This window comes from Gopherus flavomarginatus, unplaced genomic scaffold, assembly GCF_025201925.1.
Source record: "Gopherus flavomarginatus isolate rGopFla2 unplaced genomic scaffold, rGopFla2.mat.asm mat_scaffold_74_arrow_ctg1, whole genome shotgun sequence".
Lineage (NCBI taxonomy): Eukaryota > Metazoa > Chordata > Testudines > Testudinidae > Gopherus > Gopherus flavomarginatus.
In genome coordinates, this window is record NW_026115153.1 from 100,389 (window position 1) to 169,170 (window position 68,782).

Sequence of the window (68,782 nt, forward strand, 5' to 3'; positions counted from 1 at the left end):
CTCCAGACCCCTACCAGAGCTGGGGAGGGAAGCCACCTCTCTCATAGGAACCTCTCCTTGTAACCTCTCCTCATGGACTGTTCCGCACTCAGGTTATCCATGTCCCTTGGCCTCCGCAAGGAGGGATCTTTCTGCAACTTGGCCTGGAACTCAGCAGCTGGGACAGGGATGGGGACCTGCTCTCTCTTGTCGGCTGGGTCTGAGGCCGCAGCCTCTCTGAGCCGTGTCCCTGGGCGTTCCCTCCCCAGCAGGTTAGGGTCCTGCACCTGGGGCACAGTACCTTCCGTGTTGTCAGGGTGCAGTGCCCTTCGCTGACTCTGACTACGGGTCACGACCAGGGCACCCCTGGCGTTGCTTGGCCAGACCTCTCATGTTTACGCTGGTTGTCCCACTCCTTCAGTCCTTGCCTCCTCTACTTGAGCTCTTCTTGTCTCAGCTCCCTGTCATGTTCCATCCACATCCATTCCAGGGACGAGGAGCTCCGCTGGGATGATCCCCTTCTGGCCACCGGGGTCAGGGTGCCCTCGGTATTCACTGGGTTTCCCCTAACCTCTTTCCTAGGTATAGGTGGGCAGGATGTCGCGGTGTCCTTGGCAGCAGTCTGGCCCCTCCCAGCCATATCAGGCCCTGGGGCCCACGCTGCATCCGCTGGGCAGCTTCCCTCATCGACCGAGCTCCGTTCACCCGACGGTTCCTTCTCCTCCAGCTGGGCAATTAGCTGTTCTTTGGTGGACCTCCCAATGCAAAGCCCCCCTGCTTGCACAGCTCCACCAGGTCTTTCTTAAGTTGCTTAGCATAAATCTTCCTGCTGGCCACTCACCGGCCTGTGCTCTCAGCTTCCACTGGTTCCAGGGAGACCCCTTGTGCACCAGTCCTTTTTCCGGTCACCACCTCTCTGCCAGGGTTAAGCTGCAAACTCCTCTTCCCCTGGGACCGCTCCTGCAATCCCCTCAGGGGGCCCTCTTACTGCAAAGTCCTTCTCTCTGGTCACACAGTCCCAGTGGTTAATCATCACCTTACCCCTTCTCTCTCTGACTCTTCAGCCACCTAGTCCTTGTCAGTCCCCTTTTTTTTACTGCTCCCCAGTCACTTACTGCAGGAAGTGCTGTCCATGGGGTGCAGTAAGTCCCGCCGCTGCCACCAGTTGTCACGGAGTGTGGGGGAGTCGGGGCTCTGCACCCCTTTTCCTGCGATTCACCAGGACTCTCAGCCAGTCAGAAAAGCAGGTTTATTTAGACGCCAGAAACACAGTCCAAGACAGGTCTTGCAGGCCCAGACAAGAGGACCCCCCCAGTTAGGTCCATCTTGGGACACCAGGAGCACCACAGCCCCATTTGGGGAGGGGAGTCAGAGCCCTGTCTGTCCTTACTTCCTCCCCCAGCCAGCTCCAGACTGCCAAACCCCCTCCAGCCCCTCCTTCTCTCTCAGTTGCTTTCCCCAGGCCAGGAGGTCACCTGATCCCTTTGTCTGAGAGGTGCTGGCTGGTGGATCTCTGCAAGGGGCGGTGATCAGCAGGGGGGGATCTTAGATCAGGTGTGCTTGATGGCACTAGCAGGCCACATGTGGGAAGGATTATGCAGCCTGAACCCTTTTGCTAGCCCAATACCCCTGGGGTTCAAACTGAGATTAGGTCTTTTCTCAGCACTCTGGGCTGCGATTGGGGCTTTCTTGGTTAAAATCCCCCCCTCTTGGCTTTTGGCCAGCTTTGGGTTTGGGCAGCCGCTCCTCACCTATTGGCCCAGATTCAACACCTCTGCCGTCCCCACCTTACATTTTTCAGCTTTTACCATCAGTCCTGCCTCCTTGAGGCATCCCAGCCCCCTCTTCACCTGGGACACCTGTTCCTCCCAGGTCTGGCTAAAGACACACATGTTATTGTATGCCAGGGCAATGTTCTCCATTTCCCTCAGCTTCTCTAGAATCTCCCCAGGCCTAGGGATGGGGTAGGCATTGGACACTGTGATGGCTTTAAACTTTCAATAGTCCCCACTAAACCAGATCATCCTGTCTCCCTTGGGGATCAGCCCCACGGGTGAGGCCCATGGGCTGTTGAACGGCTGGATGCCATCTAAAGCCAGCAGGTCCTTGACCTCTCTCTCCAGGTTCTGGGCTGCTCTCCCAGTGACTCTGAACAGGGAACACCTGATGGGGAGATTGGGTCCCACTTCAGGGAAGAGATCCCCCTGGGGGTCTTCCCCCTTCTCCTCCCAATCCTCCCCTTCCAGGTTCAGGGGTCCCCTCACTCTCCTCCCATCCAGCAGCTCGAAAGGCAAGAACCCAGTGGATTTCTGGGGCTGCCTCCTGATTCCCCCCAGTTCTACTTCCCCTTGGGGAGCCCATTCCCAGTACAGGAATCCCTTCACCCACAGGACTCCGTCCCTGCAGCCTTCCCCAAGGGGGTTTGCAGAGCTGTGGCCAGCAAGTTCCCTCAGCTTCTCCAAGGAGGGATCCCTCGGCAGATCACCCCAATGGTTGGGATGGGCCTGGGAAGTTGCAATAAGAGCGGGGGCGGGGCGCTGGCTTCCCTCCCCAGCTCTGGGAGGGGCCTGGAGAGAGGCGGTGGCAGCGGGGGCGGGGCGCTGTGTACTCCCTCCAACTCTGGCAGGGGACTGGAGAGTGGCTGCTCCAGCAGGGGCTGGGGGCTGGGTTCCCTCCCCAGCTCTAGTAGGGGCCTGGGGGGTGGCAGTTCAAGTGGGGCAGGGGTGTTGGCTTCCCTCGCCAGCTCTGGGAGGGGAGAGGGGAGTGGTGGTTCCAGCGGGGGCGGGGCACTGGGTTCCCTCGCCAGCTCTGGGAGGGGAGAGGGGAGTGGCAGTTCCAGCGGGGGCCGTGTGACGGTGCTGCCCGTGGGAGCCAGCTGAGGTCACTCAATCAGGGCGAACTGCAAACAAAACAGGGCAGAGAATCCCCAGCGAACTGGGGAGAAGCCGTTTCTGCGGGGTGGGGCGCTGAGTTCCCTCCCCGTCTCTGTGAGGGGAGAGTTCCCTCCCCGTCTCTGGGGAGCGACAGTTCCAGCGAGTGCGGGATGCTCGGCTCCCTCCTGGGCTCTCTGAGGGGACTGCTCCGGTAACGGTCCAGGGAACCAATTGGCTAGGATGGAAATGGTCAGTGAAAATGCAAGTGACGCGGTTGGCAGGGGGGAGGGGCTGCTGGGCTCAGGGTACCTGCCCCCCTGCACACCGGAGAGGGGGCTCATGATGGCTCTGATGCTGCGACCAAAGCAAGGAGCTCGCTGCCTGCCCCCCACGCCCCTCCCAGAGCTGGGGAGGGAATTCCGTGCCCCACCCCTGCTAGAACCGCCACTCCCCAGGCGCCTTCCAGAGCTGGGAAGGGAAGCCAGCGCCCCACGCCCACTCAACCCGTCACTCCCTAGGCCTCTCCCATACCTGGACAGGGAAGTCAGCGCTCCACCCCGCTGGAACGGCTTCTCCTCACTCCCCTCTCACAGCTGGGGAGGGAAACCAGCGCTCCACCCACGTTGGAACCGCGGCTCCCCGCTCCCTCCACAGAGTTGGGGAGGGAATCCAGCGTCCCTCCCCTGCTTGAACCGCCACTCCACACGCTTGTCCAGAGCTGGTGAGGGAAGCCAGCCCCCCGCCACTGCTAGATTCGCCAGTCCCCAGGCCCCTCCCTGAGCCAGTGCCCCTCCCCCACTCGAACCACCACTCCCCACTCCCCTCCCAGAGCTGGAGATGGAAGCCAGCGCCCCGCCGCCACCCCCGCTCGAACCGCCATTCTCCAGGTCCCTCCTTGAGGTGGGGAGGGAAGCCAGTGCCTCTCCCCCACTCGAACCGCCACTCCCCGCTCCCCTCCCAGAGCTGGAGAGGGAAGCCAGCACCCTGCCCCCACTCAAACTGCCACTCCCCAGTCCCCATCCAAAGCTGGGGAAGGAAGCCAGCGCCCCCCACCCACTGGAACCGCCACTCCCCAGACCCCCCACAGACTGGGGTGGGAAGCCAGCGCCCAGCTCCCGCTGGAACCGCCACTCCCCACGCCCCTAAGAGAGCTGGGGATGGGAGCCACCTCTCCCACAGGAACCTCTCCTTGCAACCTTTCCTCATGGACTGTACCGCATTGAGGTCGGCCAGGTCCCTTGGTCTCCGCAAGGAGGGATCTCTCTGCAACTCGGCCTGGAACTCAGCAGCTGGCACAGGGATGGGGACCTGCTCTCTCTCGTCGGCTGTGTCTGAGGCCGCAGCCTCTCTGAGCTGTGTCCCTGGGCGTTCCCTCCCCACCAGGTTAGGGTCCTGCACCTCGGGCACAGTACCTTCCCCGTTGTCAGAGTGCAGTGCCCTTCGCTGACTCTGACTATGGGTCATGACCAGGGCACCCCGGGCGTTGCTTGGCCAGACCTCCAGGGCCCCCCCATTAACACCTCCGTGGGCAAATGTGGATGTATCCCCACGTCCTTGGGCCCTCCTTGACCCCCCACTTCAGGTGTACCCTTGCCACGGGAACCTTGAATGAGGTCCCGCACACACCCATCGGGTCAGGTAGGTGTCGGGAACCATCCGATCTGAAGCCACCACCTCGGGCCGGGCCAGTGTCACCTCTGTACCCGTGTCCCAGTGACCTTCCTCCCATCTACCTCCAGGGAAACAAGGCACTCTCTCTGGAGGGGCAGCCCCACTCCCACCCTGTAAACCAAAAACTCAGAGCCTGGAGCTGATATGGGGACCTCCTCCCTTTTTTACTGGTGGTACGCTGCCAGCTCCCCTTTCTTGGGAATGTTGCCCCTCATCCGACTGGGTCTTTACCCAGTCAACTCTCTGCGGGTTGGGTCTGCTCGGTCTGTCCCTGAGCTTGGGGCACTGGACCCGTATGTGGCCTCGTTGGCCACAGCGATAGCAGCCCATGTCTCGTGGGTCCCCTCCAGTGGGACAGATGGACCTGATACCGGATGCTCCCTTTTGGTGGGGGTTCTCCATAGGCCCCCGCTGGGAGATCCCATGGTGACTCTCTCTCTGCGTTGAGGCAGGCTTGCTCCATCGAGACTCCTGCATGTTATCCCCTGCCCGACTGTCCACAAATTGGTCGGCCAGCTGGCCTGCGTGCTGCAGCTTCTCCGGCTTCTAGTCCATCAACCACAACCTCAGGTCGGACGGGCACTGCTCGTACAGGTGCTCCAGTATGAATAGGTCAAGCAGGTCCTCTTTAGTTTGGGCCCCAGCTGTCCACTTGCGGGCATACCCCTGCTCCCGATTGACCAGTTGTAGGTATGTGACCTCACGGGTTTTACGCTGACTCCGGAACTTTTTCTGGTACATCTCAGGAGTCAGCCCAAAGTCCCGTAGCAGGGCCTGTTTGAACAGTTCGTAGTCCCCTGCCTCCAACCCTTTCAGTCGGCTGTACACCTCCATGGCTGTGGAGTCCAGTAAGGGAGTGAGATCCTGTCTGCAGGGTCAACCCTGTGCAGCTCGCAGGCATTCTCAAAGGCCGTCAGGAAGGTGTCTATGTCCTCTCCCTCCTTACGCTGGGGCAGCAAGCCCTTATCAAAGCTCTTTGTAGGCTTGGGTCCCCACTCACTCGCTATAGCCAGGGCCTCACTGCTCCTCAGCCAGGCCAGCTCCAGCTCATGCTTACGCTGATTCTCCTTCTCCTCCCACTCATGCTGGCGCTGGTTCTCCTCATGTTTACGCTGGTTCTCCCACTCCTTCAGTTCTTGCCTCCTTAACTCGAGCTCTTCTCGTCTCAGCTCCCTGTCATGTTCCATCCACATCCATTCCAGGGATGGGGAGTTCCGCCAGGACGATCCCCTGCTGGCCACTGGGGTCAGGGTGCCCTCGGTATTCACTGGGCTTCCCCCAACCTCTTTCCTAGCTATAGGTGGGCAGGGTCTTGGGGTGTCCTCGGCAGCAGTCTGGCCTCTGCCAGCCATGTCAGGCCCCTGGGCCCACGCTGCGTCCGCTGGGCAGCTTCCCTCATGGACCGAGCTCCTTTCACCCGAGCGATCCTTCTCCTCCAGCTGGGCAATTAGCTGTTCTTTGGTGGACCTCCCAATGCACAGCCCCCTCTGCTTGCACAGCTCCACCAGGTCTTTCTTAAGGCGCTTAGCACACATCTTCCTGCTGACCACTCGCTGGCCTGTGCTCTCAGCTTCCACCGGTTCCAGGGAGACCCCTCGTGCACCAGCCCTTTTTCCGGTCACCCCCTCTCTGCCAGTGTCAAGCTGCAAACTCCTCTGCCCCTCGGACCACTCCTGCAATCCCCCCGGGGGACACTGTTACTGCAAAGTCCTTCTCTCTGGTCACACACTCCCAGTGGTTAATCACCCCCTGACCCTGTCTCTCTCTGGTCCTTGTCAGTCCCCCTTTGTTTACTTCTCCCCAGTCACTTACTGCAGGAAGCGCCGTCCATGAGGTGCAGTAAATCCCACCACTGCCACCAGCTGTCACGGAGTGTGGAGGAGTTGGGGCCCTGCACCCCTTTTCCAGCAATTCACCAGGACTCTCAGCCAGCCAGTAAAGCAGAAAGTTTGTTTAGACGCCAGGAACACAGTCCAAGACAGGTCTTGCAGGCCCAGACAACAGGATCACCCCAGTTAGGTCCATCTTGGGGCCCCAGGAGCACCACAGCCCCATTTGGGTGGGGCTCAGAGCCCTGTCTGTCCTTCCCTTCCTCCCCCAGCCAGCTCCAGACTGCCAAACCCCCTCCAGCCCTTCCTTCTCTCTCAGTTACTTTCCCCGGGCCAGGAGGTCATCTGATCCCTTTGTCTCCAACACTTTCAGCTGGCACCTTTGCAGAGGAGGGACCCAGGCCATCAGTGGCTAGGAGATAGAGTGCCAGGCATTTTGGTGAACTGGCCCTTTGCTTTGCTAGATACTTAAGAACTGCCATGGGGACACTGAGGCACCAACACAGTATTAACAGACCACAGTAAGAACAGTCCAAGTTCGTCACACCACCTGGCTGCAGGGAGACTGGGATGTGCTGAGCTAAGGGAGGCAAAGGCTGAGACCCTGAGAGTTTCCTGTGCTGAGTTCAACTCTCAATAAACCCTCCTGTTTTATGCTGGCTGAGAGTCACTCCAGGCTAGAGAACAGGAGGCATCAACCTCTTCAGGGGTGAGGAGGCCCGGGGGGTCCATAGCATGTGGACTCCCTGAGGGGGCCCACTGCAGAGACAGAAGTGCTAAAGCTCAGAGAGGTGTGGCTCCAGGATGTGGAGGGGCCTGACCCAGAGTGAGAGTGGACCCCCGAGAAGGGCTGTCGCACTGAAAGGGGCACCCCCCACGGACCGCATGGGGCCACGAGTGGGCACGATCTGTGAGTCTGTGACAGAACGTACGTGAAGGGAGTGTGGAGCAGTACAGGGGGGATGGGGAACGATCAGATGCGAGGGGGGGCAGGACCCAGGGGCCAGTCGGATCTGGGGTTGTGGGATGCGGGGTGGTTAGACCTGAAGGGGCGGGATGTGGGTCGGGGGGTGGTTGGACACTGAGGTGGGGCAAGTCAAGGGGCAAGGGGGCAGGTCGGACCCAGGCAGGGGGCATTTCACAGGGCCGCGGGGGCTGGAGGTGTGGTCGGGGGCACTTGGACGCAGATGGGGTAGGGGGCGAAGTAGACCAGGGAGGGGTGGGACACGCTGGGGAGGGTGTGAGACACAAGAGTTTGTGGGAAGGTGCCGGGGGGCAGGGGTCTGAGAGGCGCTGTCTGTGAGGTCTCTGTGGGGGGAGAGGATGAGCAGGGGAGTCTGAGAGGCGGTGGCTGGGGGATCCCAGCAGGCGGGGCTGAACGGGGGGGTCTGAGACAGACTGGCTTGGGGGGGTCTCTGCAGGGGGAAGGAATGAGTGGAGCGGTCTGAGAGGTGCTGTCCTGGGAGGTCTCTGCAAGGGGCGGTGATCAGCAGGGGGGGTCTTAGGTCGGGTGTGCTTGATGGCACTAGCAGGCCGCATGTGGGAAGGATTATGCAGCCTGAACCCTTTTGCCACCCCAATACCCCTGGGGTTCAAACTGAGATTGGCTCTTTTCCCAGCACTCTGGGCTGCGATTGGGGCTTTCTTGGTTCAGAGCTCCCCCTCTTGGCTTTTGGCCAGTTTTAGGTTTGGGCAGCCGCTCCCCACCTATTGGCCCAGATTCAACACCTCTGCCGTCCCCACCTTACACTTTTCAGCTTTTACCATCAGTCCTGCCTCCTTGAGGCATCCAAGCCCCCTCTTCACCTGGGACACCTGTTCCTCCCAGGTCTGGCTAAAGACACATATGTCATTGTATGCCAGGGCCATGTTCTCCATTCCCCTCAGCTTCTCTAGAATCTCCCCAGGCCTAGGGATGGGGTAGGCATTGGACACTGTGATGGCTTTAAGGTATCGATGGTCCCCACTAAACCAGATCATCCTGTCTCCCTTGGGGATCCGCCCCACAGGTGAGGCCAATGGGCTGTTGAATGGCTGGATGCCATCTAAAGCCAGCAGGTCCTTGACCTCTCTCTCCAGGTTCTGGGCTGCTTTCCCAGTGACTCTGAACAGGGAACACCTCATGGAGAGATTGGGTCCCACCTCAGGGAAGAGATCCCCCAGGGGGTCTTCCCCCTTCTCCTCCCAATCCTCCCCCTTCCAGGTTCAGGGGTTCCCTCACTCTCCTCCCATCCAGCAGCTCGAAAGGGAAGAACCCTGTGGATTCCTGGGGCATCACCAGCTGCCTCCCGATTCCCCCCAGTTTTACTTCCCGTTGGGGAGCCCATTCCCGGTCAGGAATCCCTTCTCCCGCAGGACTCTGTCCCTGCAGCCTTCCCCAAGGGGGTTTGCAGAGCTGTGGCCAGCAAGTTCCCTCAGCTTCTCCGAAGAGGGATCCCTCGGCAGATCACCCCAATGGTTGGGAGGGGCCTGGGGAGAATTGGTAAGAGCGGGGGCAGGGCGCTGGCTTCCCTCCCCAGCTCTGGGAGGGGCCTGGAGAGAGGCGGTTGCAGCGGGGGTGGGGGGCTGGGATCCCTCCCCTGCTCTGGGAGGGGAGTGAGGAGTGGCGGTTCGAGTGGGAGCAGGGCGGTGGATTCCATCCCCAGCTCTGGTAGAGGCCTGGGGGGTGGCGGTTCGAGCGGGGGCGGGGAGCTTGCATCCCTTCCCAGCTGTGGTAGAGGCCTGGGGGGTGCCGGTTTGATCGGGGGCAGGTCTCTGGGTTCCGTCCCCAACTCTGGAAGGGGCCTGTGGAGTGGCGATTAGAGCAGGGGCAGAGCACCAGCTGTTCTGGGAGGGGCCTGAAGAGTGGCGGTTCGAGGGGGGGCAGGGTATTGGTTTCGCTTCCCACCTCTGGGAGGAGGCTTGGAAGTGGCAGCTCCAGCGGGGGCGGGGCGCTGCCTTCCTTCCCCAGCTCTGCGAGGGACTGAGGAGCTGCGGTTCCTGCGGGGGCGGGGCTCTGGTTTCCCCTCCCCAGCTATTAGAGGGGCATGGGGAGCGGCGGTTCCAGCGGGGCAGGGTGCTGGCTTCTCTCGCCAGCTCTGGATAGGACCTGTTGATTGGCGGTTCGAGTGGGGGTGGGGCGCTGGCTTCCTTCCCCAGCTCTTGGAGGGGCCTGGGGAGTGGTGGCTCCAGCGGGGGCGGGGAGCTGTCCTCCCTCCCCAGCTCTGCGAGGGGAGTGGGCGTTGGCTGTTGAGGCGGGGGCGGGGCACTGGCTCCCCTCCCCAGTTCTGGAAGGGAACAGCGTGGCAGCCATTGGAGCGGGGGTGGGACACTGCCTCCCATCCCCAGCACTGTGAGGGGAGTGGGCGGCAGCCATTCCAGCAGGGGCGGGGCACTGCTTTCCCTCCCCATCTCTGCGAGGGGACAGGGGAGTGGCCGTTCCAGCAGGGGCAGGGCAATGTGTTCCTTTCCCAGCTCTACCAGGGGACTGGGCAGCTGTCGCTCCTGTGCAGGTGAGGCACTGGGTTCCCTTCCCAACTCTGCGAGGGGACTGGGGAGCGGCCATTCCTGCGGGGGCAGGGTGCTACCTCCCCTCCCCAGCTTTGCGAGGGGACTCAGGAGCGGCCGTTCCTGCGGGGCTGGTGCGCTGGGTTCCCCCCTCCCCAGCTCTGAGAGGGGACTGGGACACGGTCTTTCCTGCAGGGGCGGGGCGCTAGGTTCCCTTCCCAGCTCTGGCAGGGGCCTGGGGAGTGGCAGTTCCAGCAAGGGTGGGGCGCTAGCTTCACTCCTCAGCTTTGGATGGGGACTGGGGAGTGGCGATTCGAGTGGGGGCGGGGCACTGGCTTCCTTCCCCAGCTCTGGAAGGTGCCTGGGGAGTAGCAGTTTGAGCAGGGTTGGGGTGTTGCCTTCCCTCCCCAGCTCTGGGAAGGGCCTGCAAAGTGACGGTTCCAGTAAGGGCAGGGCACTGGCTTTCCTCCCCAGCTCTGGGAGGGGCCTAGGGAAGTGGCGGTTCGAGTGGGGGCAGGCAGCGAGCTCCTTGCTTTGGTCCCAGCCTCAGAGCCAGCGTGATCCCCCTCTCCGGTGTGCAGGAGGGCGGGGAGCATCTCTCCCTCCCACTCAGCCCCAGGGGGCTGGTTACAGGTAGCCAGGTATCCTGAGCCCAGCAGCCCCTCCCCCCTGCCAGCCACGTCATTTGCATTTTCACTGACCATTTCCGTCTTACCCAATTGGTTCCCTGGATTTGAATTCAAACCCTCTCCGTTACAGGAGCAGGGCCTGGATCCTGTCCCAAAGAGACACAGTCACCCCCCAACAGGGCCTCCCAGCCAATATCCTGGAGAACCCAAACAACCAGCCAGCCAGACCCCTCCTGGGTCTGCATAGGGATCCAGGCCATATGCAGGACGGGGGGCTTCACCCTGGGGACCTTCATCCAGGTCCCACAGCCCCTCAGCATCTGCGGCTGCACCACCACAGCTCTCTCTGTCCCAGGGTCTTGCCACCCCAGGCGTGTTTCCCCACTGACCCTTGGGCAGCCCCCTATGTCTCTCTGCTCCACTATCCCCAGTCCATGGTGCTGCTGCTTCTCCTGCAGCTTTTCCTCAGGCTCTTGCTCTCACAATCCTCTCGCACTCTCAGGCTCTGCTCCCATCCCATACGTCTTCGATCCCCTGATGGGGAACCCGATCGTGAAAACCATCATCTATTTGGAGACCAGACTCTCGGGGATGTCTGGCTGCTGCTCCAGCTGCTCCCAGATACTTTTGTAGCCCCATCTGGGTCAGGAATCTGCTCCTCAGACGTGTCCTTCTCCTCCCACTCACGATTAACTGTACCTTGGTGAACTTCCCCGTGCGTAACCCTCTTTGTGTACAGGATCACAATGTCCTTCTCAAGGAGATGGTGATAGGCCATCACCTCACCATTCCCAAGTGGCTCTGGATTGACAGGCCTGTGTGCTCTTGGCTCCCCCATGGTTTCCAGGAAGAACCCCTGGTGTGGCAGCCCCTTCTCGTGGTCACCCCCTCTTTGCCAGGGTCGAGCTGCAGACTCCTCCGCCCTCACATCATAGCAAAGGAGCTTTCTAGAAAGTTGGAAGAAACTATGAAAGAGGGGAAGAGACATCATGGCTTGGCGTGTCTCCCCCACAAATCAACAGCTGGAAACACACCTGGATGACAAAACTGATTCATAAATCAGAAGATAATAATAATAATACATTCAAACCAAAGTCCCCAAATGGCTAGTACTGGTTTTTCAGCTGAAGATTTTCAGTTTGGGGAATTTTGTTTTCCCAATCAGACCTTGCCAAGGGAATCAGGGAGAAAATGTTTGAGTTGCCTCCTTCAGAACAGCTTAGCCTAGACACTCTAGCTGTGGGTCACTGTCATGGCCTTGCTGAGAACTGGGGTATTTTAATAATTTGGGGAGGTCTCAGGGTGTTTGGAGGAGATTATGAGGCTGTTACGTTTTGAGATAAAAGCTAAGACATACAGGACTAGAGAATTTTATTTTTAGAAATGTGAGATTTAGACATTTTGTTTAAAGCAAGGGGGTTTCTGAGCAGGCTTTTGTTTGCAGGGGAGATGGTTGTTTAGAAAGGAGGAGTGAAGACTAAACACATCCAATGAAGATGAGATTTGAACCCATGCGTGCAGAGCACAATGGATTAGCAGTCTATTGCCTTAACCACTCAGTCACCTCAGCTGAGATGTCAGGAAATGGACAAGATGAGAAATCTAAGGCCAGCAGAGACAGGGACACTAAGGTGTTTTTAAATACTAAGTGGAAGCAGGGGCTGAATGAGCTCCCCCCTCACACCTAGTGACCAGCTGTGGGAAAGGCTTCAGGAACAGACCGTGTTTGCATAGACACACCTACTCTGCCTAGGTATGCAGCATCATGGGGCTGCTTTCCCAAAATGACCAGTTTTGGCTGGTGGTGGGTTACAAATCACTTTAGGATTGAATGGAATGAAATGTTATTATCCTTCCTGTATGATTGAAGGGCAGCAGAACATACCTAGTCCGTCCTGATGGAGGGGTGGGTGGGTGGATGAGGAATAGCTTTTATTGGACTTTGTAGAAGTGATTGAGGACATCACCCTAAACCAGTGGTCCCCAAACATTTCACACTGTGCCCTCTTAACCATGGCGGTGGACCCTTGGAAGCCGCAGTCAAGAACCGAGGCTGGTAGTGGGGCTATTGCTTGCTGGAGAGAGAGGTGCAGACGGGTAAAGGGGTCAAGGCCAAGCTGGAAGCCAGAGCCCCAGGATAAGGGTGGGGTTGGGGAAGAGCTGGGACAGAGTGAGGCTGAATGGTGCTTCCTCCATGGGGGCTGGCCATGAGGTGCCCCCAAGAATGTTCCTCTGTGTCCCCCTAGGAGTCATGCCCCACATTTTGGGAACCACTGAACCCTACTTGCTAAGCAGGGCTAGTGATGCCAAAGCCCAGGGAAAGGGAGAACAAGTGCAGGGCCCCCAGCACTGGAACCATGTGAAGGGGCTGCAGAAGAGGGGCAGTGGCTGGTGGCACAGGGAGTTAAGGACAAAGGGGGCACAGGAGGGGGCAAGATTAGGGGTGAAGGAGGTGCAAGGGTTGGGCTTGCAGGAGCTAGCAGTAAAGGGGGAGTGGGGATCATTCAGGGGCAATGGGGAAGTGCCAAAGTACAAGTTTTGCCCAGGGCACCATTTTCCCTAATGCTGGTCTGAGCAAACAATTGGAAATAACCCTTCAGTGAGACCAGAACCATAGTGTAGAAAAGCCCCTTTGTTAAGTGGTTGTGGCTGAGTGCTTAGGGAGCTGGGTTAAAAAACAACAGGCATCTCTCTGTGGAGGTTTGATTCTTGCCTGCTAGGCAAGGTTGGTGTGTGGTGTCTGCATGGCTGTATTTTCAGTGTCTGATAACCCATGGTGCCACAGGGAGCCAAGTCTAGACACATTCAGAGGCTCTTTGCCAGGGTTTCTCAAACTTCCTTTCACTACAACCCCCTTCTGCTGAAAAACACCTTACTACATGGCCCTGGAAAGAGGGACCAAGCCCCTCCACACTGAGCAGAGGCAGAGGAGACAAAGCCTGAGCCCTGCCCCAGTTGGGGGAGGGCGAAAAGCAGAGCTTGAGGGATTCAGCCCTGGGTGGTGGGACTCAGACTTTTGGCTTCAGCCCCAGGCACCAACAAGTCTAATGCCAGCCCTGGCAACCCCATTAAACAGGGTCACATCTCACATTGGGGTCCTGACATAGTTTGAGAATCACTGCTCTATGCTCAGGGGAGGGAGTTTTCCTGTGGGTGTAGCTGATTCACTTCCCCAAGAGGTGGCAGCTATGTCAGTGGGAGAAGCTATATCGGTGGGTGTGCAAGTTGTGGTGTTTACCACATTTAAGAAGTTTAATAAAACCCCATTTTTAAAACCATCTGTGGTCTGGGAATGGTGAAGGACGTCGATGAAGCAGGGTTTGTCCTTCAAAGTCCTGGAGATCACGATTCCATGCACCTGTTGTCATGAGGATATAGCTCAGTGGTAGAGTGTTTGTTTGCAGCTCATGTGGTCCTCACTTCAAACCCCAGTGTTCTTCTATAACTTTCTTTCTTTTTTTTAAAAAAAAGGAAAACATTTTCATTTCCATTCTCCATTATGTTCAGGAACTCCACTATATGGGGGGCTTGATATGAATGTAAACATTCAACATTTCACTGTCCAAATGCATAAAAACCTAGCGAAGCTGTCCATCAGCTGAAATCAGTTCCAATCCTCTTAGTGTCTAGTTTATGTTTTCATCAATTAAATAAAGGTATCATATGAATGTGCATTTGCAGATCCCTCTTCTCCAGGAGCTATGTTGTGCAGAAGAACAAGAACCACATCCAGTTGGGGTTCAGGATTCTGATGAGCAAAGAGCCAACAAATGTTCTGAGGGCTGGAGAAAAATGCCTTCTAGTGAGCCATTGAACGAGCTCAACCTGTTTAGCTTATCAAAAGAAGATTGAAAGGTGACTTCATTGAAGTGTTGAAGGGCCTTAATGGAGAGAAAAGATTGGGTATGAAAGGGCTCTTTAGTCTAGCAGAGAAAGTCATAACAAGACCCAATGGCTGGAAGGTGAAAAGAGACAAATTCATATTACAAATAAGACACAAATATGCAACAGCGAGGATGATTCACCACAGGAACAAGCTACCAAGGAAAGTGGTGGATTTGCCATCTCCTGATGTCATTTAATGAAAACTAGATGCCTTTGTGGAATGTGTTTGCCCCAAAAGTAGCTATTGTGTCATACAGGAGGCCTGCGCTATGCAGGGGGTCAGATTAGATGCTCTAATGGTCTCTTCTGGCCATAAAGTTGACTAATTTCTGAAAAACTGAGTGTAGTGCTGGGAGAAGCGTCTGATGTATTACTGTCTAGCCGGCTTGCTTCCTAGAACGAATGCTCCTTGAGTGGGGTGATCCACAGGGAGTAGCTCAAACCTCCAAAGTGCCTGGCCAGGGGCAGGACATTATCACAGCAAGGGAGGGGTGTGGCAGTGACATCACAAAGGCCTTTTGCAGGACCTCACACTATTGGTCAAAGGTGGTGGGGAGGTGGTGACCTCACAGAAAGATGCAACATCAGCCAGGTAGGACAGGGGCGAAGGGCCGGGGAAACCTCAGAGACCTCTGCGGCTTTGCTTCAGCAAGTCTCCTTCTCCAGGTCTCTCTTTGAGGACTGAGAGAGTATTCAGGTTCATGGACGTGAGCGCCAGGAGGAACCTCTTTTGAGTTTTCTCCTTCCCTTTTTGTGATTTTACTAGAAAACAGATGTCCCTGTTTAGAAGGTAAGAGCCTCCTCGAGGTTTGAAACCTGTTCAGTCTGATCTCTCTGTTGATAGTTGAAATCTAGGCATGGAAAATACACGTTTAAGGATGCAGAATTTTATTCTGCACCTGGGATTTTGTCCTTTAGAATCACTGGGACATTAGGGTTTGTCCTTTTTGTTTCACCTTTTCCTCCATCCATCCCTCCCTCCTTTCTCTTTGTCTCTTTCTTCTTTTGTCCTTTCACCTGTTCCCCTCCCAACACCAGGAGCGGTGTGTGTGTGTGTGTGTGTGTTGCGGGGGAGTGCTCGGCAGCACACACTGTGGGAGGTCCACCCAGAAATGTGGAGCTGAAATAGTGCTCGGGCAGTGATCCCCACTGGTGACTTGGGCCATCCTTTGGGCTCTCTGGTGAAAACCCTCGGCCTCCTGTTCTCAGTCTCTACCCTGATTGGCTGAGCAGGGGGTTATTGACAGGGAGGAGACTCAGGTCCTTGTTGCTCTCTTTGAAGACCAAGGAAATAAGTCAGAACCAGTTATATGTTTGATGAATTCTGCTGCTTCAGTGCATTAATAGTCTCTGAATAGTTCATGATTCTCTCTAACATTGCAGTTCTCCTACAATACTTGCTGAATAATTACTGTGCAGTGTTGGTCTGCAGCTCATTTGAGAACACTTTACTAAAGTCAGTCAATGTTTGAAATTCAAGATCTGATGGTTAGTTTGAAAATCAGGGCTCTTGGGTCCTATTCCCAACTCTGCCACTGGCTGGCTGTGTGACCTAAGACAAGTCAATTCTCCTTTCTCAGCCTTAGCTTCTCCCTCTTTCAAGTACGGATAATAAGGATCCGCTTCTACCTACCTCTCGGTGGGTGGAGGATGGGGATCCATTGGAGAGTGTCACTAGGGGTAGTGCACAATATGAGGTGTCCTATTACCTTTGCTCAGAGCAAATTATGACATAATAGACTAGCTGAAATAGTCTCTTTTATTTGTATTTTTTTTATTTTGAAATTGTTAAGAGCAGCAACTACTTAGCTCAGAGTGAAGCATCTTATCTCATGTTTGTAATCTAAGTGTCTCCTCTTTGTGTGCAATGAGGCAATTTAACACACTCTGACAAACAGGAGATGCTTTTGTTTTGCAACAAAATATTTTTGCAAAGAACTTTCATCCCATTTATTTTGATTTCGAGAAAGAAAGTGGTTTAGTCTGAATGGAATTTTCTGATAGAAATGGTTTCAATTAAATTTCTCCACCATCTCAATTCCTGAGCTCTATCCCTGCCTCTGGGGAATGGAGGTTTCCTGGTTGTTAGAACAGGAGTCAGGACCGGTGGCTTCTCTTTCTGGCTCTGCCACCGCCTTGCTGTGTAGGCCCTTGGGTAGGTCACTTCCCTTCTCTGGACCTCAGGCTCCTCCCCATCTGTCCAATGGGAACAGGGACAGTTCTCGAACTCTGGGCAGTCCTTAGCCTGGGTGATATAAGGGGCGTTCAAACCCTCTGTGAAGGAGAAAGGGGAGTTTCCCGGTGTTTAGCACCAAGGAATTCTGAAGTTTGCTAAAATGTCTAGTCTGTGGAAACAAGAAATGGTTGGGGCAAAACTTTTTAACCACTGCCTTTTTTAAAGCCCATTCATGGATGTGTGTCCCTATCTCTCAGGTACCTGGGGTTCTTTGCCAGGAGGAGAGAAGAGGTTCCTGCCTCTGTTTTTGTGGCCTTAACAAACCAGGTGTTGTGCTCCAGTTCTCGTCTGAGATCCCTGAAGAAGAACATCTTCCCACCCTTCAACAAGACAGGACCTATCTTTAAAAGGGAACAAAGAGAACTCTGAGACTTACTAGCTCGCCTCACTTCCATAGCTGGAGAGATACTGGAGTACATTCTTAAACTATCAGTTTGTCAGCAGCACCAACAGGATAGTTTGGTTCTTAGGACTAGTGAGCATGGATTTGTCAAGAACAAATCATTCCAAACCAATCCTCTTTCCTTCTTCGGCAGGGTTCCGGGCCTAGTGAAGGTGGGTAGACAGTAGATGGGATCTAGCTTGGTGTTACTAAGGCTTTTGACACAGTCCCGTAGGACAGTCTCACAAGCAAACCAGGGAAATGTGGTCTAGATGCAATCAGTGTGATGTGGGTGCAGAGCTGGTTGAAAGCCCAGACTCCAAGAGCCCTTCTCCATATCTGGCTGTCCAACAGAGAGGATGTACCTGTTGGGTCTGGCAGGGATCAGTCCGGGGTCTGGTACTATTCAATATTTTCATTACTGATTTGGAAAATGGAGTGGAGAGCATGCTTCTAAAATTTGCAAATGACACCAAGCACTTTGGATCACAGGACTGGAATTCAAAATGCCCTTAACAAACTGGAGAATTGGTCTTCTTGAGCCAAACTCCATGGCTGGGCCCCTCTCTCTAGACTGGGATGAAGTGCAACCCCAGAGCCAAACACTCCTCCTCCTGGGCAGTGCGCTCCGTCCTTGAATGGTCAGATGCTGATTAGCACTGTCAGAGCAGCTTTGTCTGGGAGATTCCCAGCACTTTTCAATAGCGGGAAAGAATGAAATCCCATCAATGGAACTCAGGAGTCCTGACTCCCAGTCCCCTGGTCCAGTGTCTCCAGCGGAGCACACTCCCTCTCATAGGCAGGGGGAGCGGCCATGAGGGCCTGCTTGTAATTGCCAGCTGTGGGAGGGAGTGTGCAGCAGTGGTTAGCAAAGGGGCCTGGAAAGAAGGACTGCTGGGTCCCATCTATACTTCTGACACTTGGTGTGACCCTGAGTCAGTAGCTTCCCCTCCCCAGGTTTGTTTCTCATCAGTAGGGTTGGGGTTGCAGTTCTGACAGCCCAGGGGGGTTGGGAGGCTCCAGGAAGGTGTGTAAAGTGCTGGGATTTCAGGATCCCGGAGGCGCTGTCACCCCTGCACTAGGGTGATGTTCTGCACCCCCTGCTGCTGGCCAAGTTTCTCCTTTCCCTGGCAATAAGACAGACTCTTGTTTTCACAGCCAGCTGATCGCCCAGTGTCATCACCCTGCCTGCTGGCTGGGCAGGGTAACTCCTCAGGTCACCACCCTCCTCTCCAGCCTGTCTTGGGCTTGGAGAGTGAGGAGAAGGGCGAGGGATGACATTGAACATCCTCCATCCATCGCTTCATCACCAGAGCAAGTGAGTGGCATTAGGGCTCCATGGTGGCATCCCCTGTCTGTCTGGGGAGAGGCAGAAAGAGGGGGAGAGAATCTCTCCCAAAGGACATTAGTTTTGCAAACAGCCCCCAGAAGCCCCTCACTCTCAGACTGGGGAGGGGCTTCTCCAGAGCCGTCTCCAGCGTGTTTGGCAAGGTCCCAGCAATGGGGCTCCCAGCCCTTCCCTTGTGGGAGACTGTTCCCCAGGCTGAGAGTCTCTGAGCTGGGCCGGACCCGGGGAGCTGCTGAGCATGGAAATCAATGGGAAACGAAGGGGCCCTGGCCTTGCTATGTCTAGGGACTTTGAAGTGGGGAATGGTTTCCCAGGAGAAGTCTGGACTCCTGAGTTCTGTTCCTTCTCTAGCCTGGGTGGGGAATGGGTGGGAGGAAGTGTGAGTGTGTCCTGGGCTGGCAGGAGGGAGCTGCTTGTCCAAAGTGACCAGTGGTCTTTGTGACTGACCCCAGTGCTCGAAAAGGACGAGACTCCCCGGTTCTTGCAGCCCCAGGGATGACGAGGGGGAAGGTTGAGGGGGAGCAGATCATGCAATGAACTCCTGCCAGTGTGTGTAGCTTGCACTCCCTGCTCCCCCGTGGGGGGAGGAGGAGCTGCTCTGGCTGGGGCAGGGATGGGGAGAGACCAAACAAGTTGGTTAGTGAGAGGCTGCCTTGACCCCAGACTCACATCTGCTCCCCGCTCGGTTCCAGGATGGCCAGGCTCCTGAGGATGTTCAGGAAGAAGGCTCTGCAGGCGGCCCCAGAGCCTGTGGAAAGCAGCTGCCATCTTCCCCAGGAGCCGAGCGGCCCAACCGTCCCCAATGGCGGGGAAGGAGCTCGCGGCCGGGCCAGGAGGTGGAAGTGCCCAGCCTTCTGGAAGAGGAAACCTGCTCCCGGTGCAGGCGCCGAGGTGGGAGAGGCACCGTCAAGGCCAAAATGGAGCTGGGCCAGGATGCAGCTGGGCAAGCAGGACCCAGCCCTGGTGCAGAACCGGGCAGGGTGGTTCCGAGGCTTGTTGTGTGGGCAGCAGCAGCCCCAGGAGCCCAGCCCCGATTTCCAGCAGGAGGCATCGCCCTGCCCGGTCAGTGGGGACCTTCCAGCCTTCCCAGGGCAGGAGGTGGAGGATCCCTCTCCCAGCCCCAGCAGCTCGGCCCGCTTCCTGTGGGACAACAGCAGCACCTGGAACTTGGACAGCAGCGAGGCCGACAGACGCTTCTGCTTTATTCCAGGTGAGGAGCCTGGCTGGGCTCGGAGGGGTAAGGAAGGGGCTGTGAACACTCCGGGCCCAGGCCCTCGAGCAGTGCTATGGGGGTGGGTCCCCAGCTCAGGTGTCTGGCCTGAGCCACTGAACCCCACTGACACCAGATGCTGCCACTTTATTCCTTGATGCCCCATTGGGTTGGGGGGGAGTGTGGGAGGCACCTCCCAGGGAGTCCAGGATTGTGGGTGGAGGGGTCTCTTTGCTATGGACTCCTGAAGGACTTGGGGGCTGATGACACTGAGGCTACTTGGAATCAAATACATTTGAGATACAAGTACATAGCCCATATTCATAACTTCAAATACAAAAATGGAACGCACAGCCAGCAAAATTATAACCAGCAAATCATAACCTTGTCATAGACACCTCACACGACAACCTTTGCACAATATTTGCTGCACATATATAACAGTGGTGGCAACAATGATCCCTACGGTCCCAGTTCATATTAATAACGTCACAGAAGGCTATAGAGAAGTGGGAGAGAGGTGTCTTCCAGCCGGCGTGTCTCATCCATTTCCCCCTTGCCGCTTGGGCCGAGGTGGGAAGGGAGCGAAACATCCCCGGCTGAAGATTTTGCGCTCGACCTTGAAGATTAAGCCCAACCCCCCGGCATGGCTAGGTCAGGGTTGTCCTGGGCTCTGGGGGCAGAGGGCTGAGCTGGGAGAAGGGGCAGATGAGGGGATTTTGTCTCTGATAGATAAGGGCTTTGTCAGGAGAAAGCTGTAGGTCACATGCTGGGGGTGTCAGTGAGATTTGAGCTGGGGTAGCAGCAGCAGGGAAGCAGTGTGTGTATGTTGCGGGGGGGGATTCACTTGGTAAAAATGAAACTCCCAAGCCGCTCCCTTTGCTGGAGCAAAAGCCTCTCATTTATCTCCTCAACTCCCTTCCATGAAAATCTCCACCCCTCCCCTGGTGCTGAGAGACCCTCTTTACTCCCATGGAGATTTGTAATTGTTCTAACTCTTCCTTTGCCTTGTCCAAATTGTTTTCCCAGAAAAATGATCAAGGACATTTCAAATGAGAAAAACAAACGAAACCAGAGAAACTCCCACCACACACAGTTTGGGTCTGAATTTTTCTACTGAAATTTGGAGATAATAAAACTCCTTCCTCTGTTGGCCAGAAACCAAAGCTAGACCTCCCCTGCTGTAGCTGTGACTTCTGCTACCAAACCACCAATGCGCTGTCTCCTCTTGTGAGACATTTCTCTGCACAATACTGCTGCTAATCCAGTTATTGACTCCAGGAAACATTTTCCTTAGCCTGGTTCCGTGTGTCACTGGTTTCTATAGCAAAGGTCAGTCCCTAGCCCTGTGGTCCGGACATCCTCATTCGCATCAGGCTTCAAGTTGAGAATAATTTCCTATTCCCGCTCTGTGGGAGGGGAGACTTTTAAACGCGCTCTCTGTGCGACTGCACATGGCTAAGCAAAGAGAACAAACCCAAATCCCCCCTGTGCTTTGGGAGCCAGGTTTGCGGTGGGAATTCTGTAGTTCAGATGACTTCACACCTGGTCATTGTGATTCTTTACCAGTTTCTCTGGCATTGGGGCACCTTTACACTTCAGCTGTGATGGCTGAGTGGTTAAGGTGTTGGAGTTGAAATCCAATAGGGTTCCTCTGCGCAGGTTCAAATCCTGCTCACAGCGAGGCCTGTGTTTTAGCCAGTATCTTATCCGAGCAATTCCCTGTGTACAACCCCCTGAGACACTCTCAAGTCTCTCCCCACCCCAAGTAAATCCTCTTCTGCTCCTTTCATAGAGATGCCTGGGACACCACCTCCCCCTGTGTCCCTGAGGTGTCAGGCAAACTCTCAGTGCCTGTAGCCTCTGCCACTCACCTAGTGCCCCATAGATCAGCCATAACCCTGGTTCTGCTCCTCTCTCTAGTGTGTGAAAGGAGCCAAGTCAGTGACTCCATGGGATTTGCCCCGGACCCCTCTAGGGCCGGCCCTGAAGGGAAGCACTGACTATCACAGTGACAATACAACTGACCAGCATTGCGGGGGAGGCTGAGGGAGATCCGCACTCATCAGGTCTCTTCTCTCCCCCAAGGTGAGCCAGACACTGCTCTCTCCTGACTCTCACTCTAGCAGCTGGACACTAAGGAGCCATTTCCCCACAGCAAGTGCATTGAGTGCCCCTGTGGTGCTGGGGGGGGCCTGGCGCTGCTGCTGGCTCTGGGGCTGGCAGGGGGGTTGATGTCTGCACAGACTCTCAGCTGCCAGGCCGGAGGGGACACTTGAGACCTTACCAGACTGTCTCATTGAAGACGGGGGGTTGAAAGACCTATACAGACGCTCTCCAGAGCACGGAGCAACATCCGCCCATGCAGCCAGGCAATGAGCATTTCTCACAGCCTGGAGCCAAGGGTGAGGTGGCAGCTACTGTTCCAGCTCCTGGGGGACAGGCCCTGTCAGCTAACAGACACTTCTTACTCACCACAGCTAAGGGCGCCGGGTTCCTCCAGTGGGGGTGTGAAGCAGCCATTCTTTTCCTGTCCTTTTTGTGTGCGACTGCTGACAAAAACATCCCAGATAGAGAAGCAACAGGCCAAAATACTGTCATGCAACTGCCAAAGTAGCTCAGTTGGGAGAGCGTTAGACTGAAGATCTAAAGGTCCCTGGTTCAATCCTGGGCTTTGGCAGTCCCTGTCATTATGCTTTGTGCAGAGATGGCTTGCCCTCTGGGAGCACAGCAGTGCCTCCACCCAAGGTGAGTTCCTGACCTTGGGATCTGCAGTAGGAAAACACAGAAGGGGCTTACTTGCCCCTAGTTGGCCCATCTGACCTTTAATGATGAGAGCTGTCTTTCCCAACATGGTGGGAAGAAAGTGAGGCAGGGCAGCCTCAGGAATGGTGCCAGAGGGCTGCTAAGCAGGGGTTGGGGATGAAAACTCTTCTGTGCAGCTGAGCAAGAGCAGTACCAAGGAAGGGGCATCTGTAAAAGTGACCCCACACACCTCTCCTCCTCTGGGCAGCTGGTGCTGACAGCTCCAAGGGAAGGCTTAAAAGCCACAGAGCAACTGAGGGCAGGACCATATCTAGGTGTGGCCTTCAGACAGGCACAAAAACACCCAGCCAGGCTGCTCCCTGCCATGCCAAACACCCACTGAAGGTCACCAGCATGCAGAGCGGCTGCTGATGCTCTGTAGCCAACATCAGAAGATAGTAGGAAAGCAGGGCCCAGGGCCAGCCCCCATGGTGGGGCCTCTGACTGGTCCCACTCAAGGTATTCACTTTTGCTGTGGGCCAGGAGATTTTACCCCAAGAGGCTTTTCCCAAGCTGGCAAGAAGCAGAGAAACACCCAGGCTCCCAAGACGCTATGTAGCAAGTACCCTCCAGCACAGGGACAGGTGCACACGCTAGCCCAGGCTGCCGCCCACTTTCTTTGGTAAGTCAGGAAGGGCAAAGGCTAGACTGGAAGCACCTGGGGCTCCTGCCGCAGCCTTTGTGACACCCAACCCCCAACTCCTTCCCAGGCTCTAGCTGAAGCCAGAGCATTGGCCTGAGCAGCCAAGAAGAGGTTCCAGCCCTGAAGGGAGCAGGACGTTCAGCACAATAGTAAAACTGCAGAAACACAACCACCTAGAGACTCAAACCCTCAATCTTCTGATCCACACTCAGACGCCTTATCCGTTAGGCCACATGGTAACATAAGAAAAGACCCTCCAAGCACTTCTTTGGAAAAGGCAGACACTGTGTTTCTCAGGTCATCTACTGAGGGGGGCTGAGACTCTCTGGGCACAAGAAGTCGAGTTCCCAGCAACACGTGAGACTTAATTCTATGGAGCCAGGTGCAGGGCTTTGGAAGGGAGGCTCAGGCATGGGGGATTGGGGTGCAGCGGATGGACCGGCTGTCTAGGTGTGGAGATTTAGTCACACTGAGGCACAGAAGGGAGGAGGAGGAGTAATCCTGCTGACAGTCAGCGGCTGTGCAGAAAAAGAGGAGGGGTTCTGGGGACATTTTTTGCCTCTCTTTTGCCTATCTGCTCGCTCTTGGGGTGAACGGAGAAGATGATCTCAACTAGCTCAGTTGGTAGCACATCAAGCTCTTAATCTGAGGATCCAGGGTTCAAGCCCCTGTCTGGGCACCCAGTTTTAAATTGCCTTGTGTGCCAGGAGCCAAATGATTCCTGGTGCTTCTCCACCAGCCACATGCAGATTCCCAGAATCCATGGCCATTTCCTGGAAAGGTTCCTTTCCTCAGGAATCAGGAGAGAGGCAACATCCACATTACCAGAGGACCTCCTGCAGGCATGCTGCTGAAGGCAGCCTGACTGCCACCCTCACAGTGACTGGCAGGCCGTTCCCTGCAGCTTGCCGTCCCAGGCATGCACTTGCTGCGCTGGTGCCTGGAGCTGTCCCTGTCCCTGACCCAGGGCAGAGGACATTGGAAGCTGAACATCCAGAGCTTGCAAGATAAAGGAGCAGGGGGGTGAGGCCTGGCGGTGTTGGCAGAACAGGAAAGCATCAGAGGGTTCTATGGCAACCAGAGGGATTGACGGAAGTCGGTGAGGGAGGAGTTGGCGGCTTTGTTCCAGCGGTCAGGCAAACACCGCAATATCAAAGAAACCAATGGTGCCAAGTCCTGCAGTGTTGCCTGTGGGATTTCCACAAGAGCATCCAGGCTGGGGAGCCAGTGATCCTGTGACTGTACAACCGGATCAAGTGACAGCTGCCCGAGTTCCATGAGATGAGGCTGCAGCTGGCCGATATGAGCGGGAGCACCGAGTGAAGGGAGGGGCGTCCTCCCCTGACATTTTTGCAGCCTGCAGGGAATGGAGACCAAGCAGGGGGATGTGGGGACTCAGGGCAGGACCCGCGGATCCCATAGTGCAGGACAACAGTCGCTGGAGGAGGAGAGAGAGTCCTGCGAGAGGAAGCCGCTGGTGGGAAGCAATAAGTGCAGAGTGCAAACCAGTCAGCCGAGAGACCCAGGGGTCTAGAAAACAAAATGGGAGCAGGTTCCATGGTGTAATGGGCAGCACTCAGGACTTTGAATCCTGGAATCTGAGTTCAAATCTCAGTGGGACCTCCTGCAGATATTGTAGTTTGCTGCAAAGTCTTGGAGCTCAATGTGTATAGTTACTTTCTACCTGGGTAAACTTCAGCAAGGGTTTTTTCTCCTCCTCATGGGTCACTGATGCCCACTGGAGATAGGTCTTTGGTCCAGCTGGCCGCTATAGGGTGGGGTCCTAGAACTTAACAGTCTGGCTAGAGATTCCTGCGGGTTGACCTGATGGTTTGGTTTCTTGCTGCTTCATCTGATGTCCACAACTTTGGTCCCTGTAGCTGCAGCTCTTCCTCTTGCCCACATGGCATTTAAAGGAAGGAGTGCCAGGGCCAGGCTTCCCAGGCTGGAGCCCAGCACACCTCTCCTCCTCTGGGCACCTAGAGCAGAGGCGGTTGGCGCTGACAGCTCCAAGGGAAGGCTTAAAAGCCACACAACAACCGAGGACAGGGCAAGAGGAGGGCAGGACCATGCCTATGTGTGGCCTTCAGACAGGCACAAAAACACTCAGCCAGCCTGCTCCCTGCCATGCCAAACACCCACTGAAGGCCACCCACAGACCAGCATGCGAGGCAGCTGCTGATGCTCTGTGGCCGTTATCGAAGAGGGTAGGAAAGCAGGGCCAGCCCCCCTGGTGGGGCCTCTTACCATTCCCACTCAAGGTGCTCACTTTTGCCATGGGGCAGGAGATTTTACCCCAAGAGGCTTTTCTCCAGCTGGCGAGAAGCAGAGAAACACCCAGGCTCCATGTAGCAAACCACCTCAAACACAGAGACTGGCGCACATTTGGAAGAGGGAAACTGCTCTACACACTAGCCCTGGGCAGCCGCCCATTTTCTTTGGCAAGTCAGGAAGGGCAAAGGCTACACTGGAAGCACCTGGGGCTCCTGCCCCAGCCTTTGTGATGCCCATTCCCCCCAACTCCTTCCCAGGGCTCTAGCTGAAGCCAGAGCATTGGCCTGAGCAGCCAAGAAGAGGTTTCAGCCCTGAAGGGAGCAGGACTTTTAGCCCAAAGGTAAAGCTGCACAAGCACAACCACGAAGGGACTCAAACTCTCAATCCCCTGATCCGAAATCAGATGCCTTATCCATTAGGCCACGGGGTCACATAAAAAAAGGCACTCCAGGCACTTCTTTGGAAAAGGCAAACACTGATGCATCCAACGAAGTGGGGATTCACCCACGAAAGCTCATGCTCCAATATGTCTGTTAGTCTATAAAGTGCCACACGACTCTTTGCTGCTTTTGCAGACGCTGTGTTTCTCAGGTCAGCTACTGAGGGGGGCCGAGACTCTCTGAGCACAAGAAGTCGAGTTCCCAGTGAGATGTGAGACTTAATTCTCTGGAGCCGGGTGCAGGGCTTTGGCAGGGAGGCTCAGGCATGGGGGACTGTGGTGCAGCAGATGCACCAGCTGTCTAGCTGCGGAGATTTAATCTTACTGAGGAGGAGGAGGAGGAATCCTGCTGATAGGCAGTGTCCAGGACCGGTGCAACCACTAGGCGAACTAGTCAGCTGCCTAGGGTGCCAAGTGGTTGGGGGAACCAAAAGCCACACTCAGATGAGGCAGTGGAGAGGAGGTAAGCTGGGGAGGGGGCTTGGGGGCGTGCGGGGAGAGGGCTTCCCGCAGCAAGTAACAAGGGCGGGGGCGTGCAGAGGAACCGCTTCCTGTCCCAGCTCACCTCTGCTCTGTTTTCTCCCCTGAGCACGCCGCCCCCGCTCTAATTCTCCTCCCCTCCTATGCTTGTCGCACTAAACAGCTGATTGGCACCGCAAGCCTGGGAGGCAGGAGAAGTGGAGCAGTGCCGGCGTGCTCAGGGGAGAAGGCAGAGCAGTGGGGAGCTGGGGCTGGGAGATGCTGCAGGAGGGGCTGCCTGGCTCTTCCCCATGGCCCCTGCCCCTGCTCCGCCCCAGTCCCGCCCTCCTGCCCCTGCACTCACTGCATGGTAAGTAGAGTGACCCAGCCCCAGCCTGGTCCACTCCCCTGGTTCCCAGCCATGCCGCCAGCAAGTGCTGTGGGGTGGTTCCCCCCTCCCCCCAAACTTGGGAGCCATGGGAGTTCTATGGCCCTGGGTCTCTCATCCCTCCATCCCTCCCCTGCCCCCAATATCCCTCCTGGGCTCTGTGGGGCTGGGTCTCTCTCTCTGCCCCTGTGCTCCCCCCTGCACAGCATGTCCTGGGAGAGACTCAGTTTCCCTGGACCAACATTTCACCACTCCACACATGTCTCTTCTGTTCCCCACCTCCCTCCACCCCACCTCATTTTCCCTGCACTCCAGGCTGGGTCTCTGCCAACCTCCTCTCCTCTCCTCCTGACCCCCATATCTCCTGCCCCTATGGGTCTATGGGGCTGGGTCTCTCCCTCCCTTCATCCCCTCCCCCAATATCTCCCTGCCCCTATGGGTCTATAAGGCTGGGTCTCTCCGTCCCCCATTCTCCCCTCATCCCCTCCCCCAATATCTCCCTGCCCCAGGCTGTGACGTGCTATGATGTGTGCTGGGGCTGTGACGTGCTGGGGCCAGGGCTGGGTTTTTGCCACCCCAAGCGACGGGGAAAAAAAAACAACCCACGATCGCAATCGGCGGCTGCTCCATTGCGCTGCCTTATTCTTCGGTGGCAATTTGGTGGCAGCTCCTTCCCTCCGAGAGGGACCGAGCGACCTGCTGCCGAATTGCTGCCAAAGAGCCCGACGTGCCGCCCCTTCCCCTTGGCCGCCCCAAGCACCTGCTTGCTGAGCTGGTGCCTGGAGCCGGCCTGGCTGGGGCTGTGACGTGCTGTGACCTGCTCACTCCCCAAGGGCAACTCACTCCCTTGAAACCAGCAGGAGAGAAGGTGTCACGTGTCCGTGGGCGGGGTTATGCAGATGAGCAGTGTCTGGCGGCAGTACTGGGAGCAGCGAGATGAACCGAAGGAGCCGGGCAGAGAGAATTCTCTGTGTGTGGACAGAATCCGGTGTGGGGAGTTCGTGTGGGGAGTGCCTGCACCGGAGTCACTTCGGGGCAGTGATTGCCACTGAGCTACGTAGTGACAAAAGGTGTGTGAATGGGGTGTGGTGCCTGGCTGGGAGCAGCTTGTGGTGATCAGAAAAGGGGTGGGAGCAAGAGGTCCTGTCCTAGCAGGGGGTGTATAGCCTGAGAGGGTGTTTTGTGGGTGCAAGTAGGTTTGGGGGCTTTTTGCAATGACAAGGGGTGTCTGCAGCTAGAACCCTCCTAACCCCACTAGTTTTCTCTGTGTTGGGGGGGGCAGATTCTGTGATGTCACATTCCCTGGGGGAGGAGTTTGAATCATAACTCCAGAGTGGGAGAACAACTCCCCCGACTCCTGCTCAGTCTCCACTAGGGGGCTGGGCTGGGCTCTCGAGGGAGGGAAGCACAGGGAAAAACAGTCTCCCCTATGGAACCCAGGAGTCCTGGATCCCAGTCCCCCTGCTCTAGACCCCTTCCACTTCCAGAGCCAAGGATAGAACCCAGGGGTCCTGGTGTCCAGCCCCTCCCTGCTCTGACCACTAAACCCCACTGCCCTCCCAGGGTGGTGCAGGGGTCACTGGGTCTGTGTCCCAGCTCTGCTAAGGGCCTTGACTGATTTTCCCAAAGTGCTTCCTTCTGAATCTAGCCGACGAAGTGGGAATTCACGCACGAAAGCTCATGCTCCAATACGTCTGTTGGTCTATAAGGTGCCACAGGACTCTTTGCTGCTTTTAAAGATCCAGCACATCTGCCCTCTCTCCCCGGTCACTGCCCACCCTCGTGTGGGGGCACCAGCACTGTGCCGAGTAGTGATGGACAATTGTCCAAGCTGGCCCAGGGGAGACGTGTGTGTCCCTGCTGCCTTCTGCTGAGCCCTGCTCTGTGTGTGTGTGCATCTGTGACACTGTATCAGTGTGTTGCTAGGCTAACCAGTAGGAAATGGCTTTGCAGGATTTTGTATTCTGCAGCAAGTGACACACACACACACACACAAAGGGACTCACACAATCCCAAGAATACTCACATACAACACACCCAGAGGGACATTTTAGTCCAACCCCCAGAGAGAGAAACATTCACACCCCCAGCCACACTCACAATAACCCCTCACACACACCATAACATTCACAGTTGTGCTCAGAGACACAACTGCACGCAGTTCACTCCCACTGCTCCAAATACAAGGACCTCCTGCCCCACACAGCATGTGCCAAGGCCTGTTGAACTCACTGCCACGAGACAGCTACCAATGAGAATGACCCCCTCGTGCTCGATCATCTGCTTGGCCCCCCACTCCCTCTCGGGGCACGCTGTGCGGCATGGCTGGGGATTGTGCAATAGCAGGCTGGGGCCGGGTCACTCCACTTCCTGCAGGAAGTAGCCAACCCCCTGTCACCCACAGAGGCCTGGGACCAGCCCCCCTCTGCTTCCCCACACACAGGCCTGGGGCCTCAGCCTGCTCTGCTCCCCTGGCTCCCAAGTTTGGGGAGAGAGGGGAACTGCCCCACAGCACTCGCCGGCAGCATGGCTGGGAGCCAGAGGAGTGGACCATGCAGTGAGTACAGGGGCGGAGGGGCGGGGGGGCAGGGCTGGGGCGGAGCAGGGGCGGGGGCCATGGCAAAGAGCCAGGCAGCCCCCCCTGCAGCAGCTCCCCAACCCAGCTCACCTCCCCTCTGCCTTCTCCTCTGAGCACGCTGGTGCCGCTCCACTTCTCCCGCCTCCCAGACTTGCGGTGCTAATCAGCTGTTTAGTGCGGCAAGCCTGGGAGGGGAGGAGAATTAGAGCGGGGGCAGCGTGCTCAGGGGAGAAGACGGAGCAGAGGTGAGCTGGGACAGGGAGCAGTTCCCCTGCATGCCCCCACCCCCATTACTTGCTGCGGGCAGCCCTCTCCCCACACACCCCCCAGCTAACCTCCACTCCTACCCTGCCTCTTCCCCCAAGACCCCTCCTCCCGCTCACTGCTCTCGGCCCCCTCCCCACCCTCACTCACTCTTACGGTCATTACAAAGTGGCAAGGCAGAGCCCTCCCATTTTTAAAAGTCCTGGGGTGTTGTTCGCCCCTGTTCAGGCACCCCTGGGTCCCAGCACTTCACACAGCTCTCCCTGATTTCAGCAGTTAGTGAGGGAGCCTCACTGCTAGCGCAGACTGGGCAGTTTGTTGGATGAGAGACGCTGTCCCAAAGCAGGACGAATGCTCAGACCTGGTGATCAGTGATTTCAGATCTGTTGGTCTGCAGCAAGACTCTACAGTGAGTCTCAGTCAGCTCTGTTATTACACAGGGACGAACAAAAGGGTCAAATGGTGCCTGGAAGCCTTAAGAAGAATCCACCCCACCAAGTACAACACTTGTTGATACCAGCTCCTAACCCCACTGAGAATGTTTTGGGGTCACTCCTTGCCTTTATCAACCTAGGGGACTGAGAGACTAGGAATTAACAGGTGCTCCAGTGGCACAATTGATTAGCACACAGTACTTATAGGGCAGTGCTGAGGTTGTGAGTGCAAACCTCCCCTGGATCACTGGTTTTCATTAGCCAAATGGCTTCACCCCCTCATTTGGCCCTATGGAATGTAGAATTCTAGCCCTGGGGACATTGAAGCAACGTAAGAATCAAAAATACTCCTTCACTTATTACCTCTTCTCCAGAGTGCAGGTCAGAATCTACAATCCTTTCTCCCCCACCAGCCCCTGTGCCAGGATCCCTCAAGCAGAGCCTGGAGTCCTGCCCATCCTTGACCCCTGAGCCTGGAGGGAGAGGAGCAAGGAGCCATTGTTAGAGGGCTTTCCCTTCCCCTGCCCGCTTCCCTGGCTCTTGTCACACAGACAGCAAGCAGCAAAAGACCAGAAGTCCGAAGCGCAGACAGAAGGATGTTTACTGGGGTTAGTTTCCAAGCAAGCAGATTCCAAAGCCCTTCACACCAGTCAGGCTGATCTCTATACACGGACAGAGTCCGTTCCCCAGTGTTCCCTACCCAGCTCTGACACCACAGAGCGTTTACCCCACATCCCTACAGACAATTCTTTCCTGGGTGTCCGGCTGGTGAGTCTTGCCCACATGCTCAGGGTTTAGCTGATCACCATATTTGGGGTCAGGAAGGAATTTTCCTCCAGGGCAGATTGGCAGAGACCCTGGGGGGTTTTCACCTTTCTCTGCAGCGTCGGGCACGGGTCACTTGCTGGAGGATTCTCTGCACCTTGAAGTCTTTAAACAATGAGTTGAGGACTTCAGTAGCTCAGACATAGGTCAGGGGTTTGTTACAGGAGTGGGTGGGTGAGAGTCTGTGGCCTGCGTTGTGCAGGAGGTCGGACTAGACGATCATAATGGTCCCTTCTGACCTTAAAGTCTATGAGTCTATGAGCTCTGACACTGCAGAGTGTTTACCTCACGTCCCCCTTCCCAGCTCCGACAGTCCAGAGCCTTGCCTGTGTCCCTGTTCCCCGTTCCCTATTCCCATCCCCCCGTTAGCAAGCATGATTCCAATTTCCCCGCCCACTGCCTGTTTGACCCCAGTTTATACGGTAATATTCTCAGCGAGACCTTAACCAATCATTTTACTGAAATGTAATTAACCAATTCTAACCTATTGTAACAGAATTCTCTAACCAATTACATCTCACTCCCCTAATTAACTTACACCCAGTAAAATTAAATCTGCAGCAGACAGAAAGAATTAGAGGACCAGACAGATTGACAACAGAAAAGCGGGGGCCATAAAGATAAACTCTACAGAAATGACGGTTTCACAACCACAACCATTGAGAAGAGATTTCTTGCCAGACCGGATGCTCCCTTAAGATCTGTTTCTTTATCTGGTGGTGATGGACACTATTGGGACAGGATCATCTTCCTAACAGCCCAACCCCACCTTAGTTCAGTGTGACGGGTTTGGGAGGTGAGGATGTGACCGTTCACTTCCCAGTGTATGGCTGCCCCTGCTGCTTAGCCAAAGGCCTTAGCCTACTGTCAAGGTTTTTTCCCCACTCTGAACTTTAGGGTACAGATGTGGGGGACCTGCATGGACCCTTCTAAGCTTAATTACTAGCTTAGATATGGTAACACTGCCACCATCCAGAAGTTAGTGTCTGGATCACTCCCTGTCCCCCCAAAACATTCCCCTCCCTGGGCAGCCTTGAGAGGCGTCACCAATTCCCTGGTGAACACAGATCCAAACCCCTTGGATCTTAAAACAAGGAGAAATTAACCATCCCCACTCCTTTTCCCCTACCAATCCCTGGTGAGTCCAGACCCAATCCCCTTGGATCTTAAAACAAGGAAAAATCAATCAGGTTCTTAAAAGAAAAAACTTTTAATTAAACAAAGAAAGATAAAAATCATCTCTGTAAAATCAGGATGGAAAATACTTTTCAGATTTATATAGCCCAGAGGAAACCCCTCTAGCCTTAGGTTCAAAGTTACAGCAAGCAGAGGTAAAATCCTCTCAGCAAACAAGGATCATTTACAAGTTGAGAAAACAAAAATAAGACTAACATGCCTTGCCTGGCTAATTACTTACAAGTTTGAAACATGAGAGACTGATTCAGAAAGATTTGGAGAGCCTGGATGGACGTCTGGTCCCTCTTAGTCCCAAGAGCGAACAACCCCCAAAACAAAGAGCACAAACAAAGACTTCCCTCCACCAAGATTTGAAAGTATCTGTCCCCCATTGGTCCTCTGGGCAGGTGTCAGCCAGCTTTATGGAGCTTCTTAACCCTTTACAGGTAAAAGAGACATTAACCCTTAACTATCTGTTTATGACACCTACGAACAAGGGCTCAGACTCTCCTAGGGAGAGAAGGCCCAGACAGGCAGACTGGGACTTTGGTTCTTTGTTTTATACCCCTGTCACTAGCTGAGTGATAAAAATACACCTAAGTTCTTAAAGTCTAGGCCTGTACAAGCAGCCTGAATAGCTCTATTCTAACAGCCATCGGTCCCTGTGGAAAAATCTATTCAGGGTTGTCCCTAGACATTTTGGTGCCCTACACAACACCCCGTCCCCCAGTCCGAGCTGGCAGAGCGGAGCAGGCTGGGGCCAGGTCACTCCACTTCCCGCCGCCCGGTAATTGCAGGGCAGGCCAGACCCCACACTCACGGGGCAGTGGGAAGTGGAGTGATCCAGCCCCAGCCTGCTGCACTCTGCTCCCAGCCTTGGAACTTGGGCGGTGGGGGGAAACGCCCCCCAGCACTCACCAGCGCCGCAGCAGGGAGCTGGTGGAGCAGAGCAGGCTGGGGCCAGGTCGTTCCACTTCCCGGCGCCCGGTGAGTGCAGGATGAGACTGATCCCTCCTGCAGTCCACCGGGATGCAGCTAAGGGGAAGGGGAGGAGTGGGGGGGGAATGGAGTGGAGCAGGGGTGGGGAGAGGCAGCATGGGGGCAGAGCAGGAGTGGGGGCTTTGGGGAAGAGGCGGAGCAGGGGCAGCTTTCCTGGCCGTCTCAGCCAGCCGGGGGATCGGGCTGGCCGCCGGAGCAGTACGCAGCTGCGTAGGGCACCAGGAAAAATGGGGCAACTTGGTGTCTCCACATCCTTTCACCAGGCAATGTCCCTGTAGTGTGTGCTGTCTTCATAGGTCCTTTCGCAGTCTTTCTCACCCTCCTGTTTTGAGTCTCCTGTGTCCCTGCTTTCAAGCACAGACTAACTCTGGCTGTTCAGGAGAGGGGAGGACCATGCCTATGTGTGGCCAGCAGACAGCGACAAAGACCCCTAGCCAGCCTGCTCCCTGCCATGCCAAACACCCACTGAAGGCCACCCGCAGACCAGCAGGCGAGGCGGCTGCTGATGCTCTGTGGCCAACATCAGAAGAAGGTAGGAAAGCAGGGCCAGCCCCCCGGTGTGGCCTCTGTCTGTTCCCACTCACAGTGCTCACTTTTGCAGTGGGGCAGGAGATTTTACCCCAAAAGGCTTTTCCCCAGCTGGCGAGAAGCAGAGAAACACCCAGGCTCCCAAGGTGCTATTTACCAAGCCCCCTCAAGTACAGGGACAGGCGCATATTTGGAAGAGGGAAACTGCTCTACACGCCAGCCCAGGCAGCTGCCCAGTTTCTTTGGCAAGTCAGGAACAGCAAAGGCTAGACTGGAAGTACTTGGGGCTCATGTCCCAGCCTTTGGGATGTCCAACACCCGACTCCTTCCCGGGGCTCTAGCTGAAGCCAGAGCATTGGCCTGAGCGACCAAGAGATTCCAGCCCTGAAGGAAGCAGGACTTTCAGCACAATAGTAAAACTGCACAAGCACAACCATGAAGGGACTCAAACTCTCAATCACCTGATCCAAAGTCAGATGCTTTATCCATTAGGCCACATGGTGACATAAGAAAAACCTCTCCAAGTACTTCTTTAGAGAAGACGGACACTGTGTTTCTCAGACTTAGGTCATCTACTGACAGGGGCCGAGACTCTCTGGGCACAAGAAGTCGAGTTCCCAGTGAGATGTGAGACTTAATTCTATGGAACCAGGTGCAGGACTTTGGCAGGGAGGCTCAGGCATGGGGGATTGAGGTGCAGCAGATGGACCGGCTGTCTAGGTGCAGAGATTTAGTCGCACCGAGGCACAGGAGGGAGGAGAAGGAGGAATCCTGCTGATGGTCAGTGGCTGTGCAGAAAAAAGGGTGTTGATTCCCCCATCCTAAATGGGCTGGTTGGCTTGACCCTTCTCCCCTCTGCAGAGCATGGTGGGGACTGCAGCTCACCCCTTGTGGGGCAGGAGGGCACAGGTGCAGGGCGCTGGGCTCTGATGCACCTGGAAGTCAGATCCGTTGGGGTGGGGTGGGGTGGGGCAGGGCAGGGCAGGGCAAGGCAGGGCAGGGCCTGTGGTTTACGTTCTGCCTTGCCTGGTGCTGGGCCATTGCACAATCCCCAGCCATGCCGCACAGCGCACCGCAAGAGGCAGGGGGGCAAGCAGATGATCCAGCACAAGGGGGGAGAGGAAATGTGGTTGGGGAGAGGAAAGGCCTTGGGTTGCACTGAGGGAGTGCAGATCAGGGGTGACACCTCAGAAACCTGCAGCAAAGGGATGGACAGGTGGGCTGCGTGGATAGAAAAGGCAGCGAGCCTAAAAGGGGAGTGGGGTCTAATGGTCAGAGCAGGTGGGGGTTGGGCTCTATCCCTGGCTCTGGGAGCAGAGGTGGGTCTAGAGGTGAGAGCAGGGGGACTGGGAGCCAGGACTCCTGGGTTCCATAGTGGCGGCTGTTTTTTCCTGTGTCTCCCTCCCTAGAGGTCCCAGCCCAGCCCCCTAGTGGAATCTGACTGGGGGAGGGGGTTGCCCTGCCACTCCAGATTCGTGATTCGAACCCCTCTCCCCACGGGCTCTGACATCACAGAATGTCCCCCCAAGTCAGAAAGTAGGAGCCCCTCCCCGCATGCAGAGGAAGCTAGTGAGATTCTAGGGGGTCTCTGGCAGAGGTGACAGCACCCACCAGACACCCACTCATGGTTGCAAGGAGAACCTCCTGCACAGCCCCCTGCTACGAGGGACCGGGGGCGCCCAGCCAGGGTCAGGAGGTGTGCTCCCCCTGAGCCCCTCCCCCGTTACTCCAGGATCTGAGCATCTTCCTAATTCGCAGGGTAATTCTCCTCCCAGGCTCGTGCGAGGGTGGGAAGCGCCACCAGCCCCATTTCCCAGACGGGAGAACTGAGGCCCAGAGAGGCTGAGTGATGTGCCCAAGGATACCCAGGAAGTCTGTGGCAGAGCAAAGCATGTTTCTGCCTCCTCACTCCCAGGTCTGGCCTGCTCCTGGGTCACTGGATGGTGCAGGGGGGGGCGCCTCGGGGCAAGGGGCAGTGCAAGGGGGGGCCTCAGGGGAAGGGGCAGTGCAGGAGCGGGGTCCCAGGAGAAGGAGCAGTGGGAGGGCAGGGTCTCAGGGGAATGTGAGGGGGCGGGTCCCAGGTGAATGGGTGGTGTAAGGGTGGGGTCTCAGGTGAATGGGTGGTGCAGGGGCGGGGTCCCAGGAGAAGGAGCAATAGGAGGGCAGGGTCTCAGGGGAATGTGAGGGCAGGGTCTCAGGTGAATGGGTGGTGCAGGGGTGGGGTCCCAGGAGAAGGAGCAGTGGGAGGGCAGGGTCTCAGGGGAATGCGAGGGCAGGGTCTCAGGTGAATGGGTGGTGCAGGGGCAGGGTCCCAGGAGAAGGAGCAGTGGGAGGGCGGGGTCTCGGGGCAATGTGAGGGCGGGGTCTCAGGTGAATGGGTGGTGCAGGGGGGTCTCGGGGCAATGTGAGGGCGGGGTCTCAGGTGAATGTGTGGTGCAGGGGGGTCTCGGGGCAATGTGAGGGCAGGGTCTCAGGTGAATGGGTGGTGCAGGGGCGGGGTCCCAGGAGAAGGAGCAGTGGGAGGGCAGGGTCTCAGGGGAATGTGAGGTTAGGGTTCCAGGTGAATGAGTGGTGCAGGGGCAGGGTCCCAGGAGAAGGAGCAGTGGGAGAGCGGGGTCTCAGGGGAATGTGAGGGCAGGGTCCCAGGTGAATGGGTGGTGTAAGGGTAGGGTCTCAGGTGAATGGGTGGTGCAGGGGCAGGGTCCCAGGAGAAGGAGCAGTGGGAGGGCGGGGTCTCAGGGGAATGTGAGGGCAGGGTCCCAGGTGAATGGGTGGTGTAAGGGTGGGGTCTCAGGTGAATGGGTGGTGCAGGGGCAGGGTCCTAGGAGAAGGAGCAGTGGGAGGGCAGGGTCTCAGAGGAATGTGAGGGGGGGTCCCGGTGAATGGGTGGTGTAAGGGCGGGGTCTCAGGTGAATGGGTGGTGCAGGGGCAGGTTCTCGGGGGCAAGGGGCAGTGCGGGGGCAGGGAATCGGGAGAATGGGCAGTGTGGCATTGGGGACTTCGGGGAGGAGGCAGTGTGAGGGAAGGGTCTCGGGGCAAAGGGGAAGGGTGTAGACGGGGTCTCAGGCAAAGGGGTGATGTAGAGATGGCGATTCAGGGGAATGGGTGGTGAAGGGGCGGTACAAGAGGGAAGGGGCCGGGGGGGGGGCTGGGACTGGGGGAGGGGCAGTGCAGGGGCGGGGTCTCGGGGGAAGGGGCAATGCAGGGGTGAGGTCTCAGGGAAAGGGGCGGGGACTGGGGGTAGGGGTGGTGCAAGGGGAGGACCTCGGGGGAAGGGGCGATGGAGAGATGGGGGTTAGGCGAAGGGGCAGGGCCTCGGGGGAAGGGACGATGCAGAGATGGGGGTTAGGGGAAGGGGCAGGGCCTCGGTGGGAGGGACGATGCTGGGGAAGGGATTAGAGGGAACAGGTGGTGCAGGGGCAGGGTTTTAGGACAATATGAGCACAGGGTCTCGGGTGAATGGGTGGTGTAGGGGCGGGATCTCAGGGGGAAGGGGCGGTGCAGGGGCAGGGTTTCAGGGCAATGTGAGGGCGGGGTCCCGGGTGAATGGGTGGTGTAGGGGCAGGGTCTCAGGGGGAAGGGGCAGTGCAGGGTCAGGCTCTCGGGGGGAAAGGGAAGCTCAAGGGCAGGAACTCTGGAGAAGGGGCAATGTGAGGGCGGGGGTGGGACCTTGGGGAAAGGGTGCAGGGGAGGGGTGTATTGGGGAGGCACAATGCAGGAGTGTGGATTTGGGGGAAGGGGCAGAGTGAGGGTGGCGTATTGGGGAAAAGGGGCAATGCGAAGGCGGAGCCTTGGAGGAAGGGGCAGGGGCAGGGCTTTGGGGAATGGGGCAGGGATTAGGGGAACAGGTGACGTGAGGCCAGGACGTCGGGGGTAGGGGCAGTGTGGGGGCAGGACCCCAGGAGGAGGGGGCAGGGGCAGGGCTTTGGGGAATGGGGCAGGGATTAGGGGAACAGGTGATGTGAGGCCAGGACGTCGGGGGTAGGGGCAGTGTGGGGGCAGGACCCCAGGAGGAGGGGGCAGGGGCAGGGCTTTGGGGGGAGGGCGGAGCTCGGGGAATGAGGAGGATTAATTCGGTTCAGTGGCAGGTTTGTCTGCGGGTGACACTGGCACTGCAGGGGGGGTTAAAGCCGGGCTCACCCGAGGGAGGAGGACGGGGCTGGGTGGCCGGGCACAGCGGGAGTTCGGGGAGTGACAAGGAGCCGGTTCCAAGGCTCATCGGACACACCCAGAAACCAGCTCACACCCAGACGGGGGGTTAAAGCCCCAGCGAACAAGGGGCGCTGGGAACATCCCCGCGGTGCAGACAAATGTACCAAGTCACCGGGCAGAGACAGAGCCAGCACTGACCTGCCCCCTCCCCCGCCGGTCCTCGGCCTCCGCCCCCAGCGCGCTCGCGCTCCCGCCCCGATCAGCTGCTTTGTGCGGGGGGGTGAAAGGGGCGAAGCGGCGCGGCACGTTCCCACGCGGAGCAGGTTAATACACTGCACGGGGGGCGGGGCTCTCTGGGGGGCGGGGCGGGGGGCGGAGTTGGAGGGGGTGTCAGGTTGACCCAGGGACCTGCCCTCACCTGGGCTCGAGAGGACGGAAGCGCCCCGGCACAGGCTGGGAGTTGTAGTTCATGGCTCGTCTCAGAGCGGAAGTGACGCACAGTTGCTCAGGCAACGCGCCCCCTCCCGGAGCACACTGGGAAGCGTAGTTCTCCCTCTCACACGCGGCCTGTATTGGAGGAGGGGCCGTGCTCGTCAGTTCGCCGCGCCCCTCCCCGCTCCCTGATTGGTGGAGAGAGCGCGGGACAGACTCGGTGGGCGGGGCGAGCCTGGCCGGCTTTAGGGAGGGGGGGGCCCAATTCGAACAGTCTCGCTGGGGCCCCGGCAGGGAAGACATAAAAACCCCCGGTACAAACCCTGCGGGGCGGTGCTCAGCGGGCGGCGCTCCCAGTCTGCGGCGGGTCCTGCACTCGCTCCCGATCTGCGGCGGCGCTGAGGGACCTGCTGCCGCAGACCCAGAGCCAGCGCAGGACCCGCCGCAGACCCGGAGCGCCGCCCGCTGAGCCAACATTAAACAGGCGCCTCCAGCCAGGGCAGAGATTCGCACTGCGGGGCCGGGATTGGGGGTTGGTCTAACGCCAGCCCTGGGGGGGAGGCCTGGTTCCTGGCCCCGAGGCTTCGCTGCCCCCCCCGCGCCACGGGGGCAGCCGGGGGGCGGGGCGGGGCCGGGCCGAGGAGCACAGAGGCGGGACGGGGAGAGGCGGCTCCACACTGGGGGACCAGGGGCTCAGACACCCAGTTCCAGGCGCCAGGCCCAGCCCCTGCCCCGGGAGCAGCCCCGGGCCCGTGGGAGCCGGGCTGCGGGGGGCACAGGGCAGAGGCAGCGCAGAGTGAAAGGGCTTCACCCCGCCCCCCCCCAGCTGGGCCTGGAGGGCAGCGGGGGGGGGGCGGTAAGCTGCCTGGGAGCAGCCCCACAAGCGGCAGCCTGGGGCTGCAGGGCCTTCAACCTCCCCCAACCTGCCCCCCAGTGTCCCCCCCATCCGCTGTGACTCTCCTGCCAGCACCGCCCCCTCCTCTCCTTCTGTAGGGCCCCAGCAGCCCCTTCAAGCCCCCCCAACCAGCCCCCCAGTGTCCCCCCATCTGTTGTGACCCTCTCGCCAGCCCCACCCCCATCTGTGGGGATCCCTCAGCCCCCAGCATCCCCTCCCCCATCGTGTACACTCTACCTGGCCTCTCCCTTCGCTCCGACCTCCTCCTCCCCCTCCGTCCTCAGCACCCCGACACTGACCTCCTCCTCTCGCCCCACCCCTGACATCCTCCTTCCCGTTCTCAGCACCCCACCACCCCTTCCTCCTCCTCCCCCCCAACCCCGTCCTCAGCGCCCCACCCCTAATTGCCTCCAACCCATTTTTCATTGCTGGAACCCACTTTCCCATCCCCCCACTCCCTCAGTCCATCCCCAGGGTGTGAGGTTCCTCATCTTCAATCTCTGCTACACCCAAACCTGCCAGGTTCCCCTTTTCAACAACTGTGGGGTCATCCAACCCACCGACACCCATCCACTCTGGGCTCTCTAAATCCCACATTCCCACAATGCACGTTGGTAACCCCACCCTCCTCTATCCCTAATCCCCCTATTCCCTTCCCTGGGGTCCTCCTGGACACCCCAACCCACAGTCAGGCCCCCACATACATCCCAGTCACTCACATGCTGAGCTACTTCTTCAGAGACCCCCACAGCCCGGCAAACTTCTCCATCCATGAGCCCTATGGACCTGTGGCCAGGAAGCTCCCACTTTGGCTGGGCAGGGTGTGGGTGTTAATCTTTTCCTGTCTTGTGTGTGCTGTGCTCACAAAGGCTTTTTGCTCCCTCGGGGTGAGGTGTGGTTTTGGCCGAAGATGAGGTGTTTGGTAGCCCTGTGGATGCTGTGTGGTGTCTGGAATGGGGCGTGTGTGTTCCCATCATGCCCCTTCCCCTCTGCCTGCAGAGCTGAGGACAGACAGGTCTGAGGAGCAGAGCAGGAGCTCTGGGAAGGAGAAGAGCAATATGAAGATGGAGTGTAAGATGAGGCCAGGTAACTTCTGTGGAGGGAGACATGCTGGACAGGGCCTAGGATTGGGGAGACAAGCAGGTGTGAGCCCCGGGCTCAGATTTCTAATTGTAGCTGTGATGGCAGAATGGGAGGAGGGTTGAAGCTGAAGCCCTGGTGTGCGGGAGTAGTGAGAAGAGGAACCTCACCACCATTGCTTTTTCTTTTCCTCTTGTGTTGTGTTTCATACCAAGGGAAAAGAAGTCGCGGGGATGGAGTCCAGCCCTGAGGTGAGATGGAAAGTGATCAAGAGCAGTGACAGCGTGAATCCTGTTGATGCCAGGCAAGAGCTGCCCAACTGGGACAAGAGTAACCATCTCTGTCTGTGAGATGTGTATCTGGTTTGGGAAGGGCTCTGGTCACAGCCCTCCTGGCTCCAGGCAGGGACTTCCCGTTATCTGGGTGTGGGTTTCCGGACTATCTGTGGCTTCAAGGGAGATGATGTTGCCATTTGCGAGGGCTGATCATCTCTCTTGCGAGGAGTGGTGTGTGCTCCCTAGCAGAAAGTTGGATCCATGAGGGTGACTCCCTGTTCTGAATTTCTTTCTTCCTCCTAGGTTTCTCTCTCTGTGTTGGCCAACTTTCACTCAAACTCTCTCTGTCTCTCCTTTCATGGACACCTGTCATGTTCAGTTGCCTGCATTCTCTTTCTCTGCTCCCCCTTCCCCAGTCTCCTATGGACTCAGCTGGGTCTATCTGCCCACGGGCAGGGTCTCTGCCATACTGGGAAGGATGTGTCCTGCCTGCCAGGATAAGGGGGTTGCTCCTCCCACCCCCTATCTTCAGGGAGACCTCATTGCTGTAACTGGGTCACAGCGTGAGTGGCCAGTAATGTCTTTGGGGCTATGAGGTCTGAGACTGAGAAGGGTGGGCTCACGGTCATGGCTTTGGGCAGAGGAGAAGTGGGGCTGGGATTAGAGATGCCCCTTATCACCAGCTAGCTCCATTACTGCATCACCCAAAAGTCTTGCTCAGGGTCCATTATGCCTCCTTGTGCTGGGCACTGCAGGGACAGTCAGAGGGACAGCAGGATGCATGAGGAAATAGATGAGTGTGTGAGGCAGATGGGTGAAGGGGTGTGTGTGACATACATTGGGGACGGATGAGGGGTTGAGGGCTGGACGGACAGCGGGACAGATGGAGAGCTGCAGGGACGGATGGTGATGTCACAGGCTGGACTTGTGATGGGTTCAGCTCTTGGCCACTGGCTCTGTCATCTCCTGCCCCCATCTGCCCGTCTGACTCTGTCCCTGTCTCTCGCAGGCAGCACTCAGCAGAGTCTGGCCCTGTTGTTACACTGGTGCCTACATCCAGCGCACACCTGTGCATAATGTGCTCCTGGAGAGCTCAGGCAGGGAGAAGCATGTGGCTCATGGCTGCTGAACCAGCTACTCCAAAGAGTGCCGCAGATCTCCCCCTCCTTGGGCAGCAACACCCTGACCGGGGGGTTCCCTGTCCCTCCTCGCTGCCAAAGCAGCCTGCTCAGCGCAGAAACCGAGGTCACCTGCCTCCGCCCAGCCTCTAGCTGGAGCTACTTCAGCCCCGAATTGCTGGTATCCAGCCTGGCCGGAGTTGGTGCGATGTCCTAGTGGAGTCCGTTCTTTCTCCCTGGTAGATTATGATTTTCCCCACTGCAGTTAGTTGCTCTTTCTCTGCTTCCCCATAGCCCCTCCCCAGTGATAGTGACCCCTGCTGGCCAGGAACGGGAGTGTCCTGTAGGTGCCTTCTTGTAGGAGCAGTGACTCCTGGTGGCGAGGGGCAGCAATGCCTGGCATGTATCCCCCCTGGCATTGCTGCAGAGACCCCTGGTGGCAACTGAGGGCAGTTGCCTATGTGACCCCACTACTGCCATTGCGCCTGTGAGCGCTGGTGGGTAGGTGAGGCAGGGCCCTGTATGTACATCAGCCATTGGGGCAGGGCCCTCTGTGTATCCCACTCTCATCTCGACTGTAAGCTGTCTAAACTCCTACCTGCCTCATGGGGCCACAACCGTGGTACCCCCAACCCACCCAGCAATGTCGTCAATCTATCCAACTACACACTCAGCCCAGAAGAAAAGCCTGTCCTATCTCGGAGACTCTCTTTCTGCCCTGCCACCTCTACCAACATGATACAGTTCTGCAGCAATCTGGAAGCCTACTTTCGCCGTCTCTGATTCAAAGAATACTTTCAGGACAACACTGAACAGCGCACTGATACACAGATACCCTCCCACCAACAGCACAAGAAGAAGAACTCCACATGGACTCCTCCTGAGGGTCGAAATGACAGTCTGGACCTATACATTGAATGCTTCCGCTGACGTGCACAGGCAGAAATTGTGGAAAAACAACATTGCTTGCCTCATAACGTAAGTCGTGCAGAACGCAATGCCATCCACAGCCTCAGAAACCACCCAGACATCAAAGAGGCTGATAAAGGAGGTGCTGTTGTCATCATGAACAGGTCTGACTACCAAAAGGAGGCTGCCAGACAACTCTCCAACACCAAATTCTACAGGCCACTTCCCTCAGATCCCACTCAGGAATACACTAAGAAACTGCAAAATCTACCCAGGACACTCCCTACACTAACACCGGAACAAATCAACATACCCTTAGAGCCCCGACCAGGGTTATTCTATCTACTACCCAAGATCCACAAACCCGGAAATCCTGGATGCCCCATCATCTCGGGCATTGGCACTCTCACTGAAGGACTGTCTGGATATGTGGACTCTCTACTCAGACCCAATGCCACCAGCACTCCCAGCTATCTCTGTGACACCACTGATTTCCTGAGGAAACTACAATGCATTGGTGACCTTCCAGAAAACACCCTCCTAGCCACCATGGATGTAGAGGCTCTCTACACGAACATCCCACACACAGATGAAATACAAGCTGTCAGGAACAGAATCCCTGATGATGGCGCAGCACAATTGGCTGCTGAGCTCTGTGCCTTTATCCTCACACACAACTATTTCAAATTTGATGACAATATATATCTCCAGATCAGTGGCACCGCTATGGGCACCCGCATGGCCCCACAATATGCCAATATTTTTATGGCCGACCTGGAACAACGCTTCCTCAGCTCTCGTCCACTCACGCCCCCTTCTCTACCTACGCTACATTGATGACATCTTCATCATCTGGACCCATGGGAAGGAGTCTCTGGATAAATTCCACCACGATTTCAACAGCTTCCACCCCACCATCAGCCTCGGCCTGGACCAATCTACACAGGAGGTCCACTTCCTAGACACCACGGTGCAAATAAGTGATGGTCACATTACTACCACCCTATACCGAAAACCTACCGACCGCTATGCCTACCTTCATGCCTCCAGCTTCCATCCCGGACACATCACACGATCCATTGTCTACAGCCAAGCACTGAGGTACAACCGCATCTGCTCTAACCCCTCAGACAGAGACCAACACCTACAAAATCTCCACCAAGCATTCTCAAAACTACAATACCTGCACGAGGAAATAAGGAAACAGATCAACAGAGCCAGACGTGTACCCAGAAGCCTCCTACTGCAAGACAAACCCAAGAAAGAAACCAACAGGTCTCCACTAGCCATCACATACAGTCCCCAGCTAAAACCTATCCAACGCATCATCAGGGACTTGCGTGGCAGGCCGGTCCTCGCCCACAGGCAACCTGCCAACCTGAAACATATTCTCACCAGTAACTGCACACCGCACCATAGTAACTCTAGCTCAAGAACCAATCCATGCAACAAACCTCGATGCCAACTCTGCCCACATATCTACACCAGCGATACCATCACAGGACCTAACCAGATCAGCCACACCATCACCGGTTCATTCACCTGCACGTCCACCAATGTAATATACGCCATCATATGGCAGCAATGCCCCTCTGCTATGTACATCGGCCAAACTGGACAGTCGCTACGGAAAAAGATAAACGGAGACAAATCAGATATTAGGAATGGCAATATACAAAAACCTGTAGGAGAACACTTCAACCTCCCTGGCCACACTATAGCAGACCTTAAGGTGGCCATCCTGCAGCAAAAAAACTTCAGGACCAGACTTCAAAGAGAAACTGCTGAGCTTCAGTTCATCTGCAAATTTGACACCATCAGCTCAGGATTAAACAAAGACTGTGAATGGCTTGCCAACTACAAAACCAGTTTCTCCTCCCTTGGTTTTCACACCTCAACTGCTAGAGCAGGGCTTCATCCTCCCTGATTGAACTAACCTCATTATCTCTAGCTTGCCTGCATATATATACCTGCCCCTGGAAATTTCCACTACATGCATCTGACGAAGTGGGTATTCACCCATGAAAGCTCATGCTCCAAAACGTCTGTTAGTCTATAAGGTGCCACAGGATTCTTTGCTGCTTTTACAGATCCAGACTAACACGGCTACCCCTCTGATACTTTCAGGATATGTTTTGGTTCTGAGAGGTGAAAGGCTGCTCTGTGTGTGATGTTATGGAGTGACGTAGCAAAGGTTGATTGCAGAGGTGATGCATGTGCCACAAAAGTTGTGGGGTCCCTCCCCTAGCTCTGGCCCCAGAGTCCAGAATTTACATAAACCCACCCGCTGACCTGTGACTAAGAATCTGGTTGCAGAGGTATTTCGTGTCCCACAGCTGACTTCCCACAGTCCAATCTGCAAAATTTTCTTGTTGTCTGAGGGGAAAGAAGCATTTTCCCCAACTATGGAGTTGTTTAAAACTTTCAGTGTGGAAATGAGATCAAAGCCCAGCAGCTTATGTATGTCTAAAAATTGCATTTAGTCATTAATCATTTTTTATCTGTGGTATTGATCCAAATATGAATTAGAATGATAAAAAACTCTATTTTTAAACTAGAGAGATACAAAGGACATAAAATGTGCATTTAAACATTTCACAAGAAAAGCATGCTGCTAAATACAAATATTCCTTTTCAATCTCTCTTATTTCACTATCCTTTGGAACCCATGTCCCTTGCCTAACGAGAGTTATGTAGGTTCGGATGAGTCCCGAAATCATGAACTGCTAAGTTCCGTTCTACTGTCTTTGATTCATATCACCAGAATAACTGTACTTTATTACCCCTGCCCTAATAAGAAAGAGACCGGGGATCCCACAGCAGCTGAAATAACCCTTTGGACATGCACCCCCATCATGCAATGCGGGGTGGGTGTGAGCATGCATATCAGCAACAAAAGGCCTTTACAACAGATCACCAACAGATGTCAGGGTAAAGTTCATTCTCACCTTGCTTACATCCTCCCCCTAGCCAAGAATTGGTGGTCCTGATAAATCACACTCCCTGTTATACCAACACATTGGTATTGAATGCGAAGTTATGGCTAGCAAAAGTAGCCACCCATCTCTGCCTTGTAGCATCCAGCTTAGCCCTTGTTAACACATAAGTCAGTGGATTGTTCTCTGTCCACACCTGAAACTGAGCACCACACAAGTAGTCTCGAAATTTCTCAGTGATGGCCCATTTCAAGACCAAGAACTGCTGCTGGTGGTGGGATAGCGAGTTTCGCTATCAGACAGTCCTCAGCTGGCAATGCCTACGGATTTAGATTTCCTTCCACTTCCTGGTACGGGACTGCTCCCAGACCCTCCAAACTGGCATCAGCATGCAGGATAAACGGCTTGTTTGGGTTAACAAGGACTTGGACTGGCACATGAATCAGGCAAATTATTATTTCCCGTAAAGCTCTGTCACTTCTCTCATCCCACCATGTCCCAAATGGAGAAGAGAGGAGCCCCTCCCATGTCCCAGTCCAGGAACACCAGAGTGTGGTGTGGTTGTGACTCAGTCCAGGTCTGCTAGTGCTGCAAAGGAGAAGGTTTCCTTCCTCAGTCCAGGTCAACTGGAATTGTTGTTGCAGTGGGGAAAAGATGTCTTTCATCTGGTTCTTAGATGCTTTGGTGAAAGGGGACAGGCAGAGGCTTTTTTCTTCCCTCTGCAGCTCAAATTGCACACTTCTTCTCTGCTTTTTGCTCTAGCTTGACTTCTCTCTTGCATCTCAATTTTCTCTTTCCTGGCCTCATTCCAGAGCATTCACAGCCCAATTCTCTATCCTAACCCTGAGCTCTCTACTGCACCCTGAATGTCTCATTCTAACCCCACCCCACAGTCTGCACCCCCAGAGCCAGTGCCTTCATCCCTCTGCATTCCAACTCTCTGTCCCATGTAGCCTGATATAGGGTGTACTAATAATATTAATTTGGATAATTTGATGAAAATTTAATTGATTAGCTTACATGTTATTTAATTTAATTGAGTTACAAAGTTACATTTGCATTACTGCTATTCAAAAGATACATATGGCATTATATACAACAAAGTTTTGGTTAATATACTCACAGCCTTCCTTGATAACCTGGTGGTAAGAGACACAGGACCAGCCTTGCAGTTCAGGTTTCTCAATTCTTAAGTGAAAGATGCTGTGCTTAGGGAAAGCTAGTGTTACTTAGGGTTTACTTGAATATGTTAAACTTAAAATCAAAACCTAATAAACAAAGACTAAAAACGTAGGGAAACCGAACTTAGCCTAGTTCCCTTGAAACTTAAAGTTTCAGAACAAGTACAGCCTACTGCTAGTACATAGAGAGAGAGTGGAGGACGTAAGTCACAATGATAGAGCAAAGTGCTCTAGCGAGGTGACTTACCTCTTTTATAGGGCACAAGGGCCGGAAATCCTTCCTCCTATGCCCAAATTTCATTCCTCACCCACAAAACATTAGGGTACATTTACTTCATAGACTAGTATGTTTGTGCTTGTTGATGACATGTACATATGCACATAAGTTACCTTGTAGTGTACCTGTTAAATCTGTGGGTACAACACTGAATAAAACTCTATGCCATTCTCCATTGTCGATTGGTCTAAGTAAAGGTCTTGGACAGGCATGGGTACTTATCTATTTAAGTAACATGAGAAAGGTCGATTTTCCTCTCTGAGTAAAAGGTCACAATATAGATATGCTAACTTTGCCTTAGCTTAACATACAGGATATGGCCTCTAGGTTCTCGTAAGTCATGTGTCTCAGTCTCCTAATCATTTTTATTGCCCTCTTCTGGACTCTCTCCAGTTTGTCCACATCCCTTCTCATGTGGGTCCCAACCCCAAAAGTACTCACATTTTACCCCATTGACCCCAAAATGCCAGCTTTTAATATGTAAATAGGGTGCTGCCATGGTCAAGTCACTCCCGAGCTCTCCAGCGGAGCCTGCTGGCACAGAACAAGGTGAAAATTAGCCAGGATGTCACTCAGTCAAATCCCTGTGCTCCCCGCAGGTGATATCGGAAGGCTCCAAGATGGATCATTTCCCTTTCTCTCATCAGCTTCAGGCCCCAGGGTTACAAATGCACAAACCAGTTGGGATTCTCCCCTGGCCTCAGGGTGTGGGGCTGCTCTGAGGGGATGGACTTGCACACTTGTGATATTAGTGCAAAGATACAATTTCAATTTCTCTTAGAGAAATTGGAGGGCAATTTATATTTGGTACAAATCTTATTTAGTGAAAGGAAAGCTGCAGTGACAGCCTGGTTACTGGGGTGCAAAACACCTTCCTCCTGGGAGAAACAAGAAGTTAGAATTAGAAATTTACATCGTTTGTTCCAGTGTAGGTACAGGTTTAATTTTGCTTCTGTGTAGGTTTGTTTCAGGCTGTGACCATTTTGGTTTATTGGGTTGTTTTGTTTTTTTTAGTTGGAATGGAGCTTTTAATTGACATTTGCTGGATTCAAATGGCTGACTTGCAACACCAGTTTTGACATAGTTCTGCATATTTTATTACGATTTGACCAGTATTCAAGGATTCAATTCCTTTATAGGAGGTTTTAGAGGTCATGCTTATTTATTTGATGTTATTTTATCATTCTGCTGTAGCACACTTTTTTGATAAAATGTTGAAATTATTAATTTACAGCATTTGTTAGTTTTTATTTTTACAAACAAAGTTTTTCTTAATGTTTGGGTTTTAAATTAAGCCTTGTTTTTGGTTTCAATTTTTCATTTAGGTTTTGGTTACTGATGGGATCTTTAAGAGAACTTTGGATTCAGTACTAAAATTTGGACAGATTTAGAATATTTTAAGTAAACCGTGTTTACTATTTTATTTTAATAAAGTTTGTATTGCTGTAAACCCTAGCCGGGGGGAGAGGAGATGAGCCTGGCCTTTAACTGAGAAGGAACAGAGGCATGGCCCCCGTGAAGGGTGAGGCCAGGTGATGGGGGGCACAGCTCCCCAATTTTTTTTGTCTAGCCCATCTCAGGCCTGGTCTACACTACGCTGTTAAACTGATTTTAACAGCGTTAAATCGATTTAGCGCTGCACCCGTCCACACTACACTGCTCTTTATATCAATTTAAAGGGCTCTTTAAATCGATTTCTGTACTCCTACAAAACTAGAGGAGTAACGCTAAAATCGATATTACTATATCTGATTAGGATTAGTGTGGACGCAAATCGACGTTATTGGCCTCATTATTTTACAGTAGCTACCCACAGTGCACCGCTCCAGAAATTGACGCTAGCCTCGGACCATGGACGCACACCACCGAATTCATGTGCCTAGTGTGGACGCTCACAATCGACTTTATAATATCTGTTTTATAAAATCGGTTTAAGCTAATTCGAATTTATCCTGTAGTGTAGATGTAGCCTCAGTCCCCCACTAAAGGAGAAGAGTCTGATGCCACCCCTGCAGGTCACTGAGTGTCACTGCTGCTCCATGGGAAACATGCTCTGTGCCTTACCCAGATTGGTGGGAAACACACTCTGTGCATTACCGTGACTGGTCCGTGGGTGTCACTGCTTGTAGAGGGCAGACACATGCTGTGCATTACGCCACCTGACCAGTGGGTGTCACTGCTGTATCAAGGGAAACACCTTCTGTGCATTACCTTGAATGACCACGAGGTGTCACTGCTGCTCCAAGGGAAACATACTCTGTGTGTTACCCTGATTGGCCACTTGGTGTCACTGCTGCGCCAAGCAAAACACCTTCTGTGCATTACTCTGCCCACTGGGTGTCACTGCTGCGCCAAGGGAGACATAAGAACGGCCAGACTGGTTCAGACGCAAAGTCCATCTAGCCCAGTATCCTCCTGTCTTCTGACAGTGGCCAGTGCCAGGTGCCCCAGAGGGAATGAACAGAGCAGGGAATCATCAAGCGATCCATCCCCTGTTGCCCATTCCCAGCTTCTGACAAACAGAGGCTACAGGCACCATCCCTGCCCACCCTGGCTAATAGTCCTTGATGGATCTATCCACCATAAACTTATCTAGTTCTTTTTTGAACCCTGTTATAGTCTTGCCCTTCACAACATCCTCTTGCAAGGAGTTCCACAGGTTAACTATGCAACTGCCTTGAGTTTACCCCCCCTCCCCTGGCCAGGTTGTATATGGAAAAGAGGATGAGGATGAGGAGAGCCATGATGTGTCTGTCAGTGGCTGGTGCCTCAGTTTCCTCTAGGCAGCAGTGCTGCAGGCTCCTTTGGTCTGTGCCCATGCAACTGTGTCTGGGGAAGGAGGAGTAGAGGCTCATTCTTCCCAGCCCCACCCCCCACCCCCAGCAGCTGGGGAATCCAGGCCAAATTTAATCCTGGTAGCTGGGCTGGGATTAGCCTGGGCTGGGGTAGGGCTGGGGAGGAATTGGGAGGGAGACAGACGCACCTGCTGTGAGGGAAGATCCTCCCATTCCCTGCCAACCCCATTCACTCCTTGCAGCACAGCACCCCCTAGCATTTCTTTCTCTGTCATGGGAGCTGTCTGCTGCTTGCTTCTCCCTTAGCATCATCTCTCCCCATCCTGGAGCACTGGCATTGCCCATCCTGTGCAAACAGGGAGGCCCCGGTGTGCCCCATGGCACTGCCCTGCAATTGTGGGGGCAGCTGTTGGATGGAGCCATATCAAAATATGGGGGTGGGCAAGGCTGGGGACCAGGACTCCTGGGTTCTCCCCTCAAATGTGAGAGGGGAGTGGAGATTAGGGGGTAGAGTGGGGGAGGGACAGGGCTGGGATCCAGGGCTACTGCTTTTTCTGGTTTTCTCCACCTCCTGCAGCTGCCTCGATCCTTTCAATGTGTTTCTTGTTCCATATTCATTTGCTGACTTGTGTAAATCACCCCAGAGGTGGCTGCATCTCAGTGTTGGGTGAGGCACCCTTGGCTGCATCACCTCCTAACCGCGTCTCTCTCCCCTTCGGGTGACCCTGCAGCACTCAGCAAACATCCACAAGATCATGGGGCACTTTGAGCACTGCGCAGGCAGGGGCCAGGCGCCCAGCCCTCCCTCCAGAGAATGGGACACAGCATCGACTACTTTTTACAGGGATTAAAAAGGGGCAAAGGAGGGCAAATCAGAGGAGTAGGTGGCCAGGGTCTGAGCAGGGGGTGGAAATTGACTGGTCGGGGGTCAAGCAGCTGGAGGCAGAGTTAGGAGAGGGACTGAAGGCAAAGTCAGGGAGGTGGGAAGGAGCCGGAGTTAAGCCCGGAGGGAGGCGCTGCCAGAGGGTTAAACCCCGGCACAGGCAGGGGCCGAGGGGGAACAGTTATCCCGGTGGGCTGAGACTCCAGTGTTTGCAAACATGGGTGGGGAGGAGCAGAGGGCTTTTTTATTTCCCCTCTCACAGGCAGCACCTCTCAGCATGGACTTCCCAGGGCTGGGCTCTTAAAGGCACAGGCATCCCACCGCCTAGACACTGCAGCTCCTCTCTGATGTAACCTACTGAGGTGCTGCAGTAGGAGACTCAATTCAGTGAAACTGGGCATTCCCTATACGCCCCCCAGCCAGGGGGCTGTACACCCCCTTCCCCGATTTTCCCCAACACCCCCTCCCTCAGTGGTCAGGTAGTTACATGCAGCGCTGCCAATGTTGTCATTGGTTGCAAATTTGAATGGAAATTGAAACGTTAACACACACTTTAAAAGCAGATACAACGTCTGAAAACTACTTGTACCTGAGAAAGTCAAATAGGTTTGGAAAGTCTGGACAAAGCCGGGTTTCCTCACCCAGCTGTTGTGTTTGCTGACAATGTCGGTGCATTGGCTTCGGCAGTGTTGGCCAACCTTAGAATTTCAAATGATGATTTGTAAGCGAGGTGTGAATGAGCTCTCCCCTGACAGCCACTGATGACCAGGGTTGGGGGGAAGCTTTGGGACCAGACTGTATTTACATGAACTCACCTACTCTGCTGAGGTATCCAGCGGACAGAGCTGGGCTGCCTCTGCTCTAGGTGCCCGGAGGAGGGAAGGTGTGTGGGGCTCCAGCCTGGGACTCTTCCTCCCTCCTGCCAAGCCCTGACTATTAATCCCAGCGCTGGCACTCCTTTCTTCAAGCGCCATGTGGGCCAGAGGAAACGTGTGGTAGGAAGCACAAGGGCCAAGCTTGTGAACATCAGGTGCAGCAGCAAGAATCCCAACTATCAGGGTAGCAAGTTCTAGAGCCCTATCCCATTGTGGCCATCCCTGCCAAAGACCTGGCTCTAGGAGGTGTGAGTCACCCAGCAGGAGGGGAAAGATTCACTCTTACACAGCTGGAGACAGGGGAGTTGAGCTCTGGGGCATTACCACAAGCATGGGTGGGTGGCAAGTTTGTAGAAATTTTGGTGGTGCCCAGAACCCGCCCCCAAACTCCACCTCCACCTGCCTAAGGCTCTGGGAGGGGGTTTGGGGGGGATTAGGGTGCAGGATTCAGGCTTTAGGATGGAGTTTGGGTGCTGGGTGCAGGCTCCGGCAGGGTTGTAGGAAGGGGTGAGAGGTGCAGGCTCTGGGGGTGGGAAGGAGTGTGTGGGAAGGGGTGCACCCTCTGGGAGGGAGCGTAGGGCTGAGGATGAGGGATTCATGATGCAGGAGGGGGCTCAGGACTGGGGCAGAGTATCAGGGTTCAGAGGGAGCTCAGGGTTGGGGGTGTTGGAGAGGCTGAGGGCAGCCTGCACTAGGACTCTGGGGCAGCAGTTCTGCCCAGAATCCCTCTACTCCAGCAGCAGGAGCAGGCAGGGGACAGGCCCATGCTGCTTTTTGTCAGGCAGGGATGCACCACAGCAGAGGGGAGGGGTGCCAGGCAGGGGCCAGGGGAAGAGACTCAACTCCAAATATTGCTGGAGCAGGGCCCCCAGCCCTGAATGTTCCTGGAGCACGAGCACCACAAATGTATATAACCTGCCGCCTATGACCACAAGCCAACACAAGGTCCCACTGAGATTTGAACTCAGATTACAGGATTCAGAGTCCTGAGTGCTGCCCATTACACCATGGGAGCAGCTTGTGCTGCCTTCTCTGCACATCGGTGACCCTCATGGGGCTGCTTGTGTAAGGGGGCTCTTGGCCCTTTACTAAAACTTAGTGTGTGTGTGTGTGGGGGGGGGTTGGTTGGCTAGTTCCCAGCACCAATAGAAGGGGGAAGGATCAATGGGAAATCAGGGCCCTGAGACTGACAGTCCCCAGGGACAATGGGGAGAGGCCAAAGCTCCAAGTTAGCTGCACTGACAGGCCAGGCAGTGTAATGAGGGAGTCACCAGGCCAGGGGGTCCCATCCTCCATGTGAGCTGGAACTGCCTGGGTGAGAGTGGGGCAGAGCTAAGGAGAGAGCAGGAGCCCGAGAAGAGCCGGGGAGCAGAGCTGTGCAGGTGTAGTGCCAGAAACTGCTGCATGTAGGAATTTGCAACCTGTAGCAGTTACTGATACCTGAGGTTGTTCTTATTTGCTGACTTGTCCTAATTGGCTAAAACTTGACAGTGGTTTCTCTAGCAAAGGCCAGTCCCTGGCCCCTTGGTCCAGACATCCTCCTTCATATCAGGCTAGGGTGACCAGATGTCAAAGATGAAATATTGGGATGTGGGGGGCGGAGCAAAAAAAAAAAAGCCAGAGGGCCCCCCTGCCGCCAAGCGGAAGTGGCATAACCCCATCTCCAACCAATTCTTGGCTCCAACCTCTACTACACCCCCAGCTCCCCCATCCTCTCACTCCTGGGCCCAGCCTGGGCTCCAAGCTCTGCAGCCGAGCCATGATCCGGGCCCCTCCTGCAGCTCCCGGGCAAGGGGTGAACCAGGCAGCTCCTGGCAGGAGCGTGTCCGCCCCACTTGTGTCTCCGCCCCCCGCCCACCTGGGCCCTGCCTGCTCCGTGCTGCCCCCACCCCAATGCGCTGCCCAGCAGGCTGCAGGGCTGGAGCAGCTTCTGCGCTGCGCTCCTGGCCATGGCCATGGCCAGTGTGCAGACCTGCGGGGAAGGGGCGCTGCCTTCCCTCCCCAGGTCTGCAAGGGGAATGTAAAGCGGCCGTTCTTCCCGGAGTAAGGCGCTGCCATCCCTCCCTAGCTCTGCCAGAGGACTGGGCAGCAGCAGTATTAGCAGGGGCAGGGCGCGTGATTGTTTCCCTGGCTCTGCGAGGGGACTGGAGAGCGGCCGTTCCTGGGCGCGTGGTGTGCTAGGTTCCTTCCTAGCTCTGCGACGGGAGTGGGGAGCGGCCGTTACTGTGGGGGTGGGGCGCTGGCTTCCGTCCCCAGCTCTGCCAGGGGCCTGGGGAGCTGCCCTTCCTGAGGGATTAGGGTGCTGCCTTCTCTTCCTAGCTCTGCGAGACCACTGGGGAGCGGCCCTTCCTGCGAGATTAGGGCACTGCCTTCTCTCCCTAGCTCTGCAAGACCACTGGGGAGCGGCCCTTCCTGCGGGATTAGGGCGCTGCCTTCTCTCCCTAGCTCTGCGAGACCACTGGGGAGCGGCCCTTCCTGCAGGGATTAGGGCGCTGCCTTCTCTCCCTAGCTCTGCGAGACCACTGGGGAGCGGCCCTTCCTGCGGGATTAGGGCGCTGCCTCCTCTCCCTAGCTCTGCGAGACCACTGGGGAGCGGCCCTTCCTGCGGGATTAGGGCGCTGCCTCCTCTCCCTAGCTCTGCGAGACCACTGGGGAGCGGCCCTTCCTGCGGGATTAGGGCGCTGCCTTCTCTCCCTAGCTCTGCGAGACCACTGGGGAGCGGCCCTTCCTGCGGGATTAGGGCGCTGCCTTCTCTCCCTAGCTCTGCGAGACCACTGGGGAGCGGCCCTTCCTGCGGGATTAGGGCGCTGCCTTCCTCTCCCTAGCTCTGCGAGACCACTGGGGAGCGGCCCTTCCTGCGGGATTAGGGCGCTGCCTTCTCTCCCTAGCTCTGCGAGACACTGGGGAGCGGCCCTTCCTGCGGGATTAGGGCGCTGCCTTCTCTCCCTAGCTCTGCGAGACCACTGGGAGCAGGCCCTTCCTGCGGGATTAGGGCGCTGCCTTCTCTCCCTAGCTCTGCGAGACCACTGGGGAGCGGCCCTTCCTGCGGGATTAGGGCGCTGCTTTCTCTCCCTAGCTCTGGGAGACCACTGGGGAGAGGCCCTTCCTGCAGGATTAGGGCGATGCCTCCTATTCCCAGCTCTGCGAGACCACTGGGGAGCGGCCCTTCCTGCGGGATTTGGGCACTGCCTTCTCTCCCCAGCTCTGCGAGACCACTGGAGAGCGACCCTTCCTGCGGTATTAGGGCGCTGCCTCCTCTCCCCAGCTCTGCGAGACCACTGGGAAGCGGGCCTTCCCGCGGGATTAGGGCGCTGCCTCCTCTCCCTAGCTCTGCGAGACCACTGGGGAGCGGCCCTTCCTGCGGGATTAGGGCGCTGCCTTCTCTCCCTAGCTCTGGGAGACCACTGGGGAGAGGACCTTTCTGCAAGATTAGGGCGATGCCTCCTCTCCCCAGCTCTGCGATACCACTGGGGAGCGGCCCTTCCTGCGGGATTAGGGCGCTGTCTGCTCTCCCTAGCTCTGCAAGACCACTGGGGAGCGGCCCTTCCTGCTGGGATTAGGTGCGCTCCTTCTCTCCCTACTCTGCGAGACCACTGGGGAGCGGCCCTTCCTCCGAGATTAAGGGCGCAGCCTTCTCTCCCTAGCTCTGCGAGACCATTGGGGAGCGGCCTTTCCTGCGGGATTAGGGCGCTGCTTCTCTCCCTAGCTCTGCGAGACCACTGGGGAGAGGCCCTTCCTGCAGGGATTAGGGCGCTGCCTCCTCTCCCTAGCTCTGCGAGACCACTGGGGAGCGGCCCTTCCTGCGGGATTAGGGCGCTGCCTTCTCCCTAGCTCTGCGAGACCGCTGGGGAGCGGCCCTTCCTGCAGGGATAGGGACGCTGCTTCCTCTCCCCTAGCTCTGCCAGAGGGTCTGGGGAGCAGCTCTTCCTGAGGTATAAGGGCGCTGCCTTCTCTCCCTAGCTCTGCGAGACCACTGGGGAGCGGCCCTTCCTTGCGGGATTAGGGCGCTGCCTTCTCTCCCTAGCTCTGGGAGACCACTGGGGAGAGGACCTTCCTGCAAGATTAGGGCGATGCCTCCTCTCCCCAGCTCTGCGAGACCACTGGGGAGCGGCCATTCCTGCGGGATTAGGGCGCTGCCTTCTCTCCCTAGCTCTGCGAGACCGCTGGGGAGCAGCCCTTCCTGCGGGATTAGGGCGCTGCCTTCTCTCCCTAGCTCTGCGAGACCACTGGGGAGCGGCCCTTCCTGTGGGATTAGGGCGCTGCCTTCTCTCCCTAGCTCTGGGAGACCACTGGGGAGAGGACCTTCCTGCAAGATTAGGGCGATGCCTCCTCTCCCCAGCTCTGCGATACCACTGGGGAGCGGCCCTTCCTGCGGGATTAGGGCGCTGTCTGCTCTCCCTAGCTCTGCAAGACCACTGGGGAGCGGCCCTTGCTGTTGGATTAGAGTTGCCTCCTCTCCCTAACTCTGCGAGACCACTGGGGAGTGGCCCTTCCTGTGGGATTAGGGCGCTGCCTTCTCTCCCTAGCTCTGCGAGACCACTGGGGAGCCGGCCCTTCCTGCGGGATTCAGGCGCTGCCTCCTCTCCCTAGCTCTGCGAGACCTACTGGGGAGCGGCCATTCCTGCGGGATTAGGCGCTGCCTCCTCTCCCTAGCTCTGCGAGACCACTGGGGAGCGGCCCCTTCCTGCTAGGATTAGGGCGCTGCCTTTCTCTCCCTAGCTCTGCGAGACCACTGGGGAGCCGGACCTTCCTGCGGGATTTAGGGCGCTGTCCTTCTCCTCCCTAGCTCTGAGAGACCACTGGGGAGAGGCCCGTTCCTGCGGGATTAGGGCGCTGCCTTTCTCTCCCTAAGCTCTGCGAGACCACTGGGGAGCGAGCCCTTCCTGCGCGATTAGGGCGCCTGCCTTCTCTCCCTAGCTCTGCGAGACCACTGGGGAGCGGCCCTTCCTGCTGGGATTAGGGCGCTGCCTTCTCTCCCTAGCTCTGCGAGACCACTGGGGAGCGGCCCTTCCTGCGGGATTAGGGCGATGCCTCCTCTCCCCAGCTCTGCGATACCACTGGGGAGCGGCCCTTCCTGCGGGATTAGGGCGCTGTCTGCTCTCCCTAGCTCTGCAAGACCACTGGGGAGCGGCCCTTGCTGTTGGATTAGAGTTGCCTCCTCTCCCTAACTCTGCGAGACCACTGGGGAGTGGCCCTTCTTCCGAGATAAGGGCGCAGCCTTCTCTCCCAAGCTCTGCAAGACCATTGGGGAGCGGCCTTTCCTGCGGGATTAGGGCGCTGCTTTCTCTCCCTAGCTCTGGGAGACCACTGGGGAGAGGCCCTTCCTGCAGGATTAGGGCGCTGCCTCCTCTCCCCAGCTCTGCGAGACCACTGGGGAGCGGCCCTTCCTGCGGGATTAGGGCGCTGCCTTGTCTCCCTAGCTCTGCGAGACCGCTGGGGAGCGGCCCTTCCTGCAGGGGCGGGACGCTGGCTTCCCTCCCCAATTCTGCCAGGGGTCTGGAGAGCAGCTCCTCCTGCGGTATTAGGGCGCTGCCTTCTCTCTTTAGCTCTGCGAGACCACTGGGGAACGGCCGTTCCTGCGGGTTTAGGGCACTGCCTTCTCTCCCTAGCTCTGCGAGACCATTGGGGAGCGGCCCTTCCTGCGGGATTAGGGCGCTGCCTGCTCTCCCTAGCTCTGCGAGACCACTGGGGAGCGGCCCTTCCTGCGGGATTAGGGAGCTGCCTCCTCTCCCAAGCTCTGCGAGACCACTGGGGAGCGGCCCTTCCTGCGTGATTAGGGCGATGCCTCCTCTCCCTAGCTCTCCGAGACCACTGGGAAGCGGCCTTTCCTGCGGGATTAGGGCGCTGTCTCCTCTCCCTAGCTCTGCGAGACCACTGGGGAGTGGCCCTTCCTTCGGGATTAGGGCGCTGCTTTCTCTCCATAGCTCTGTGAGACCAACTGGGAGCAGCCCTTCCTGCGGGACTAGGGTACTGCCTTCTCTCCTTCGCTCTGCTAGACCACTGGGGAGCGGCCCATACTGCGAGAAAAGCGCGCTGCCTCCTCTCCCTAGCTCTGCGATACCACTGGGGAGCGGCCCTTTCCTGTGGGATTAGGGCGCTGTCTGCTTCCCTAGCTCTGCAAGACCACTGGGGAGCGGCCCTTGCTGTTGGATTAGAGTTGCCTCCTCTCCCTAACTCTGCGAGACCACTGGGGAGTGGCCCTTCTTCCGAGATAAGGGCGCAGCCTTCTCTCCCAAGCTCTGCAAGACCATTGGGGAGCGGCCTTTCCTGCGGGATTAGGGCGCTGCTTTCTCTCCCTAGCTCTGGGAGACCACTGGGGAGAGGCCCTTCCTGCAGGATTAGGGCGCTGCCTCCTCTCCCCAGCTCTGCGAGACCACTGGGGAGCGGCCCTTCCTGCGGGATTAGGGCGCTGCCTTGTCTCCCTAGCTCTGCGAGACCGCTGGGGAGCGGCCCTTCCTGCAGGGGCGGGACGCTGGCTTCCCTCCCCAATTCTGCCAGGGGTCTGGGGAGCAGCTCCTCCTGAGGTATAAGGGCGCTGCCTTCTCTCCCTAGCTCTGCGAGACCACTGGGGAGCGGCCCTTCCTGTGGGATTAGGGCGCTGCCTTCTCTCCCTAGCTCTGGGAGACCACTGGGGAGAGGACCTTCCTGCAAGATTAGGGCGATGACTCCTCTCCCCAGCTCTGCGAGACCACTGGGGAGCGGCCATTCCTGCGGGATTAGGGCGCTGCCTTCTCTCCCTAGCTCTGCGAGACCGCTGGGGAGCAGCCCTTCCTGCAGGGGCGGGACGCTGGCTTCCCTCCCCAATTCTGCCAGGGGTCTGGAGAGCAGCTCCTCCTGCGGTATTAGGGCGCTGCCTTCTCTCTTTAGCTCTGCGAGACCACTGGGGAACGGCCGTTCCTGCGGGTTTAGGGCACTGCCTTCTCTCCCTAGCTCTGCGAGACCATTGGGGAGCGGCCCTTCCTGCGGGATTAGGGCGCTGCATGCTCTCCCTAGCTCTGCGAGACCACTGGGGAGCGGCCCTTCCTGTGGGATTAGGGAGCTGCCTCCTCTCCCAAGCTCTGCGAGACCACTGGGGAGCGGCCCTTCCTGCGTGATTAGGGCGATGCCTCCTCTCCCTAGCTCTCCGAGACCACTGGGAAGCGGCCTTTCCTGCGGGATTAGGGCGCTGTCTCCTCTCCCTAGCTCTGCGAGACCACTGGGGAGTGGCCCTTCCTTCGGGATTAGGGCGCTGCTTTCTCTCCATAGCTCTGTGAGACCAACTGGGAGCAGCCCTTCCTGCGGGACTAGGGTACTGCCTTCTCTCCTTCGCTCTGCTAGACCACTGGGGAGCGGCCCATACTGCGAGAAAAGCGCGCTGCCTCCTCTCCCTAGCTCTGCGATACCACTGGGGAGCGGCCTTTCCTGTGGGATTAGGGCGCTGTCTGCTCTCCCTAGCTCTGCAAGACCACTGCGGAGCGGCCCTTGCTGTTGGATTAGAGTTGCCTCCTCTCCCTAACTCTGCGAGACCACTGGGGAGCGGCCCTTCCTGCGGGATTAGGGCGCTGCCTTCTCTCTCTAGCTCTGCGAGACCACGGTGACCGGCCGTTCCTGCGGGATTAGGACTCTGCCTTCTCTCCCTAGCTCTGCGAGACCACTGAGGAGCGGCCATTCCTGCAGGATTAGGGCGCTGCATTCTCTCTCCATTTCTGCGAGACCACTGGGGAGCGGCCCTTCCTGCAGGATTAGGGCACTGCCTCCTCTCCCTAGCTCTGCGAGACCACTGTGGAGCGGCCTCACCTGCGGGATTAGGGCGCTGCCTCGTGTCCCTAGCTCTTTGAGACCATTGGGGAGCGGCCCTTCCACCGGGGGCGGGGCGCTGGTTTCCCTCCCCAGCTCTGCCAGGGGCCTGGGGAGCAGCCCTTTCTGCGGGTTTAGTTCGGTGCCTTCTCTTCCTAGCTCTGCGAGACCACTGGAGAGCACCCCTTCCTGCGGAATTAGGCCACTGCCTTCTCTCCCAAGGTCTGCGAGACCACTGGGGACAGGCCATTCCTGCGGGATTAGGGCGCTACCTTCTCTCCCTAGCTCTGCGAGACCACTGGAGAGGACCCCTTCCTGTGGAATTAGGAAACTACCTCCTCTCCCTAGGTCTGTGATAAAACTGGGGAGTGGCAATTCCTGCGGGATTAGGGTGCTACTTGCTCGCCCTAGCTCTGTGAGACCACTGGGGAGCGACACTTGCTGCGGGATTAATGCGCTGCCTTCTCTCTCCAGCTCTGCGAGACCACTGGGGAGCGGCCCTTCCTGCGGGATTAAGGCGCTGCCTGCTATCCCTAGCTCTGCGAGACCACTGGGGAGCTGCCATTCCTGCGGGATTAAGGCTCTGCTTTTTCTTCCTAGCTCTGCGAGACGACTGGGGAGCATCCCTTCCTGCGGGATTAGGACGCTGCCTTCTCTCCCTAGCTCTGCGAGACCACTGGGGTGAGGCCCTTCCTCCGGGATTAGGGCGCTGCCTACTCTCCCTAGCTCTGCGAGACCACTGGGGAGCGGCCCCTCCTGCGGGATAAGGGTGTTACCTTCTCTCCCTAGCTCTGCGAGACCACCGGGGATCGGCCGTTCCAGCGGGATTTGGGCGCTTTCTCCTCTCCCTAGCTCTGCGACACCACTGGGGAACGGCCCTTCCTGCGGGATTATGGCGCTGCCTCCTATCCCCAGCTCTGCGAGACCACTCGGGAGCGGCCCTTCCTGCTGGATTAGGGTGCTGCCTCCTCTCCCCAGCTCTGCGAGACCACTAGGAAGCGACCCTTCCTGCGGGATTAGGGCGCTGCCTCCTCTCCCAAGCTCTGCGAGACCACTGGGAAGCATATGTTCCTGTGGGATTAGCGCCCTGCCTAATCTCCCTAGCTCTGCAAGACCACTGGGGAGCGGCCGTTCCTGCAGGATTAGGGTGCTACCTCCTCTCCACAGCTCTGCGAGACCACTGGGAAGCGGACCTTCCTGCGGGATTAGGGCGCTGCCTGCTCTCCATAGCTCTACGAGACAACAGGGGAGCAGCAATTCCTGCAGGATAAGGGCGCTGCATTCTCTCCCTAGCTCTGCGACACCACTGGGAGCTGCACTTCCTGCGGAATTAAGGCGCTGCCTTCTCTGCCTAGCTCTGCCAGGGGCCTGGGGAGCAGCCCGTCCTGCGGGACTAGTCTGCTACCTTCTCACACTAGCTCTCCCAGGGGCCTGGGGAGCGTCCCTTCCTGCGGGATTAGGACGCTGCCTCCTCTCCCCAGCTCTGCGAGACCCCTGGGAAGCGGCCGGTCCTGTGGGAATAGGGCCCTGCCCTCTCTCCCTAGCTCTGCAAGACCACTGGGGAGCGGTCGTTCCTGCGGGATTAGGGCGCTACCTCCTCTCCCCAGCTCTGCGAGACCACTAGGGAGCGGCCCTTCCTGAGGGATTAGGGTGCTGCCGCATCTCCCCAGATCTGCGAGACCACTGGGGAGCGGCCCTTCCTGCGGTATTAGTGTGCTTCCTCCTGTCCCTAGCTCTGGAAGACCACTGGGGAACGGCCCTTCCTGCGGGATTAGGGCACTGCCTGCTCTCCCTAGCTCTACGAAAGCACTGCGGAGCGGCCCTTCCTGCGGGAATAGGGCGCTGCCTTCTCTCCCTAGCTCTGCGAGACCACAGGGGAGCGGCCCTTCCTGCGGTGGCTGGGCGCTGGCTTTCCTCCCCAGCTCTGCCAGGGGCCTGGGGAGGAGCCCTTCCTGCAGGATTAGGGCGCTGCCTCCTCTCCCCAGCTATGCGAGACCAATGGGGAGCGGCCCTTCCTGCGGGATTAGGGCGCTGCCTTCTCTGCCTAGTTCTGCGAGACCACTGGGGAGCTGCCATTCCTGTGGGATTAAGGCTCCGCTTTCTCTTTCTAGCTCTGCGAGACCACTGGGGTGCATCCCTTCCTACGGCATTAGGACGCTGCCTTCTCTCCCTATCTCTGTGAGAGCACTGGGGAGCGGCCCTTCCTGCGGGATTTGGGTTCTGCCTTCTCTCCCTAGCTCTGCGAGACCACCGGGGATCGGTCTTTCCTGGGGGGCGGGGAGCTGGCTTCCCTTCCCAGCTCTGCGAGACCACTGGGGAGCGGCCGTTCCTGTGGGATTAGGGCACTGCCTTCTCTCCCTAGCTCTGCCAGGGGCTTGGGGAGCAGCAAGTCCTGCGGGACTAGTGCTCTGCCTTCTCACCCTAGCTCTCCCAGGGGCATGGGGAGTGTCCCTTCCTGCGGGATTAGGGCGCTGCCTCCTCTCCCCAGCTCTGCGAGACCACTGGGGAGCAGCCCTTCCTCTTGGATTAGGGTGCTTCCTCCTGTCCCTAGCTCTGGAAGACCACTGGGGAACGGCCCTTCCTGCGGGATTAGGGCACTGCCTCCTCTCCATAGCTCTACGAGACCACTGCGGAGCGACCGTTCCAGCGGGATTAAGGCGCCGCCTTCTCTCCCTAGGTCTGCGAGACCACAGGGGAGCGGCCCTTCCTGCGGTGGCTGGGCGCTGGCTTTCCTCCCCAGCTCTGCCAGGGGCCTGGGGAGGAGCCCTTCCTGCAGGATTAGGGCGCTGCCTCCTCTCCCCAGCTATGCGAGACCAATGGGGAGCGGCCCTTCCTGCGGGATTAGGGCGCTGCCTTCTCTGCCTAGTTCTGCGAGACCACTGGGGAGCTGCCATTCCTGTGGGATTAAGGCTCCGCTTTCTCTTTCTAGCTCTGCGAGACCACTGGGGTGCATCCCTTCCTACGGCATTAGGACGCTGCCTTCTCTCCCTATCTCTGCGAGAGCACTGGGGAGCGGCCCTTCCTGCGGGATTTGGGTTCTGCCTTTTCTCCCTCGCTCTGCGAGACCACCGGGGATCGGCCTTTCCTGGGGGGCGGGGAGCTGGCTTCCCTTCCCAGCTCTGAGAGACCACTGGGGAGCGGCCGTTCCTGCGGGATTAGGGCACTGCCTTCTCTCCCTAGCTCTGCCAGGGGCTTGGGGAGCAGCCCTTCCTGCGGGATTAGGGCGCTGCCTTCTCTCCCTAGCTCTGCCAGGGGCCTGGGGAGCAGCCCTTCCTGCGGGATTAGGACGCTGCCTTCTCTCCCTAGCTCTGCCAGGGGCTTGGGGAGCAGCCCTTCCTGCGGGATTAGGGCACTGCCTCCTCTCCATAGCTCTACGAGACCACTGCGGAGCGACCGTTCCAGCGGGATTAAGGCGCCGCCTTCTCTCCCTAGGTCTGCGAGACCACAGGGGAGCGGCCCTTCCTGCGGTGGTGGGGCGCTGGCTTTCCTCCCCAGCTGTACCAGGGGCCTGCGGAGCAGCCTTTCCTGCGGGTTTAGGGCGCTGCCTCCTCTCCCTAGCTCTGCGAGACAACTGGGGAGCGGCCCACCCTGCGGGATTAGGGCGCTGCCTCCTCTCCCTAGCTCTGCGAGACAACTGGGGAGCGGCCCACCCTGCGGGATTAGGGCGCTGCCTTTTCTCCCTAGCTCTGCGAGAGCACTGGGGATCAGCCGTTCCTGCGGGATTAGGACGTTGTCTTCCCTCCCCAATTCTGCCAGGGGCCTGAGGACTATCCCTTCCTGCGTGTTTAGGGTGCTGCCTTCAATCCATAGCTCTGCGAGACCACTGGGGAGCGTCCGTTCCTGTGGGATTATGTCGCTGCCTTCTCTCCCTGGCTCTGCGAGACCACTGGGGAGCGGCCGTTACTGCAGGATTAAGGCGCTGCCTTCTCTCCCTAGCTCTGCGAGACCACTTGGGAGCAGGCTTTCCTTCGGGATTAGGACGCTGCCTTCTTTCTCTAGCTCTGCGAGACCACTGGGGAGCCACCCTTCTTGCGGGATTAGGGCGCTGCCTTCTCTCCCTACCTGTGCGAGACCACTGGGATGCTTCCGTGCCTGCGGAGGCGGGGCGCTGGCTTCCCTCCCCAGCTCAGCAAGTCCATTAGGGAGCGGCCGTTCCTGCGGGATTAGGGCGCTTCCTCCTCTCCCAAGCACTGCGAGACCACTGGGGAGCGGGTCTTCCTCCCAGATTAGGGCGCTGCCTCCTCTCCCTTGCTCTGCGAGGCCACTGGGGAGCGGCCCTTCCTGCGGGATTAGGGCGCTTCCTCCTCTCACTAGGTCTGCAGTACCAGTGGGGAGCGGCCCTTCCTGCGGGATTAGGGCGCTGCCTCCTCTCCCCAGCTCTGCGAGACCTCTGGGGAGCGGCCCTTATTGCGGGATCAGGGCGCTGCCTCCTCTCCCCAGCTCTGCGACACCATTGGGGAGCGGCCCTTCCTGCGGGATTAGGGTGCTGCCTCCTCTCCCCAGCTCTGCGAGACCACTGGGGAGCGGCCACTCCTGCGGGACTAGGGCTCTGCCTTCTCTCCGTAGCTCTGCGAGACCACTGGGGAGCGGCCCTTCCTACGGGATTACGGCGCTGCCTCCTCTCCCTAGCTCTGCGAGTCCACTAGGGAGCGGCCCCTCCTGTGGGATTGGGACGCTGCCTTCTCTCCCTAGCTCTGCGAGACCACTGGGGAGCGGCCCCTCCTGCGGGATAAGGACTCTGCCTCCTCTCCCCAGCTCTGCGAGACCACTGGGGAGCGGCCCTTCCTGCGGGATTAGGGCGCTGCCTTCTCTCCCCAGCTCTGCGAGACCACTGGGGAGCGTCCCTTCCTGCGGGATTAGGTCGCAGCCTACTCTCCCTAGCTCTGCAAGACCACTAGGGAGCGCCCGTTCCTGCGGGATTAGGGCACCGCCTTCTCTCCCTAGGTCTGCGAGACCACTGGGGAGCGGCTCATCCTGCGGGATTACGGCGCGCCTCCTCTCCCAATCTCTGCGAGACAACTGGGAAGCCGCCGTTCCTGCGGGATTAGGGCGCCGCCTTCTCTCCCTAGCTCTGCGAGACCACTGGGCACCGGCTCTTCCTGCAGGATTAGGGTGCTGCCTCCTCTCCCAAGCTCTGCGAGACCACTGGGGAGCAGCACTTCCTGCAGGATAAGGGCGCTACGTCCTCTCCCTAGCTGTGCAAGACCACTGGGAAGCAGCCCTTCCTGCGGGATTGGGGCGCCGCCTTCCTTCCCTAGCTCTGCAAGACCACTGGGGAGCGGCCGTTCCTGCGGGGGCGGGGAGCTGGCTTCCCTCCCCAGCTCTGCCAGGGGCCGGTGGAGAAGCCCTTCCTGCGGGATTAGGGCTCTGCCTTCTCTCCCTAGCTCTTCGAGACCACTGGGGAACGGCCGTTCCTGCGGGATAAGGTGTCCACCTTCTCTCCCTAGCTCTGCGAGACCACAGAGGAGCGACCCCTTCTGCGGTATTAGGGCGCTTCCTCTCTCCTCAGCTGTGCGAGACCACTGGGGAGCGGCCCTTCCTGCGGGATTAGGGTGCTGCCTCCTCTCCGAAGCTCTGCAAGACCACTGGGGAGCGGCCCTTCCTGCGGGATTAGGGCTCTGCCTTCTCTCCCTAGCTCTGAGAGACCACTGGGGAGTGGCCCTTCCTGCGGGATTAGGGCAACTCCCTCTCTCCCTAGCTCTGCGAGACCACTGGGAAGCGGCCCTTCCTGCGGGATTAGGGCGCTACCTTCTCTCCCTAGGTCGGCGAGACCTCTGGGGAGCAGCCCTTCCTCCAGAATTAGGGCGCCGCCTTCTCTCCCTAGCTCTGCGAGACCACTGGGGAGCGGACCTTCCTGCGGCATTAGGGCGCTGCCTACTCTCCCTTGCTCTGTGTGACCACTTGGGAGCGGACCTTCCTGCGGGATTAGGGTTCTACCTCCTCTCCCAAGCTCTGCGAGACCACTGGGGAGTGGCCCTTCCTGCGGAATATGGGCACCGCCTTCTCTCCCTAGCTCTCCGAGACCACTGGGGAGCGGCCCTTCCTTCGAGATTAGGGCGCCGCCTTCTCTCCCTAGCTCTGCGAGACCACTGGGGAGCGGCCCTTCCTGCGGGATTACTGCACTGCCTTCTCTCCCTAGCTCTGCGAGACTACCGGGGATCGGCCGTTCCTGCGGGATTAGGGCGCCGCCTTCTCTCTCTAGCTCTGCGAGACCACTGGGGAGCGGCCCTTCCTGCGGGGGCGGGGCGCTGACTTCCCTCCCCAGCTCTGGAAGGAGAGCAGGGAGTGGCGGTTCGAGCGGGGGAGGGGCACTATCTTCACTCCTCAGCTTTGGATGGGGACTGAGGAGTGGCGGTTCGAGTGGGGGCGGGCCGATGGCTTCCTTCCCCAGCTCTGGAAGGTACCTGGGGAGTAGCGGATCAAGCAGGGTTGGGGCGTTGCCTTCCCTCACAAACTGTAGGAGGGGCCTGTCGAGTAACGGTTTCAGTAAGGCTGGGGCACTGGCTTACATCCCTAGCTCTGAGAGGGCCATGGGGAGTGGCGGTTCGAGTGGGTGCGGGGCGCTGGAAGGGCCGCTCCCCAGTGGTCTCGCAGAGCTAGGGAGAGAAGGCAGCGCCCCAATCCCGCAGGAAGGGCCGCTCCCCAGTGGTCTCACAGAGCTAGGGAGAGGAGGCAGCGCCCTAATTCCGCAGGAAGGGCCATTCCCCAGTGGACTCATAGAGCTAGGGAGAGAAGGCAGTACCCTAATCCCGCAGGAAGGGCCGCTCCCAAGTGGTTTCGCAGAGCTAGGCAGAGAAGGTAGAGACCTAATCCAGCAGTAACAGCTGCTCCCCAGATCCCTGGCAGAGCTGGGGAGGGAAGCCAGCGCCCCGCCGGAGAAGGAAGGGCCGCTCCCGAGTGGTCTCGCTGAGCTAGGGAGAGATGGCAGCGCCCTAATCCCGCAGGGCGGGCTGCTCCCCAGGCCCCTGGCAGAGCTGGGGAGGGAAGCCAGCTCCCTATTCCCTCAGGAACGACAGCTCCCCAGTGGTCTAGCAGAGCTAGGGAGAGAAGGCAGCGTCCTAATCCCGCAGGAAGGGCCGCTCCCCAGTGGTCTCGCAGAGCTAGGGAGAGGAGGCAGCGCTCTAATCCTGCAGGAAGGGCCGCTCCCCAGTGGTCTCGCAGAGCTAGGGAGACGAGGCAGTGCCCTAATCCTGTAGGAAGGGCCGCTCCCCAATGGTATCGCAGAGCTAGGGAGAGAGGGCTGCGAATTAATCCCGCAGGAAGGGCTGCTCCCCAGCAGTCTCGCACAGCAAGGGAGAGAAGTCAGCGCCCTAATCCCACAGGAAGAGCCGCTCCCCAGTGGTCTCCCAGAGCTAGGGAGAGAAGGCAAAGCCCTAATCCCGCACGAAGGACCGCTCCCCAGTTGTCTCGCAGAGCTAGGGAGAGGAGGCAGCGCCCTAATCCCGCAGGAAGGGCTGCTCCCCAGTGGTCTCGCAGAGCTAGGGAGAGAAGGCGGCGCCCTAATCCTGCAAGAAGGGCCGCTTCCAAGTGGTCTCGCAGAGCTAGGCAGAGAAGGTAGATATCTAATCCAGCAGGAACGGCTGCTCCCCAGATCCCTGGCAGAGCTGGGGAGGGAAGCCAGTGCCCCGTCCCAGCAGGAAGAGCAGCTCCCCAGTGGTCTAGCAGAGTTAGGGGGAGAAGGCAGCTCCCTAATCCCGTAGGAAGGGCCGCTCCCAGTGGTCTCGCAGAGCTAGGGAGAGAGGGCTGCGACCTAATCCCACAGGAAGGGCTACTCCCCAGTAGTCTCGCAGAGCAAGGGAGAGAAGGCAGCGAGCTAATCCCACAGGAAGGTCCGCTCCCCAGTGGTCTCGCAGAGCTAGGGAAAGAAGGCAGTGCCCTACTCCCGCAGGAAGGGCCGCTCTCCAGTGGTCTGGCAGAGCTAGGGAGAGAAGGCAGCGCCCTAATAACGCATGAAGGGCTGCTCCCCAGTGGTCTCGCAAACTTAGGGAGAGAAGGCAGCGACCTAATCCCGCAGGAACGGCCGCTCCCCAGTGGTCTCGCAGAGCAAGGGAGAGAAGGCAACGCCCTAATCCCGCATTAATGGTCGCTCCTCAGTGGTCTCGCAGAGCTAGAGAGAGGAGGCAGTGCCCTAATCCCGCAGGAAGGGCAGCTCCCCATTCGTATCGCAGAGCTATGGAGAGAAGGCAGTGCCCTAATCCAGCAGGAACGGCCGCCCCCAAGTGGTCTCGCAGAGCAAGAGAGAGAAGGCAGCGCCCTAATCCCGCAGGAAAGGCCGCTCCCCAGTGGACTCGCAGAGCAATGGAGAGGAGGCAGCGACCTAATCCCGCAGGAAGGGCAGCTCCCCAGTTGTTTCGCAGAGCTAGGGAGGGGAGGCAGCGCCCTAATCCCGCAGGAAGGGCCGCTCTGCAGTGGTCTCGCAGATCTAGGGAGAGAAGTCGACTCCCGAATCCCACAGGAGTGGTAGCTGCCCAGTGGTCTCGCAGAGCTAGAGAGAGAAGGTAGCGCCCTAATCCCGCAGGAACGGCCGATCCCCAGTTATCTCACAGAGCTAGGGAGAGAAGGCAGCGCCCTAATCCCGCAGGAAGGGCCGCTCCCCAGTGCTTTCACAGATCTAGGGAGAGAAGGGGGCGCCCTAATCCCGCAGGAAGGGCCGCTCCCCAAGGTTCTCGCAGAGCTAGGGAGACAAGGCGGCGCCCTAATCCCGCAGGAAGGGCTGCTCCTAAGTGGTCTTGCAGAGCTAGGGAGTGGAGGCAGCGCCCTAATCTACAGGAAGGGCTGCTCCCCAGTGGTTTCGCAGAGCTAGGGAGAGAAGGCAACGCCCTAATCCCGCAGGAATGGTCGCTCCTCAGTGGTCTCGCAGAGCTAGAGAGAGGAGGCAGTGCCCTAATCCCGCAGGAAGGGTAGCTCCCCATTCGTATCGCAGAGCTATGGAGAGAAGGCAGTGCCCTAATTCCAGCAGGAACGGCCGCCCCCAAGTGGTCTCGCAGAGCAAGAGAGAGAAGGCAGCGCCCTAATCCCGCAGGAAAGGCCGCTCCCCAGTGGACTCGCAGAGCAATGGAGAGGAGGCAGCGACCTAATCCCGCAGGAAGGGCCGCTCCGCAGTGGTCTCGCAGATCTAGGGAGAGAAGTCGACTCCCGAATCCCACAGGAGTGGTAGCTGCCCAGTGGTCTCGCAGAGCTAGAGAGAGAAGGCAGCGCCCTAATCCCGCAGGAACGGCCGATCCCCAGTTATCTCACAGAGCTAGGGAGAGAAGGCAGCGCCCTAATCCCGCAGGAAGGGCCGCTCCCCAGTGCTTTCACAGATCTAGGGAGAGAAGGGGGCGCCCTAATCCCGCAGGAAGGGCCGCTCCCCAAGGTTCTCGCAGAGCTAGGGAGACAAGGCGGCGCCCTAATCCCGCAGGAAGGGCTGCTCCTCAGTGGTCTTGCAGAGCTAGGGAGAGGAGGCAGCGCCCTAATCTACAGGAAGGGCTGCTCCCCAGTGGTTTCGCAGAGCTAGGGAGGAAAGGCAGCACCCTAATCTCGGAGGAAGGGCTGCTCTCCAGTGGTCTCGCAGAGCTAGGGAGAGTAAACGGCGTCCTAATCCCGCAGGAAGGGCCGCTCCCCAGTGGTCTCGCAGAGCTAGGGAGAGAGGCCGGCGCCCTAATCGCGCAGGAAGGGCCACTCCCCAGTGGTCTCGCAGAGCAAGGGAGGAAAGGCAGCACCCTAATCCCGCAGGAACGGCCTCTCCCCAGTGGTCTCGCAGAACTAGGGAGAGAAGGCAGCGCCGTAATCAAGCAGGAAGGGCCTCTCCCCAGTGGATTTGCAGAGCTACGAAGAGGAGGGCGCGCCCTAATCCCGCAGGATGGACAGCTCCCGAGT

At 57.4% G+C, this 68,782-nt stretch overlaps 1 protein-coding gene and 3 non-coding genes across 6 annotated transcripts; all 4 read left to right on the forward strand.

Moving 5' to 3' along the window:
* Positions 1 to 21,129: 21,129 nt before the first annotated feature.
* Positions 21,130 to 21,211, forward strand: TRNAS-UGA (transfer RNA serine (anticodon UGA)). Its single transcript has one exon. It is a non-coding gene; the product is annotated as a tRNA-Ser (tRNA).
* Positions 21,212 to 22,135: 924 nt separating this feature from the next.
* On the forward strand, positions 22,136 to 22,208 carry TRNAF-GAA (transfer RNA phenylalanine (anticodon GAA)). Its single transcript has one exon. It is a non-coding gene; the product is annotated as a tRNA-Phe (tRNA).
* Positions 22,209 to 24,527: 2,319 nt separating this feature from the next.
* Positions 24,528 to 24,599, forward strand: TRNAQ-UUG (transfer RNA glutamine (anticodon UUG)). Its single transcript has one exon. It is a non-coding gene; the product is annotated as a tRNA-Gln (tRNA).
* An 8,568-nt stretch (positions 24,600 to 33,167) lies between these two features.
* LOC127042628 (uncharacterized) lies at positions 33,168 to 47,488 on the forward strand. Of its 3 annotated transcripts, none has more exons than XM_050935940.1 (2): positions 33,168 to 33,344; positions 40,115 to 47,488. In XM_050935940.1, exon 2 carries the CDS (start codon positions 42,791 to 42,793, stop codon positions 44,126 to 44,128), a length of 1,338 nt encoding a protein of 445 aa, XP_050791897.1. In that variant the 5' UTR covers positions 33,168 to 33,344; positions 40,115 to 42,790; the 3' UTR covers positions 44,129 to 47,488. The 3 variants fall into 3 exon arrangements, with proteins under 3 accessions (XP_050791897.1, XP_050791895.1, XP_050791896.1); XM_050935938.1 differs by lacking the exon at positions 33,168 to 33,344 and having other exon boundaries at positions 38,782 to 42,270; positions 42,366 to 47,488; XM_050935939.1 differs by lacking the exon at positions 33,168 to 33,344 and adding an exon at positions 38,782 to 39,905.
* The last annotated feature ends 21,294 nt before the right edge of the window (positions 47,489 to 68,782 follow it).

What these genes read in the sequence shown, in the direction of transcription:
- LOC127042628 (XM_050935940.1), top strand. Translation starts at nt 42,791, where the DNA reads ATGAAATACAAGCTGTCAGGAACAGAATCCCTGATGATGGCGCAGCAC.